This window comes from Alligator mississippiensis, chromosome 5 (genome assembly GCF_030867095.1).
Source record: "Alligator mississippiensis isolate rAllMis1 chromosome 5, rAllMis1, whole genome shotgun sequence".
NCBI classification, from domain to species: domain Eukaryota; kingdom Metazoa; phylum Chordata; order Crocodylia; family Alligatoridae; genus Alligator; species Alligator mississippiensis.
In genome coordinates, this window is record NC_081828.1 from 202,776,059 (window position 1) to 202,837,006 (window position 60,948).

At 43.5% G+C, this 60,948-nt stretch overlaps 1 long non-coding RNA gene across 1 annotated transcript; it reads right to left on the reverse strand.

The window, feature by feature from the left end:
- Positions 1-39,544: 39,544 nt before the first annotated feature.
- Positions 39,545-60,640, reverse strand: LOC109286008 (uncharacterized). Its single transcript, XR_002093934.2, has 4 exons — positions 60,532-60,640; positions 43,490-43,774; positions 43,043-43,146; positions 39,545-40,226 (listed from the first exon to the last, which is right to left on the reverse strand). It is a non-coding gene; the product is annotated as an uncharacterized LOC109286008 (long non-coding RNA).
- Positions 60,641-60,948: the final 308 nt, after the last annotated feature.

A 60,948-nucleotide genomic window follows, 5' to 3' on the forward strand; every position in this document is an offset into this window, starting at 1 on the left:
AGACCCCGAGAGGCTAAGTTGGGACCAGGCGTGGCTACGGCCACCTGAGCCCACCGGGGAGCGAAGCACTGTGGTCCCGAGTGAGGGGGGCAGTGTGGAGCCCCTGGTGAGGGGTAGCCCCAGAAAGGGGGTGGAGATGAAGTACCCCAGTGTGGGGGGAGAAGAATCAGAGGGCTGAGGCCCCGGTACATTTATAGATTCATATCATATTGTATCATTTGCCTCCAGAAGGGGCCAGAAGTAAGCTTAGACCTGGTTGGGGAACTGGCTGGCCACTACCCTGGTGAGGGTCGCGGGAGAGGCCTAAAGGATGGTACGTCTGCCACCCAAGGGATGGACTAGCTAAGCCTATGGCCTAAGGGGCCCACTCCAAGAGGGAGCAAGGCAAGATGAGTCACTGATGTATGAAAGAGACCCTGTGAGAGAAGGTGGAGTGACTCCCTAATGAGAAGAGGGTGGTATGAATGGGTGTATGACTGAGGCCTGACAGTGTGGCCTAAGCTTGGTCTGGCTGTATGCCGGGAGCACTGTAAACATCTGGATGCCATCTGCGAGGCATGGGCTGCAGTGTAGGGGAGGTTCAGAGCCACAGATAGTGCCTCCTGGCATTGGGGCATAAAATGGGCAGCTTCCCGCCTTAATTAACTATTCATTAACTAAGAACAAGGTGTGGCAGGTGAGGGGCATGCCCAAAGGCAAGTGGGGAACCTAGCACTGTGGCTAGGTGGGGAGCCGCACTTCGCCACAGTATCAAACTCAAACCCCAAACTCTAGCTAATACCTCTCCTGGAACCAGCTCATTTCTATTATTTACAAGTTAGTTGTGTACCAGCCTCAAGGGCCTGGAAGTAAATTAATACAACCTAGGGTTAAATAGCTGTACTTTGGATTTGGACCAGTTTAAATCTATTATAAATTTAATTTTGTATTGGGGCAAGGCCCATTTTATGACAGCTAGGTTGATGTACACTGGGATGTGCTACCTATTGTTCACATGACAAGTCACACATGCAAGGAAGTATTCTTCACCAACAGGCATGCCTTAAATAGCTCTGCCACTAATGCAATTCAGCCCTTGAGCTGGCTGAGATCTGAGCAGGATTCCAGTCCCTGAGCCTGTCTGCTAGGCATCCCAGCGATTGGGAAGTTTGCAACAGGGGAGTTACTCTTCTCCAAAATTTCTGAGGTCTGCGGGAGTCAAATTCCAGACCAAGGGCAGAGTAACAGTTGCTCTTCTGGACCCTCCAACAGTCTTTCCAAAGTCTGTTTGTCTACAGGCCCTCGGTCAATGTTTAGGCCAGTGCCCCCAGTCATGGCCTCCTCTCTGTGCACTATCCATCCAGCACTCCACCCGTGAACATACACATTTTAGACATACATGTAGGAGCACTTGACAGCACTTAGGGTCACCCTGCTCTCTGGTAATACCTGCTCCCTGGTATTTTGAAGTCAAAATACCACCACCAATAGCCCTCGAAATTCCCATCCATAAATGTACCAGAGCAATTTAAGTATAATAATTTACATCTGAAACATAAATATAGTGCAGCATCCTGAACTTACTGAGGTCAATGGCAAAACACCCAACAATGGCAACAGAATGAAGCAGTGAGTTTGGAGTCCATGGGGCATTTTTACACATGCTCCAGGAGTAGGGGGGAACAGCATTTTAATTAAAGCGGCTCTCAAAGTGCTGCCGTGTCTCACATATCAGTGTCCCTGCACTTAAAAATGGTGGCAGGGTCCTTGAACTAGAGCTTGTTTGATGAGCTTCAGTTCAAGCACCCCTGCCACCATTTTTAAGCATGGGGATGCTGATACATGAGATGCAGGGGGCTGCTGGAGTGCAGTAATTGCCACACTCCAGCTTCGATGAATTTGCAGAATTAATAGAATTCCAACACATTGGAGCAACCTCTGCACTCATGTATAGGTGCCTGTGGTGCTTTTTTAGGGATTAAAGCAAGCAATAGGGACTGTTAGCAGTGCTAGGATGGAGCTAGCCATGTGTAGGCTTAAGTGTACTGTAGAGGAAACTGTCTGTCTGTTTAGGACTTCACACTCCCCAGCAGAGGACTCTCAGGTTCTCAGGCTGATCCCCAGACCTTTCCACGCTCCTTTCCTGCTTCTAGAGATCTGCCCCGAAGATTGCCAAGGGAAGCAGGGAACATGTCGCCATTGTCCTGTAAGAGCAATAGGCAGGACAACAGGCAAAGCGTTTCAACAATGAAGCAGATCAGCTGGGCCAAGACATCCCCACCCAGCTCATCCACTTCACCTGGCAACATCTATCCCTAGCCTTGGTACAGCTTGATTCTCCCAAACTGTTCCTCCACAGCAATCTGCAGTTGCTCATAGTCTCTTGGTACATGCTTTTTTCTCCCCCGTTTCAAGAACAGTGCAGAATACTGTGACTGCACCACTATCACCATCACTAAAACTTCTGAGATTACTGCAGAGTGGGTAGAGATTACCACACAGCAAGAGCCACTCACTGCCACTGCAGTAGTAGCTTCTGAAGGTTATTTGAGTTACATTTCAGCACAACCTGCAGGGCTATGGTGACCCCCCAAATGCAGGCCATGTCTATGGACTAGACTTACCAGGCACGGCAGCAGTACTCTGAAGTGCATTGTGTGGCTCTGTGCAGATTGCCTGCTAAATTAGAAGTAGCATAGCTGTGTCTAGGCAGGGCTTTGGCTGAGGCAAGTTAATTGGCAGTGCCAATTCTCAGTGCTAATTAGCCCACCCAAAATGCAGAGCAGGCATGGCTCCACTGCTTTGGGTTTGGAGGCAGCCTGGGTGTGGTATGTTTGATGGTGCTGCTGCTGGCCACAGCAAGTTTACCACATAAGCTATGAAGCATTAGCTCTGACAGAGTGGCTCCTTGTAGAGGGAATCTTGTGCACTGCTCAGTGCTTCAAAGGACATCTTGCTTGCATGAAGAGCAATACCTCACACAAACTTTAAAAAGGAGCATTACTATACTTAAGCATCTGTGTATACATGTATGCACAGTAAAGAGAAAAAGGGAAGGATTGTACAACAAGCAACATTAGTTAATAAGATAAGCTACTGTAAGCAGGATGACTAACCAGGCTTTGCTCCCTGAGGAGCTCCACAGCCATTCCTCTCAAGTAACACAGTCTTTAGGCATTAAACAAGCCAACAAATAAACCAGAAAAAAATAAAACCCTTCTCCCCTGTCCCAGGCACTAAGGAGCCCTTTGGCTCTTGGCCCTAGCACAGTAGTCTGGTCCCTCCTTGTAGCAAGGTGTTCTACTTACAGCTTTGTAAAGCTCCTAGCTGGCCACCTCCTGCCTATCCAAAACCCCTGCAGCTGAGCTCGCTCAATAGACCTGGTCGTTCCCTCCTATAGAAACAGGCCTCCCTGTGATAGCTACCATAGCACTGAAGATGAGCAATGGAGTGTGTAGTCTAGGGTCCTCATAGAAAGGGTATCCTATGGTTGCACTGCTCCCCTGAGAGATGGAAAACCTGGATTCTAGTCCACGCTCTAATCAAGACACGTCACCCCTAGGAGTAACTAGGAATAATGGGTACAAACTAGTGGAGAGTAGATTCAAGTTAGACATTAGGAAGAAATTTTTCACAGTAAGGGTGGCCAGAGTCTGGAACGGGCTGCCAAGACAGGTGGTGCTATCACCTAACTTGGAAGTTTTCCAGAGGAGGCTAATTAGGCACCTGGCTGGGGTCACCTGACCTCAGTCCTCTTTCCTGCCTGAAGCAGAGGGTTGGACATGATGATCCTTCACGGTCCCTTCCGACTCTACAATCTATGAATGAATCTCTGTGGTTCAGTTCCCCACGTGGAAAAATGGAGATCTGTTCTGAGCTAAATACATTACCCTCAGAGCTTCTCAGATCCAACTGGTAATGGGGCAAATAAATACTATAGAGAGTTGACATATTAATTGTGGCTAAAAGAATCTGAGAGAGAATTTTTTTTTTTAAAGACAACTTAGAGCAATCTGACCTCCATTTTGTGAACTCCATTTGGCTGACTGGTTCTAAGACTTACTGAATTGTTCCATTCCTGAAGTCAGCCAAAATTAACATTGTCAGATAGGTGTCCTTATTCCACAAGTGTAATAGGGTCTGTATTTAGACTTTCTGTTGTCAGAGCCCATAGTAAACTGCTATGCACTTCTGAGATCTGTCTCTGAAGCAGCTGGCGCTGGACACTAAGTTATTGGACTAGATCAGAGGTGGGCAAAATATGGCCCACAAGCCAGATTCGGCCCACCAAGCATTTTCATCTGGCCCACAGGCATCCACCAATTAACTTCACCCACGAGGGTGGGAGTGAGGGGTACACATATACTCCCCCCCCCCCCCACTTGCCCTATTATGCCTTGCTCTGAAGGGTCCAGTCCAGCCAGCACACAGCTTCCAGGCAGGGCTGCTGCTGTTCCTGCTGCAGCTGCCCCAGGAGACCTGCTCGGCTTCCCCGGCATCACGCTCACTTCTTCAGCAGGCAGTGAGCCAGCAGGGCAGAGGGAGCTGCAGCTGGGCGGGGATAGGGAGCATGGGGCTGGGGCTGGTGGCAGCATAGAGCCTGTGCCCAGGAGGAGCAGCAGAAGCATGCAGCTCGGGTGGGCATCATGTAGGTGTGAGGGATCGTGGTGGGGTGTGGAGACCCCCCACACCCTCCCACGCTTGGTGCACATCCCCCACCGGTGGCAGCAGAAGCACCAGCAGGCAGTGGGTGCTCATGCCTAATGCAGGCGCTGGCACCCAGCAGTGGGTGGCTCCGGCCAGCACTGCACACAGGAGCCAGGAACACAGCCTGACCAAGTCACCTCTATCATGGGGGCTGCTTGGGGCGCATGTGCAGCCCCCATACTCACGTGGCCCTGGAGGGAAGTCCCATGCACTGGAGCCAGCTGACTTCCCCACCCCTTGCCGCTGGTCCTGGTACTCCACGGGGAAGCAGGAGAAAGGGCTCCCCTCCAATTCTGGCGCAGTCCTGGGACCTCTGCAGCAGGGGCAGGGAAGGCAGCCAGCAGGAACTGCACGTGTGCTGCGCAGAGCCCCTGCGATCCAGCTGGCCGGGGCGGGCTGCGATCCTCACTCCTATGTGCAACACCAGCCAGAGCTGTGCTCGGCTGGGTGGCAGTGCCTGCCACCTGCTGATGCTCCTGCTGCCACCAGTGGGGGCTGTGAGCCATAGGGTGTTCCCACACACTGCCATGATCCCTCACACCCCATAAAAGCCACACACCCTACCCTGCCCCCACAAGCATCCCTCATATACAGCCCCAACATACCCTATTGCCCACCATGTGCGCACACACCCTATTGCTCCCACACAGCCCCCACACTCCACCAACCACCCCCCCACCCCCAACCACACCCCACACTGTCTACATACAATATACAAGAGTGAAACTTAATTTTTGAGTTATTATGCAATCATCTCTATATATGCTACGCAAACACAAATCATGAAAAAATATTTTTGTAATAAAATTAAAATATATTATAGTAGGTGTTTGACTTTTAGTGTATATTTTGGGGGGGTTTCTGGTTCCAAGATGGCAACCCTCCACACCCAAAAGGAGTATTTCCGGGGGGTAAAGGGGGGAACTTCCAGTGGCAAAGGTCAGGAGTTAGGGACGGGACTTCTGGTCCCAAGATAGTGACCAGGGGGCGGGCAACTGTCAAGGGGTGAGGCTACCCATGCGGCCCCCGACAACTTAGCAAAACTCCTTAAGCTGCCCTCCAGCCAAAATAATTGCCCAGCCCTGGACTAGATGGACCACAGGCCTGTTGTGGGATGGTAAATACCATGTCCCTGGGCCTAGATAGGAAACCCGCCATAAAAAGAAAAAAAAGAGAAATCCTGAGAACTACCCTGCCAGTAATAAAACGTAATGAATAGTAAATAGAAAAGAAAGCCACAAGGAAGATCATAGACTCGTCGGCAATAACAGCAGTTTCTCTAAAATATAGAAACCATGCCCAGCATTGAATCACAAATGTGATGGTCAATGAAGAGGAGGCCCCGAATGCTACAGTACAGCTGGACCTCAATGAAGCAACTCATCCTTACTCTTGTGAAGAAGCATTCCTTGAAAAATAAATTACACTGCTCAAGGTGGGGGGGGGGGGGTATAGGTGATGGCCAATGAGAAGAGGATGGAACTGTCACAGAGAGAGCTCAGTTTTATTTAACATCTTTGCTAATGATCTGGAAGAGGAGGTAGAAACACAAGAGTATTTGCTTCGTTTGATTTTCAGGGATGATGTCAGATTTTCACCTGCTCCTAGGAGACCCTTAATATCAAAGTGCTGTTATTCTTGTGTCTAGAGTGAGGGAGATTGTTCCTAACCTGTGTACATTCTCAAACAATAATATGCACGATGCTGTAGGTGGTGGCAGCGGTACAAAAGAATGTGTGGCAATTATCTGCATGGCAAGGCAGCCGTACAGAAGCAAGCCAGCTCTTGACGTAAGCAAAATGCAGAGTGCAAAGGAGCTAAAATAAATCTGTGGGGTGTTGTGTTTTTTAACAGGAAATCTGCTCCAAATTATTCTGAGAATCTGTGGGATTGCTGCAGAGGGTTTCTCATCCTCTCCTTCCATTGTTAATTGGTTCATTCACATGACAGAAGAGTAAGACAAGAGGAGGTGTGATGCGGGCATGTTGCCATGTAAAATGACCAGGGGGAAAAACAACAAAGAGGGGGGAAATGTGAAGGATGATTGATACATTTGATTAAATTATGAGAAACAGATAGAAAAAGGCAACCACACTGATAAGGGCTGGGAAGAGAACAGGAATATACACTGAGGTGGGTCAGGAAAAAAGACCAACTCCCCCTTGCTTTTCACAAAAAACACTCAGCTCCACTGCATCCCTTGCACCCACTTGGCCCAAACACAGAGGCAGCATTTATTCAAGGGAAAAAACTCAAAGCCAGAAAAATAAAGCAAAGGGCAGACAGAAATAGTAACAACACAGTGCCTATAGCTGGGGGGGACAGCATAATTCCTCCACACTGCGACAGGGCCATGGGGTTGGAGCTCAATTTCAATCCATTCCTGTGGCTACTATTACAGAAATGGAGGGAGAAAAAACCCCAGATCCATCTGTTGTCTCCTATATGGCCTCTGACTTCTTATTCACACAGAAAACAGCTTTTAGCATAGGCTGTTTCAAGGAGTGGATCACCCCACTGCTCCCTTTCCTCTGCCCTGATCATGGCTATCGTACTGTGCAGGTGGTACTAGCATATCACCAGAATGGGAAAGCCATTACGCTATCAGGAAGTGTGTGGCAAGGAAAACACAAACAAATATATAAGTATTCCTTGAGAAGTCTCCAAATAGCTTTAGAAACAAATCCAGGTCTGTGCTTCCTGCTGGTTTTTTGCAGCCTTACTTGTTTTGGTGCCTTCACTGCCCTCCCTCTTCCCCCCACCCCAACAAAGGTATAAACAAACCGCTACTGTTTTCATTGCAACATTATAGAAGTCAGGGGCTACCATTATGTACAAAGAAGTTCAGGCTTTGCACTGTGATGTGCAGAGAACTGAATGTAGCTACTATTGTTTCCGAAGACTAGAATTTGCTGACTATTTTGAGTAGTGAGGGAGTAAAGGGATAGCTTAATTCAAGGAACGGACTCAGTGAAAGGATAGCCTGAATCCAAAAAATAGCCCGATTCACATCCTTGGTATTCAAGGCTGAACCATCAGCTGATGTAAAACTAGCATAGCTCCATTGAAGACAGCAGAGATACTCTATTTATACCTGCTGAGGATCAGGCCTAACATAGGTTTTAACAGTAGCACAGATTCCATCATAACGTGTGTTTGGACAACAAATAGGGCATTGTGGGTGGTACTGGAGCGCAAATAAGTAATAGCAATGATTAATTACTTGCCAATTCACTAGATTAACTATTTCAGCAATGGAATATCAAGTCCTAGTATATAACATAAATCATGCCTTTTTAATGGATTTTTCCACTTCGCAACAAAAAAAATAAAAATGATCACTGAACCCTTATTTCATTGTTTTAAATATATCTTCTTTGTCTATAGATGGTATAAGCACAGGGCAATTTCATAATATTAGACATGCATATTGTCCATAATAGGCTTTTTTGTATTCCTGACAAGCTCAGAATTTGACTAGAAAAGAGTGATACATGATAGACAGCAACACATCAAAGGCATATGGATGATGTAGATCAGTGATTTTCTTCCATACTATGACGCACGTTGCAGCAGAAAAAGTTTTGGGATCCTCCCACTCTCCCATATAGCCACAAAGAATTGAATAGTAGTTATGCCTCCCCCAGACCTGTTCATGACATCAGGTTGAGACCAGAAAATGTAATCAGACTCTCCTGCTTCTGAATACAATGATTATATGATGTTGGGAAACTGCCATCTCTCCAGAAGACAATCAACAGCCAGCATCCAATCCTGCTCCATTTAAGTCAATGCCAAAGCTCCCACTGGCACCAACGGGGGCAACATTGGTATGAGAGAGTTCAAATGTCAGGTGTTCATTTGCAGATACTGATTCTGTTGAAGTCTATGCAGCTCTTATTATGTTTCACTATTCCCCATCGCCCTCTTTTTATATTATCAAAGGAAGATTGCCCACAGAGGACACAGATGCACATCATTAGACATAGAGCAAGTATTGTTAAAAATATCCCCGCTAATACCAACTACAAATTTACTTCTTTGTAACCTCTTCAACTGTGACACTGTATAATTACAGATTGTTCAAGAGTCTTGTCTACCCACACAGTGCTAGTGTGAAAAACAACTGCACTAAACAGGACCTGCTTCGCATGTCTATAAATGCTCTGTAGCATGATATACCTCACAAAGATGGTCACAATTCAAGGAGGCTAAAGCCAATCAGCAGGATTGTCATCATCCATGAACATGCTCCACTGTATTGACAGTGCTAAGAGCAGAAAAACACTAACACAGGACAACAAGGATTAAAAACTGAATACAGCTGCATGAGTCATTCTTAATGATACTTCTTGGTGGAACTGCATAAACTTTCACAAACTTTAATGACTTTTTGTTTCCCTCCCAGGTCAAACAACTCTCTCTCCTCATTGTTACCGGTTTTTAGATGGCACAGTCTCGTGCAAGGGTTGTGCTCAGACATGGAGTAAAAAATTGACCCTACCCCAAGAAAGCTCATGATCTAAGGCACCAGTCTTATAATCAGACCCACATGTGGCTTCATAGATCCAATTGCAGGGTGAAGGCCTCCTAACATCTCCCGTAATAAATGCAGGGATAAAATACAGTTGGGGGAGGCATTTTTTTTACCAGAATTAGCAGGTGATTTGTTATTATCAAGAAATTGGGTTTTTTTATTTCTTGTGGGTGCTTTAGTTAAGCTAATACTATGCATCTCTGATTTAGTCTATAAGTGCAAATCTATCATGGCTTCTGCCTGACTTCAGGCTAACATGTCTCTGCTTTAGTTAAATCATCTCTCCAGATTATAATTTTCCTGGAAGCATTTATGTCTTCCTAAGGAAAAAATATGGATATACGTGAAATAAGTTTCCCCTTTAAAACATAGCTCTTCCATGCATGCACTGTAAGCATCTGTGTTCTGATCCTGGCTCCTGACAAGCTAAGAATTGTTACCTCCTCTCTCCCAGTCTCCATCTCAGATTGCTTTGTCCCACTTCTCTGTTTTATTTGGTTTCATAAGATGTTTGGGAAAGAGACTGTCATTATATATTTGTGCAAAGCCTAGCCCAATAATAATTCTAACAATAGGGTAGGGAAGTACGAATCACAGTATGAAATTAGTAGCAAAATGTTACCACTAGTTATGTTCAGTGTAGTGCTTGTCATAATTATTTGGGTTGTGAGGCCTTTACCCAGTAGTCCTTTTGACTTTGCAGAGAATATTCATTTGAATAAGTGATGACAAGGGAGAATAGGGAGTTTACAATATGTTCCCTAATGAGCTGCCTATTTTAAAATAAATCCTCATTTTCAACAGAAACACCTTCACAAAATGAAAAATAAAATCTAAAGAGAGTGCTATAATGTGGCTATAAACACAGGGCTCTTTATTTACATAACTAGATGAATGGGATTCATTAACCAATGGCTCTTTCTTATGCCAGTAAACTGGCCTTGAGCTTATGTTATATATACTCATTTATATTAAAGCAATGTTCTGTTAATTATTAAGTGCTAAATGAGCAAATCTGTCAGGAGATGATGTTACCTATTCACAGAAAGATCCTATAAACTCCTTATTCTGAATAGTGTACTATGACTATTGCTCAGAAGTTATCCCACAAAATGCTGGATGCATGCTGGGAAGCACTTAGTCCCCTGAAAGCCCACTGGTAGCTGCAGAAATTTAGGATGACAAAGGGTGCTTTCCTGGAGATCTGCTCAGAGCTCACCATTAAACTAAGCATCAGCAAAGAAATGAGAGATAATCTAACTCACTAGTTCTCAACCTTTTTGGGCTGGGGGCACCGCTCACTAGATTCAAGGCACCTCTCCATAACTTCTGTGAATTGTAGTGGAACCCAGATTAAAAAACTAATTTATATATTGCAGTGCTTGCCTCCTTACACAGTTGCTGGGCAGCAGGAGTAGGAGATCAGCCAGGCAGAAATAAGCCTGAGCCTATGCTTATCTGCTTAGCTTATCTGTTTATCCCTTCACACCTCACTTGTCTCATCACATCTAGCAGCACCCTTCTAAGGATCTGGTAGCACCCCAGGGTGCCCTGACCCCCTGGCTGAGAATCACTGTTCTAACTATTCAGGTGATCATGACCATCTGGAAGTTTACGAACCCTAGCTGACACCAGCTGAAAGTAAACCAGGTAGACAGTTATAGCTACTGTGATGAAGTTCTGCACTGCTATACAGAGGTGATGTCAGTGTGCGCTCTCTAAGTCCTCCCAAACCTCAGGAGGTTATCGATGGCTTGGCAGGCTGCAGAGTCCCAAAGTTCGGTGGGACAATTAAAGAAACTCACATTCCTCCTCTTTGTCCATGTGCCAGGCCTCTAAAGTACATCTCCATTGAGCTTCAAGGCCGGTCTGATCACTATGACAGGTTAAACAACACTGCCACAAGGAATTTCTAAAGGTTCTTGATGTGAGGATCTTTAAGAACATAAGACTTGTATTTAATGAAAATAAATAGGTTTGCTCTTGTTCTGTGTCCACAGGCAACAGGATAAAGAGTAATAGGCAGAAATTGCAAAAAGGAGATTTAGGATGGCTATGAGGAAGAGTTTACAACTATGAGAGTTGTTAGGTATTGCAACAGATTACCTACAGAGGTTGTGGGATCTCTCTCATTGGAAGTTCTCAAGAGCCAATCCCTATTCCATCATTGCATGCTTGAGTACTACTCATGCATCCCTTTGTAGTTGCAAAAATAGCATTTGGGGCTCTTATGAAGACTTTATATCTTATTTCTACCTTTGACTTCTGAGAATGCTCAGAAGACACCATTGTGGCCACACATGTTTCAGCCAGGTGGAAGAACTAGCTGAAAGTGTGGTTGAAAATAAACCGCATTGTGTAGAAGCTACCACACTACTCTCTCTCCATTTTATCCAGTCACTGTTAGATAAACAATACAGACAAGCCACTCAGGGTAGGACCAAGGCCCTGAGCTCAGGCCTCATTCCTTTTTAGGTGTGTCTGTCTCATTGAGCCACAATCCTTTCAGCTTGCTTGCCTCCTGCTGCCCTTCCTCATTGCCCTATAGGCCAGCCGTGGGAAGGGGACTGGATGTTGCTCTGGATAATGCTTAGACCATGACCTGGTGGTTACAGCCCTTTACTGGGAAATGAGAGATGCAGATTCAACCCTCCCCTCCCTACCACCACTTGGTGAAAGGAGCCTAAAGTTTAAGTCTCTCACTCCGTGGGCAGGTCATCTGCCTACTGGGCCAAAACATGGGCAGGCCTTTGATGATCCTCCAGCCATGATTTTATCAGAGCCATGCTTTGGGAACTCACAGACAGGCATGTGCCTACCAGGCATTTTATTGTGCCAATAAGTGAAAGCAAATTCTAAATTCTGGTAAGTAACAGAAAAACCACTTATGCATCTACATTTGTATGTAAAAGGAACACTTAAGCCAGTCATTCTCAACCTTTTTAGACTCCAAGGACGCCTTGGAAAATTCAAGTTCTTAGCTATCAACCATTTTTTGACTACCGAAAAAACAACAGAGCAATTCTTCTGTGGAAAGAAGTCAAAAAGGCAACAACAGGTCAGAATGTTTTTGACTCTATGGACTCCTATTTGAAATTTCTGGGTTTATCTTATGAATCACGTGCAGGTGTTCACTAACTGGTAATATTGACCAGCACTGCATCAGACCCTTAAAAGGACCTCATAGCACCCTAGCTGAGAATCACTACAATTGAAGTTGAATAGGATTTGGCCCTAAGTGAAAGCTAGATAAACAATTGTCTGAGATGGTTTAGACAGGGATGATCCCCCCTTAAGTAGGGGGCTGGACTAGATGACCTTTTAGGTCCCTTCCAGGCCTATTTTTCTATGTGTTTGCCTGATGAAAATGACCTAAATTGCAGTCACCCTTGATATTAATGGTGTTGAAATTCCCCATCATTCTGGGAGATCTGTGTTATCTTCTACTTCCCTGGCTGATAAAACTTGTTATTAGATAATTGGATCATGGAAAGGAAACATTTAACAATTGCCTAGCAACTGCAGGATGACAGTGGAGTGCTCAGTGGGAGACTAAAAGGGAGACGGTGCTGTCTCATGAAAGCTGGAGGCTACTCTACAATGCTGGTCTCATGTTATAGCTGCCTGCTCACCTATCTCTGTGAGACCAAGGGAGTCTTACTGAAGGAGGCAGTTGGGAGACTTTCAAAACATCATGTGAAACCAGCGGGACACTCTCACCAAAGTGTAATTCAGGGAGAGCATATGATTAGTCAAGTCTTGTGGTCCTAGTTTAAGGATAAGTTTAAAGATTATGCCGAACTTGTGGTTGTGATGCTTTCTTTTTGCTGTGTTTAGTATTGCATGGATGTTACTAGTAAATGTCATGAACATTACTATAACATTTTATGTCTATTGTCATGCGTGGGAAATGAACATCTCAGGAAGGACTGTTCTAAAGGAGCTAATTTCTATTTTAAACATATTTATATTATAATTGCTGTTATGGTTTCCTTAGGCCTAGCGTAATTTTTCATGTATTTCATGAAAAATTTCATCGGTGTTTAATTAAATAGTTAATGAATAAGATTTCATAAAAATTGTTAATTATTAGTGCTGTTTTTTTATGTTTGGAAATAGTGTTTTAATATTATGAAACATTTATAACAATTTAACTAATAACAGTTATAATAAATCCATCAAGGACTGTTGTTTCTGAGTTTTCATCGGTAAGGTCTGGTCAGCCACTCAGTCTTGCTTCCAATCCAATACCAGCCTAGTAGGATGATAAAGCATAAAACTCCTTTTCCAGCTAAGTCCTTTATCCAATTTAACCCCAGACTAAATGGGCATTATAAATCCTCTCCACTGGTTAATAGGCATAAGGGCGTTTTAAGATAGTGGGGCTCTGGTCATCCTACTACACTGAATCCCAGTCTCAGTCCCTAAGGTTAAGTTTTCCAGCCAGATTTGTTTTTGTCAGCCTTACCTGGGTTGATTTACGTAGGGGTGCCATACATCTGGGTTTTCCTGGACATATCCTCTTTCTGGGTCCTCCCATCTCTGTCCAGGAGGGGCTTTTTTAAATATCAACAAATGTCCAGGATTTTGCTCTCCATCTGCTCAGAATCAAAGTTTTTCCTGGCACTTCCTTGTCCAAGCAAGGAGCTGCTTGGGGCTGGGGGGAGCAGGGAGAGGGGCAGAACGTGCTGGGGGGGAAGGCACTCACAAGACCCGGCAACTGCAGGCAGGTAAGGCCAGGGCTGCTTGGGGGTGTGCGTGCATGCGTGCGCACGAGGGCCAGGTGCCTGCCGGCACTGGGGCTGCAGCAGCACGGGCAGGCGGAGGAGGTGCCTGCCCCTCCAGCAGGGGAAGGGGGTAGGAGGTTCTTTGGGGGCAGCGGGGCTGGGGGGGCAGGGGTCTGCAGGTTGGGAGTGAATTTACTCCATGCATTTACTCCGATTGTTACTTCATCCTCGGTGGCTCGACCTCTTCTCTTGCTGGCTCTGCTTGTCAGCTCCCCAGAGCTCTGCTCAGACCCAGAACTGCCCTGGCCTGCCCAGGCCTCCTTTTATCCTCCTGTTGCCAGCAGGGCCTGCCTCCTGATTGGCTGGCTGAGACACCTGGGTTACTGTAAGGTTCCAACTCCTCCAGTGCTGCCATTAACCCTTTCTTTTCCAGGTGAGGTTAACAGATGCCATCACAAAGCCTCTCTTGACTTTAAACAAAAGTGAAAACAGTAACAGTTTTTGTGTAATACATTGTGTGAAAGCACAACCTTTTAAACCAAAACCTGATATTAAAAATGGTGGAAGCCCGATGCATGCAGTGCAATAGGGTGAACTTATTAACCAAGTTTCATAGTATACAAGGTCGCAACAATAGCAGGTGCACTCCCATTTCCCCCAGCAGTGAAGAACCGTGTGTTGCCACAGATTTCCTGTCTGCTCAGTCTCCCAGTAACGTGGGGGATGCAATGCCAGAGTGTCTGAGTTTGAAGGTGAAGACAAAGGAGTGATGGTCCAAAGTGTTGCTCCCAGTACATAAACCCTCTACAGGAGTTGTGTGAGAGGGCTCTGTTGCTCTGGAGGAGAAGAAGGAGGAGCTTCGCTGCAGCCCATTTTCTAGTCTGTTTGTTTATGATCTCCAGAAGCTGCCTTTATATCTCCCTGATGCATTCAATAGTTTCTGGGGGCATGAGGAGGCCCTACATGTTCATTCCCCAGTCACAGTAAGACCCTGCACTCTCAGCTCCTGATTTATGAGGAGGTCCTTCCCATTCAGCTCATGGTCATGGTCAGGCCCTGGTCACTCACCTTCCAGATCACAGTGGGTATGTCTATACCATAGTAGCACCAAGGAGCTCTGTGACACATGATGCCCTTCTTTGCCCCTAGGCACACTCCAAACCCCAAAATACACTAGTGAGGGTGATCTGGGATCATCCCTTATTATCTGCTCTTATGTCCTTAGTCTGCAGGGTGCCTGGGAGGAGCTGCTGTGGATGAGCCCTGAGAGTACTCACTGGCATACTTTCGGGTTCGGGATACATCAGAGGGGTGGGTGACTGGGACCTGCAGTGCTGGAGCTTGTAGACAAGTCCAGGGAAGCCACTCAGCAAGGCCCTTATTGTGCAGCTCCCAAGGCACTGGAAGGCCCTTTTGGGCTTATCTATACCACAGCAACAACATTTCCTTGCAAAAAATCATGGCTTGCCCATGAAAATCCACTGACATGCTTCAGAGCCACATGTTCACTTATGAGCCTCTGGGTTCCTACAGGCCTGAAAGCACATGCTATGAATGAGCCCACAGCAACTTTGGGGCAAAACTTCTGTCAATGAAGCTTGTCAGTGGATTTAGGCTCTCAATTCCAGAACATGCCCCCATTACAGTTTCATAGATTCATAGATGTTAGGGTTGGAAGGGACCTCAATAGATCATCGAGTCCGACCCCCTGCATAAGCAGGAAAGAGTGTTGGGTCTAGATGACCTCAGCTAGATGCATATCTAACCTCCTCTTGAAGACCACCAAGGTAGGGGAGAGCACCACCTCCCTTGGGAGCCCGTTCCAGACCTTGGCTACTCTAACTCTGAAGAAGTTCCTCCTAATGTCCAGGCTAAATCTGCTCTCTGCTAGCTTGTGGCCATTATTTCTTGTGACCCCCAGGGGTCCCTTGGTGAGTACAGCCTCACCAATTCCCTTCTGTGCCCCCATGATGAATTTATAGGCAGCCACAAGGTCGCCTCTCAGCCTTCTCTTGCGGAGGCTGAAGAGGTCCAGGTGCCCTAGTCTCTCCTCGTACAGCTTGGTCTGCAAGTCCTCAACCATACGAGTGGGCCTTCTCTGGACCCTCTCTAGGTTATCCACATCCTTCTTAAAGTGTGGTGCCCAAAACTGGATGCAGTACTCCAACTGCGGTCTGACCAGCGCCCGATAGAGGGGAAGTATCACCTCCTTGGTTCTGTTTGTCATGCATCTGCTGATGCACGATAAAGTGCCATTAGCTTTGCTGATGGCTTCATCACACTGCCGGCTCATGTTCATCTTGGAGTCCACTAGGACTCCGAGATCCCTTTCTGTTTCCGTGCTACTGAGCAGGTCATTTCCTAAGCAGTTGGTATGCTGGAAAGTTTTCCTCCCTAGATGCAGCACTTTGCATTTCTCCTTGTTGAATTGCATTCAGTTGTTTTCTGCCCATATGTCCAACCTGTCCAGGTCTGCCTGTAGTTGTTCCCTGCCCTCCGGTGTGTCCACTTCTCCCCACAGTTTTGTATCATCCACAACCTTGGAGAGAGTACACTTCACTCCCTCGTCCAAGTCACTGATGAAGACATTGAAGAGTATTGGTCCAAGGACCGAGCCCTGCGGGACCCCACTGCCCACATCCTTCCACGTCGATACCAACCCATCCACTACAACTCTCTGGGTGCAACCCTCTAGCCAATTCGCCACCCACCGGACTGTGTAGTCGTCCAAGTCACAGCCTCTTAACTTGTTCACCAGTATGGTGTGGGATACCATATCAAAGGCCTTCCTGAAGTCTAAGTAAACTGTGTCTACCCCTACTCCTGCATCCAGGTGTTTTGTAACCTGGTCATAAAAAGAGATTATAGTATAGACAAGCCCCTCGAGTCAGCTTCTTGTCATTCTCAGCCCTGAGAAACTGCCTAAATTATTTGGTCTCACTTCTTTCAGGTTGCTACTTTTCCAAAAATACCTTCCTTTGTCTTTCTCATCTTCGCCCTCAGATTAGGCAGGCACTGGGGTATTGAGAAGGGTCCATACTTGAGAATCGTGTTGCCTCAGGTGCAAGGCCTGAATGAATGTGAGAGAAGTTACAATAAATGATTGGTCTTTGTTTAATTTCCATGAAATCAAAGATAATCCGTTCTACCCTCAGTCTTGAGATACCATCCCCATAACTCCTTTGCAGTGCTGGGAGACCTCAAAAAGTCATTTTCCACCTTGCTCCCTGCCTCCCCTGGGCCTTTGAATCCCGATGCAATGAGTCTATGAGCCTTGTGCGTACTGTCCTGGGATGTAAAAATGGTGGATGGATGTTGTGTATTATTCATGAAGCAGGTCTGACAATCAATGCTGGCATTGCTTGCAACAGGTTAACAGGCAGAGCTTTCAGAGGAGACTGGGGGTGGTGAGCAGTGCTTGGAGGTATCTGGGGAGCTGTGAGGGTCAGGCTGATAATTGCATCTGCCCCTCTGCAGACAGTCCTTACTTTAGAGAAAGTGCTGCTGCTGTTGTGAGATCATGAATCAGAGACATTGCTTGTTTAAAGATGAACATGAGCTACCAATGCTAGGCCGCAGCCAGCAAGGCCAGCCATACCTTGTCATGCATCCAAAGGTGCATCTCAAGCCGGTCCAGAGAGGTGATAGTCCCCCTCTATGTGACTTTGGTCAGGCCGCAGTTGGAGTACTGTGTCCAGTACTAGGCATTGCACTTCAAAAGGGATGTGGCCAGCCTGGAGAGGGTTCAGAGGAGGGCCACCCGCTTGGTGAGAGGGCAGCAGGACAGGCCCTACGATGAGAGACCGAAGGACCTGAACCTGTTCAGCCTCAGCAAGAGGAGGCTGAGGGGGGACCTGGTGGCTGCTTACAAGCTCATCAGGGGGGATCAACAGCAAATAAGCAGAGCCCTTTTCTCCCCAGCACCACCTGGGGTGACAAGGAACAATGGTCATAAGCTGATGGAGACTAGGCTTAGGTTAGAGATCAGAAGGCAATATTTTACAGTTAGGGTGGCCAAAATCTGGAACCAGCTTCCCAGGGAAGTGGTCCTCGCCCCTACCTTGGGCAAATTCAAGAGGAGGTTGGATGATCACCTGTCTGGGGTCTTGTGAACCCAGCATTCATTCCTGGCTGTGGCAGGGGGTCAGGCTAGATGATCTGTTCAGGTCCCTCCTGACCCTAGCAACTATGAAACTATGAAAAAAACCTAACAGGATATGTATCAATAATACCAAAAATGGTTCCCAGGAGGATACCATGGGAGGGCATAGCTACCTAGGCTATCCTAGGAATGACAAAGCAGCTGCTCCTTATAATGTTAGAATCCTTACAGGACATTATCTGTATCTTCAATTCCATTTTATATCCCCTGCAGATGTGCACAAAATTATGGAGTTTTTGCAATGATTATTCAAAATTTTCCAGATTAACAATGTCCCCTGCTTCTTGTTTTATGGCGCGTTAATATCTCTATGCATTTGCTAAATGGATATTTACTGCTTAAACACTATCTTTCGTGTCAGAAAAAAATGCCTTGATAGAATACTATGAAATATCTCTTAACATGGGAAAATAAAATGCTGAGAAATGTAATTCATGTAGTTCAATGATATAATGCTATGACTTGTAACTTGTCCACACAATGAGCTGTAACTTCAAGCAGGGAATTGCTCAAAGTATAAGACATACCAACCTAAATGGTGCTTACTTTCACTATGCTGGAACCTATTTCCATTATAAGGTTTTATTATTTGACTCTGCTGAAACAAATAGGACCATTATGAGCACTTGGGGTAAGAGCAGGTAATTGCAGGTTACCATAACAGTTTTCCTAACTAGAAGGGAGCTAGGAAAGAGGGAGGTCTACAAGATGGTTAACAGCCCAGATCCTTTAAATTCGCAAAACAACACTGTATTTTAGAAGAGTTACCCATCAGCTCACCATTTTGAGTATATGGATGGTGAAGATGGAATATGGGAAGGACTTTAGCTCACTCACATTCACCTAACTTGGTGGACACAAGTGAGTACCTGAAACAAAAACAAACACCAGGCACATGCCATAGGCATATTTAACACCACTAACCTATAATAAAGAGATATTTCATTCTTCACAAGAAAAATGCTTACCAGTTTACGTTACATCCCCAGGGTGTCCACACCACTGCACTCTTGCTCTGCCATGGTTCCTCGCATTGACAAGAAAGCATAGATTACAGGTGATACATCTACCTTATTGGAGTCTCAGCTGGTCCCAGAGTACTTATCAGTATGGTTTCCCTCAGGGATGTCCAAAATAATATGTAGCTTAACAGTGGCCTCTTGTAAGCTGATTTTGCTCTTGGTCTAACATTGCTGGATGACCTGAGTATAAGCCCTCATTACCATCCTTTTACCAATGACTTCATATACATTCCTACAATGGTTCTTCTCAAAGGCCTCCTATACTTTCACTTCTACCCAAAGAGCAAGGAGATCCAGAACCTGTCTCTGGGACAAGGTAGGCATGGTGCAGTAATGCCAGCTGAAGTGTGGTGGTGTCGATTCCATCATCATGATGGAGACATTGTATTTGTTCGTTTCTTTGTGCTTTGCTTCCCTTGTTTTCCCTCCCTTTACCAAAAGACTGGACCAGAAGACTTGTACTTTCAGTTAAGCTCAGTGTTGGGAAGCACACAGAGAAATGTGAGTCTGACAGACTTCTTCCCAGGTCTGCAGGCCTGTACACTTTTATTTTATTGTACTAGTTAAAATAAGTAAAAAGAGCTCACCCACAAGCTTTAACCCTCATCTGCTCTCATGAAACAGTAACCATTGTTGGTCTCATGGGGTAAATTGTTACCCCACCTGCACGAATAAAATGGTACAAAACAGTAAAAATGTACCAAAAACTATTTGTTAAATGTACAGATTGTTTGAAAGAGTATTTATGATGATTTGAGCCCAAAATATTATTTAACTAGAACTATGAACCAAATTTAAACTTTTTTTAGTTTGAAAACGTGAATGAACAATTTGGTAAGTCTGCAGTTCACACTGTTTTCAAACAAGCAATTACTTCCAAAAATATTTCCTAACTGTTTTAACTAAATATTGCATTCCTCACAAAGCAGCAGTGATGTACTGTGGTGCACACAAGCAAATCGCTTACAATCTTCACATTGTTTCTAGGTTTTGCAGTCATCTGTCCTTGGACAAAAAAGCATAACATCCACTCATGCTTGCAGAAGCTTCTACTGAGGTGCATTGTGGCAATTTGTAATTTAGGGCAGTCATACCAGACTTGATGGATTTAGACAGATTACATGTATCCATTATTCTTCGTTTTATTTGTCCGTTGATCAACTGTTCTCCAAGCTCCTGCAAAAAAAGTGCCGTCTTCTTAAATGTGATCTTTGCTTCCAGTTTGCATTGTGGCCTAGCCAAATGATGAGGCTGGCAATGGCAACCACATCCAGTATATTGAAAAATAGTTTTATTAGCCACCTGTTGATTTTCCATTTGCAGGTGGTCATACAAATTAAGTGGCCAAGGCTATCTACCGCACCCTTGTTTTTATTGTAGTCATGAATGATGTCCAGCTTTCTTTGCTTTCCACCCACTGACAGGTCATGGTGTGTGCTTGACAGCAACACCACAACTTTGGACTTCTTTGGAACATGGGAAACTAGGGTGAGTTCCCCATCCAAAGCAAAAATGGATGAAAAAGTTTCCCTTCTTCAATTTGCTTGCATTTCATTTAAGATATTGGCCTTGTTTTTCCGAATCATACCCATGTAGGTCAAGTCCTGCGGTAGTAGTCTTTCTGCCAGGTCAGTACTTGTGAAGGAACGGTCACCCACAATATTCCTTCCTGTCTTGTACCAGGGATGAACCAGTTTTTCAATGACCTGGGCACCAAGATTACCTCGGCGTGGAACTTCTGGTTGCTTGCCCAGGTAGATGTCTCCAGACGAGGGGAATGATGTTGCTGCATCACAGCACCACCAAATTCTCAAGCCATATTTGGCATGCTTGGTAGGCATATACTATCTGAGGGGACAGAGACCCCTGAACGCAATGAGCTGCTCATCAACCATCAGGTGTATTCCTGGAATATACCATTTCCTGAGCTGCTGCACAAATTGTGTCCAAATATCTCTGAAGGCAGCAAGCTTGTCTACAGCTCTCCTTTCCTCATGTGTCAGTTTGTTGTCAAATCTCAGGTAGTTGGAGATATGACAGAATTGTTTTAAACTCATGGTGGCAAGGAAGCAAGGATGCTTGGTGCGTTGCTCCCACAACTCCTTCAGTGCCTCGTGACCACCGTGGTATAGACCACTCAGCAGTAGGAGGCCAATGTAAGCTTTCAGCTCTGTTTCACACAGCTTTTTCCACTCCTTTCTATTTTCAGGAGGGCTGTCACTCCACTCTCTGAATCTTCTTTTTGCCTCTCTGTTTGTTTCTTTTATGATAACAGTCAGGATATCTTGTGAGATAAATAAGTAGAACGTTTCCACCACTGTGTCTTTATTACTTTCTCTTATTGGCACAGCACTTTCATGGCTTATGTCCTTAGCTGTTCTCCGATGATGTATTAGCTGTGGATTTTTTTCCCCACACTCTACCATTCCTTCCTCTAAAGTTATCAACATCTGCAATGTTTTCTGGGGGTGGTGGCAGTGGTTCTGCTCCATGTCCTGCTGTAGCTCTCCTCAGTCTTCCATGGTGGCCCCAGGCTAGCCCTCTTCCCTTTCCCACCGGAAGTGTTGGCATCACTTCTGCTTGTGGCACCAACTTGTCCTCATCTGAGCTAGATGAAACTTCCATAGACAAATGGTCTTCTTGCTCTGAACAATCTCCCATGTCTGGAACAAAGTCAGCATCCTCACTGCCTTAAGGTTTCATCAGTGGATGTGTCGCTGTCATCCCCAGTTACCTGTGCAAGACAGGCTTCAGCACTGAATATGTGCTACCTTCTCATCCTGGACTGCAGAAAAAAAGAAAGAAGTGATTAATGCTGAATGCATGTAAATAACAATCAAAGATGAGCCTGTCCACCTATGCTGTCACAGAAGCAATTCCACCCTGCCCTACGGCAGCACAGGTAGCACCCTCTCCTCCTGGGCACAGAAGCCAGAGACCAGCATCCACCCTTTCCAGGCAAGCCAAACGTGAGTGGATGCTGTTTGGAAACCACAAATGCAGGGGCTTATGAGAGCAGGTAAAAGGGGCATGGGGGATGTCAAGCCCTTACTGTTGAAGGGGGCTCCATAGTGTATGCTGTATTGCAGTATGATGTTGTTCCATTTCTTCTCTGCTGTCCCTTTGCTCCTGGTCCTCACTTCCAACAAAGGCAGGGCAAGCGAGCTTGTACATTATGAAAGGGACAGGTGAGGCAGAGTTTTGCCATGAGAAAAGAGAGCAGAGGTGGATTTGGGAGTAACAAAGGGTTTAGGGTTTTTTTTGGCAAAGTGCAGGGTGTTTTGATACCTTGAAGCCTGCAAAACCTACAAAATGGTAGCTAAAGGGATTACCACATCTTTTGCAAAAGCAAAGTGGAGGATGGCCATGTATTAGTTACCATGGATACCTGAAGTGGACATGAATGAGGTGTGAATGAACGCTGACCTTTCAGATGCAGCCACCCAAAGTGGCCAAACAGGTCTAGGCCTGTCATTTATATAGAAATTGCATTGGGGTAGTTACCCCAATACGTTAACATGGCATATGGAAAAACACTTTCACACCTGGGGTAACATGTTACCCTGGGCAGTTTTTCATCCACAAAAAGCAAACCATTCATGTAAGATGGCTGTTCTTTGGGGATATTGTGCACTGCGGTGCCAGTGACAATGTCCTAAAAATAATTTTTTTTAGAATTAATTAACTTTAAGATACTGCATAAAATATGCATCTGGGGTAGGAAATTACCCCATGGGAATGTATGAAGGTTAAGAAACGGGCCACAATTTGGCCTACCACTGTCTGTTTGCATGCTGAATCCTACCATCATCATCCTTCCCCCAAAATCTTGGCCCCTGGTTTGGGAAACACTGTGATTTTGGTTTTACATCTCCCCCCCGCACCTCACCCCCTCCTGAACATCAACCTAAATGATACTCTTACTGAGCCCCAGGTACACATTGTAGGGCTGTTGGTAGGATATTCCTAGTGATATCTTCATTCTGGGTCCACCAAAGTGGGAGTTTGGTGACCTTGAGCTGACACTGACCTTGAGCCAATCTATTCAGTTAGGCTTCTTAAGCAGGAAGTATTAAGCAGTTGGTTTCTTTTTGTGCTCTGGCAAAGTCTATTTTGTCCTTTTATCATTTCTTATTAACTTCATTGCACTGTACAGTGTTTTCATTTGACTGTAAATTCAACCAAAGGTGATGGATGATAGAACTTGTTGAAATTTTTCTGACAAAAAATGTTTTTAATCAAAAGGGGCCTTTTCTTCCTCTAATGCAAATCCTTACACAAAAAAGCCAGTATTTTCAATCTTTTTCCTCTGTCATGCCATGGTTTTTCAATTGTTAACCTTCTTAAAATAGAAAAATGCTATAAAATCATTTTACTAAAAACCTATTTTTCCATAAATGAATCAGTTTTGTAATGTTTTTAATAAAAACATCAAAATAAATTTAAAATCTTCCACTTTTTTCTTTCTTTTTAAGGAGAAAAAAATCTTTTAGTCCCTTTGAAACTCAAACAGCTTTGATGTTTCTGGTGGAAATAGGTTTATATTTTTCAACCAGATACTATTGTAGAGATTGTATTGAATTGTAAAGATACAATTTGAACAGAAGATATTTGCTCAGCATCCTCTCTCTTTAAAAATCCTTTCTCATTACCTCTTATTCATAGTCTACGTTATGCCTTCCAATTTTTATAACAACCTCCCACCCGTGCACCAAATACCTTTCTTACCCTTGCTCCACTTCCTTATGAAAACTTTTAAAACTGCTCTTCTCATTCTTGATGTCTCCTTGCTTTCCTGCCTCAGGCAGGGGTTGGACTAGATGACCTATGGAGATCCCTTCCAGCCCTACTTCTCTGTGATTTTCTATGATTCTTATACTTGAAGTGATGCCTGATATGACTTGCTAGAAGTATGTACTTCAGGCAAATTACAGCAGAAGCTGGAGCAGAGGGAAGACCAGCTATGCCAGGTAGCTGTTTGCAGAAGGTACTATTATAGCACCTCGGTATTAAATGACAAGGGAATAGGCAATAGCCTGTTTGCCTATAAAAAACAGCTACCCCATTATAGAAATGAACACTTGACAGACTGGTAGTAGAGGCACTTAATGCTGATGTGGTTTTATCACTGATTTTTTCCCGTGGTAACTGACTTTGGATTCAAGTTATACCATTGTATTTCATATAATCATAGAAAAGTAGAGCTGAAAGTAGGGTGACCATATTATTTATAAGGAAATCTGGGACACTGTCCCCACCCCCAGCTAATCCCCACCCCAGGCAGGAGGAGTGGTACCCAGACCAGACTGCCCTCTGCCTCCAGCAGCTGCTTAGGAGGAGCCAGGCCAGTGATGTCAATCCAGGACTCATTTCCTTTTTCACCAACTGGCCAAGACACTGGGACAGCCAATGAAATCCAGCACTGTCCTGCTTAAACTGGGACATATGGTCACTAGCTGTAAAGGACCTCAGAAGGTCATCTAGGCCAATATACTGCTCAAGGCAGGTAAGGCTATATGTTGCATGTCTGTGACCTTGTTTAAAAGCTGATTGTAAAGGCTGACCACACTGGTGTAGACAGGCTGTGTGTCCAGCCCTAAAGAAGGATGTGATAGTAGTTTTCAAATGTTTAAAAGGCTGCTATAAAAAGGAAAGGAGAAAGAATGTTCTTTGCCACAGAGGCCAGGAGATGAGGCAATGGATTTAAACTGCAGCAAAGCAGATTTAGTTTAAATCTCAGGAAAACCTGCCAAACTGTAAGAATAATAGAACAACGGAACAAGCTGTCTAGGGAACTTGTGGGAACTTTGTCATTAAAGATTTTTCAAAAAGAAGCTTCATAGTCGTCTTTCTGGGATGGTTTAGAAACAGTATCCTGCAGTTGTTGAGAGGGCTGACTAGGCCACACTTGAAGCCCCTCTCAGTCCGATGATTCTCAAGCTGGATACCTTTTCTTCTTTAGGGATGGCTGCAATAGGTCCAGCTGCTTGGCTTCCATAGAAGCTGTGCTATCATTGGCTAAGCTCCCTATGGCTGCTCAGTAGAAACCATGTATGCAAGAGCCATTAATGTTAGAGGTAGAGGTGCACTGGTACATCAGTGCCATATCGGATCGGCACCATTTTGAGGCAATTGAGAGTATCAGAAATTGGCTTTTTTTGTCTGATGCAGCCAATAACATGGCCGATAAATGCCATGTGCATGCACACAGCCACAGTGCAGCATGCAGGCAGCCAGGAGCACAGGCCAGCAGTGAGTAAAGCAGCTGGGTCCAGCTGGTAAGTCTGTTGTGGGGGAAGAAGTATGGGGGGCAGATTGAGGCCCCCATGGTGAGGGAGGGAGTGGGAGTGGGGCTGGGGCAGGCCAGGGTAGTGCCCAGCCAGGGAAGGGCTGGGCACAGGATGGAGGTCCAGTTCATCCATGGGGGGGCGGGAAAGGAGGGGCAGCTCCCACCACTGCGTGCACCCCAGAAGGGCATGGTGGGGGTGTGCCCCTGGATCTTCACATGGGGTGAGAGCAGGCTGCTGCTGCAGGCTGAGGCCAGGCTGCACCAGGTTCTTCCTGGCTGAAGGCTGGGCCCGGCTGCGCTCCTGGCGGTGCTGGAAGGGGGACTGGGGGGCTGCAGCCAACCCAAAATTCACCTTAGCCCCCAGCACTCAGCACTGCCGCCACCCACCTCAAGCGCAGCCTGGACTTAGCCCCCAGCTAGGAAGAGCCTGGTGCAGCCCCGGTCCCAGCCTGCAGTGGCAGCCAACCTCAACCCATGCACAGATCCAGGGGCACACGACCTCCATGCCCTCCTGGGATGCACGCAACAGTCGAAGCTGTCCCCTCCCCCTCACACCCACCCAGATGAACCGTGGCTCCATCCCACACTCCGCCCCAGCTGGGCAGTGCCCCAGCACCAGCTCCACTACCTCCCTCACCACAGGGGTTCAATCTGCACCCCCCCCATGCCCCTTCCCTCCCCCCACCCTTTCCCCCACAACAGACTTACTAGCCGGGCAGCGCTCTCCATGCTGCAGGGCTGCATATCAGAATTGGATCAGAATCAGCTAATATGGCTCATTAAAAATCGGCCATCGATATCAGCACAAACAATCACTATCGGTGTACCCCTAGTTAGTGGAACTCTTCAAGTACTGAAAGTCACGTATGTGCTTACATCATTTGCTGTCTCATGGCCTTGCTGAATATTTAAAAGCTTTCCCACATCTGAGGCAGACAAGGTTCTTTGGGTAAATCTGATATCTTTTATTAGATCAACTAAATAGTCAGAAAAAGTGTTCTTTGCAAGCCTTTGGGTACAAGCATCCTTGTTCAGGCACAGGGAGAGTTTGTCGTTGCTTTGTGTGCCCTCCTGGGTGGAATGGAAGCCAGTATCCAAAATGCAGGTCTGTGAAAATTGAAATGCATAGCAGTGAGGATCATGGGCCCTGTGAGACAGGTTGTTGGGTAGAGGGGGAAAGAGGGGAGCTTGAACTGGTTGATAGAATGTAGCTGGTAAAATGCAAACAGGTTACCTGGGGTTATCAGAGAGCAGGGAGGTCATAATGTGCCATAAATTCAATGTCTATATTTAGTCCATTATTTTTCGTATCCAGTAGATTAATGAAGTGAAGTTCATAGAGTCATCTACGAAAAATGTTTTGTAAATTCCCATTGAGGATTAGAACTGAGAGATTGGACAGAGAGTAGTTATTTTGTGAGAATTACGCACCCACATGTTGTTGGGTAGTTTTGTCTTTGATAGATTTTCAGTATGCATTCATTTGGTATGCAGTTGTTGTTTGGTTTCTCCTACACAGGGGCAACATGTAGGGGGTGCAAGCGGGTGCACGAGCACCCCCTGAGCATGATGGTGCACCCCCTGCAAAGAGCCTGTGGGCAGTTGCCACTTGCCACCCTCCCCCCTCCCCCCTGCTGCCGACAGTGCATCTCCGGCATCTGCCGGAGTTCCCAGCTTACCGCTGCCGGGCTCCTGCCACCGCACTCCCGCTGCCACCAGCGCAGCCATGCCCTCCCAGCCACCAGAGGTGCACACTGTTCATGCTCCTACATATTTTTCATCTGGGCATTTAATGCACTGGATGAAATATATAACATTTCTGGAGGTGCAGGTGCAAGATCCAGGAATAGTGATGGTTCTGTTGTGGGGTGTAGTTATTGTGGGGGTGGTGGAGATGAGTTGGTAGGTTTTACATTTCTTATTCTGGCATGGTCTGGATCCATTTGGTGTGCTTTGGGCCATTGGAGGTTTGCTTCTGGTGATGAGGTTGGCGAAGTTTGGTGCTTGTTTAAAGGCTAGGATGGATGGTTCTAGAAAGATCTATTTAAGAACTGGGTCTTCTTCTAGTATGGGTTACAATTGTTTGAGGATTTTCCATATAAGTTCCAAGTAAAGATGGTATGTCGTAACTAATGGTGTGCGATTCATGGGGATTTTCTCTTTGGACTGCAGCAATTCTTCACATGGTATCCAGGTGGCTCTTTCAAAAGTACAATCTCTCTCTCTGGAGGTGTGTCCTTGTTTGGTGAAAGACTTTTTGAGATTTGCAAGGTAACCATCACGGGTGTTCTCCTCAGCATAAATTTGATGGTATTGGAGGGGTTGGCTATATATTACAGCTTTCTTGGTGTGTGATTGCTGGTTCTGTGTACCATCGGTGTTCAATAACCATCACCCCCCCATCACACTTTCTCCTGAACACTCCAGCACCAACATTTCCTTTTTAAACACTATGATCAATATCCACAATGGTAAAATATAAATCACCATATACAAGAAACCCATGGACCAACATACGTATCTACACAGAACCAGCAATCACCCTAAACATGCACTCTCAATTCTAATCCTCAAAGGGAGTTTACAAAACATCTTTCATAGACAAGCCTATGAACTTCACTTCCTAAATCTACTGGATACAAAAAATCATGGACTAAATATAGACATGGTATTTTTGGCACATTATAACCTCCCTGCCATCTGATTACCCCAGGTAACCTGTCTGCATTTTACCAGCTACATTTTAGCACCAGTTCAAATTCTCCCCTTCCCCACCACCTACCTGTCTCACACCTATTATCTCACAGGGCCCCAGATCCTCACTGCTACATATTTGCATTTTTTAGACCCCTATTTTGCATATTGGCTTCCATTCCACTCAGGAGAGTGCACAAAGCACCAACAAACTCTCCCTGAAAAAGCTTGAAGAAGGGTGTTTGAACTCGAAAGCTTGCAAAGAACAATTTTTCCAGCTATTTAGTTAGATTAATAACAGGTATCACATTTACCCAAAGAACTTTGTCTGCCTATGTCCTTAGACCAACATGGCTGCTATATAATCAACAACTCATTCCACATCTGAGACACCATTTGTAAAGAAACAATTCATCTTCCTACGTGTTTGGGTTTAGAATATTAAACAGGAAATAAAAATTACTAAGTGAATGATGATTAGGTTCACAAAAACATGACCTACAGTTTCTGTCAGTGCAGTTTCCTAATGTATCTTACCATTTTAGTATATGTTGCAGAGACTTGCTGCCAGTTAAATCATTTTTTTTATTCTTACAGACATACATACATAAATATATGCATGTATAAATACTGTGCTTTCAGCAAACTGCCACTCATGGACATTTCTGGGTTTTAAGCATCTTTGGACCTCTAATGGCACCCCTATGGCCTGGGTATTTTTTAATGGAGTTGGATAGAGGCTCCAGCACTTTGAAAGGGGTGGGACAGGTAATGCAGGTTTTACCTTAACCATTTTCTTCACTGTAAAACCTTTTAATAAGAGAGAGTAATAATAATAATTATGGTTAATCCAGTTCAAGCTCGTAGCAGCGGGGCTAATCCTAAGTGTTTTCTGTGTCTGCTTTTGCCGTAGTCACTATGTTTCATGAATTCTCTCTCTTCGAATGTCAACAAACACTAAGAAAACAATAAACAACAGAGCATTTTATTTAATAATCCTGGAAATATGGTATGATCATACCTGTAAATCACATGAGGCTTAGGTTATATTTCATCTTTATTTCAGAGCTTTTACTTAAGTCATTTACCTGTCCCTAAGGAAGAATCATGAAGCATTCAGAAAGGTAGGGTGTGAAAGTAGAAACCCCACTATAAAACCTGTAGAGACACATCTAATTGGTTTGCATTCATTTTAGTGCTTAGTAAATCATTTAACACAGGGGTTGCTGAAAGGCAAGGGTACAGAGGCAAATGGACCCAGCTCTTCTCTCATCTAGGACATGACTCTTTCAGATTCCCAGTGTCCTTCACTCCAAATGATTTTCAGTGAGAACAGAGACTGTGTCACACTTCACAGGATCAAGCCCTTATGCTAGCATACATCTGCCATCACTCCCATTGAAATGAATGGCGTTCCCCTGGCTTAAATCTAGCGAGAGAAAAGAATCAGATCCATAATCAATACTTTTCCAGGCTGCATTTGTCCACGAAGGCCTGATACAGAGAGGATTTAAACCATTGTGTCACTAGTAAATGAAAATCCACTAATATATTTTATTTAAACTCATCAAGTGTCTATCATGAGAGCACTGATACAGCTAAGAAAATATTCCCATTCACACAGCACACGCTACTACACCACTAGTAGACATGAGTGGAGGAGATTAGGGAAACTAAATGACTCGCACGAACCTGTTTACTTCCCTGTCACCTCAGGTTACAGCATCAGCTGTATTGTCCGTGGAGTGAACCCCCTCCGAGGACTTCTCCATGTGTCATAACAGTCTGCTTATCACTTGTGTGAAGTGGGCACATTATACATGTAACATGATGCGAGCACCCCTCTCCAGCTAAGGCCTATTAAAGCCAGTGATTAAAGAGGCCCAACTTGTATACAGTCTGCAAAGAGAAGGTCCTAGGTCATCTTTGGGCAAAGTCTTATTTTACAAAGTGAAAAAGGGGGTTCTGTTAACGAGCCTGCCAGAAAGCCACGCTGTCAGACCCTTTCCAAACTTCATCATGGTCGGCAGCAACAATTTCCTCTCCGTTGGTTAGAAAATACCACTTCTAGTGTTTGCATCCTATTCTGTATCCAAACCAAAAAAAAAGAAAAAAAAGAAAAAAGAAAAAATAATACCCCCAAAGGGTCGTAGAGTTCAGTGAAAATCCTACAAGCTTTTCCTGAACAAATAACAGATAGTGACCTCTGGCCCTCTCTTTGCATAAGAATTAACATCAGTATTCAGGAGTCACTGCTGTGACTGGGGACTAGGCAAATGCCAGATTCTGATTTAAAACTCTGATTTTTTTTTTTTTTTTTGAAGAACCCAGAAGAAAAGGGGGGACTTGGAGCTCATCTGCATTACAGATCAGGCTTCTTTGAGAAAATCAACCATCCATAATTCATTACATGTTTCCTGCAGGGCCTAGAGACAGCAGAGATCCTAGCAACGGAGTCATAGCAACAGCAGCAAATCCCAGCCAATCCAGCACCAGGCTTTCTGATCCCACTTAACCAATCAGAGAGGGAGACAGAGACAGAAATGTTGTCAACCAACTGGTAACACTGTCATGAGTCTGGTTTCCAACTAATCTGCCATTGGAGTTTTCACTAACAACTAACTCATCGATTAGGGGGAACTATATTGTCTGAAGCCATTTCGTTGATGTGCTTATTTGTTTTGTGGGAAATATGTAAACTGGGAAACTGATGGATCTTCAGTTCAGCAGAACCTTAACAATAGGGCTAGATGAAGTATGAAATATGTTAATGGTACAATAGGCAGTGCACCTTGATTGATATGGTGAAACAAAAATAATAGTGACACTTAAATGTTTCACTGTAAACAAGAAACGATAGTTCAGATTGCTCTTATATCTTGAGAATCGAGGTTTTGTTGAGAATGAGTGCTCTCAAAATGTTTTATGCTTGGCCACAAAACCTTTAGGAAACTTCTTTTTACTATATGTATATATTTTTTTAATCATCAGATTTCAAACAGAAAATAGCTGCAGAAACGGTAAACAGTCCCTGTTTCCTGTATAAAGCAAAAAATAGATGAGCTACTGGAACTCAAGTCATAACAGTTCACCAATAAGGGACATGATGAGATCTGCATTTGAAACAGGCAGTTTGTAAATTGGATTTTTTTCTTAAAGTTCCATCCCTACAACAATAATTATCATTTTGTGACTGTATTCTCGGATACTAAATAGCTTCTTACATTATGTGACACGCTGGTTGTCCTGAAATGACACCTGGCAGAACAAAGAAAAGAGGATGCAGGAAGTACGGAAACAAAATGGAATAGGAAACAATAACAACTCCAGAGTAGTGCAATCTTTTCTTTGAAACAAAAGGGCTACAAAAATAGAGTATTGAGCTCTCGTGCATGCAATTCTGCTGTGAAGTTTTGATAATGGATCTAAGGTCGCAATAGCATTACAGAAACAAAATCATGTAATTCCCTTTGTTTTCTTTGAAAGAAAGGTACAGAGCTTTATGTAGATTAAATAAGAAAACTGTGGCCACAAACACTTCCAGATGATTAAAGCTACAGGAGAGTGGTTTACCTGCTTCTGTAAAATAATACAAGTTTACTCAAGAATAAAATGGCTCTACTTGGAATATGCATCTTCAACCTATATTAAAAAGTGATACTATACATGCAATATGCAGATGCAGGGGCATGTAAATCCTAACATAACCCTTTCTTTTTTATCATTTATCTTTGGGTAGAATGAAAAGCAATCATTTATCTAAACCTGAACGTTGCACTTGAAGCTAAGATACCATAGGTTATCTGAGTAAATGTCTCACCCCTCTACCTAAAAGCCTATCCTAAATTCCACTCTAATGCATACGATGCTCAGATAGTGAAAGCCGAGATTAAAAGATTTGCTATGGATGCTTCAAAGTACATTTTGGGGCCCAGTGCCCTATTTTGAACTTTACAGATGATGCATAAATTGACTAAAGCGGCAAAGGTTGCCAGGCGATGATTGGAATATATTTTTCAATCTCCCCTCATATATTTTATAAAATATTGCAAATGACCTGCTTTGTCAGGAGCTGCCTTTTGCTATTCCACAGTTGAAAAATATCATCTCACTCTGTGGTACTGAAAAACAGCTGAGATCCCTGTTATAATCACTCTTTTTTTTTTTTTTCCAAATAAATAGAGCTACTTACTATATTTTTCCTTTTATTGCAAATGGGGGAAAGGGGTTCCCCCTATGTGAAGAGAATCCATCGGAAGATCTTTTTTATCAGATTTTTTTGCAGCAGTTCAACCTGAAATCAAAATATTTATGCTACCTTATAAAAAAAACCAATTAGTCACAATGAAACTGCAAACATAATTACTGGCTGTAAATCGAAATTTACATTTTAGTTCCTTGGCAGGGCGGCTTTATTTAGGGATTTCATATTTTGGTTGCAGTTAGACACAAATGAAAGGGAAATTTCAACAACAGACCTATGCCTGTTTATTAAAATCATCTAATGAACCCTGTGGTCTGAATAGTTAAAAATAAGAAATTGCCTTCCAGGATAGTTAAGTAGTCCCATACCTTCATCCTTAACTTTGACAGATTCAGTGCAGAGCTAGAGGCAGCCTTACATTGAAAGGCACCGTGCTTTCTAATGAGCAGTTAGAATCATGCAACTTAAGTTAATGAATCTCTTATCCTCTTATACTGATAAAAGTTTCTGGTGAAAGTCAAATGAGCTCAGTGTTCGAGGTGAATTTGTACTTTCCAGTTTGGTTGGGGGAAGCCTACAATGGTTAAAATTCATTATGTAAGTCTTAACAAGCAGTTGTGTGGCAATAACATACTTAACTAAATCAAACTGATTAATAAAGAATCCACATTTGCTCAGTGCTAGGCAAAATAGGGAACATTCCCAAACAGAACCATACATTTCCAGTAAAAGTTGAAAAATGCAAGTTTATTAAGAAATAAATACAGTGGAATCTGCTTAGAAGAATTGATTCTACTGTCATGCTAGGCAAAGGCACAGGTCTTTGAATGAAAATGCATCCAGAGGGAAGAAATCAGCTCTGTCCACTGCATCACTGAGAGAAATACCACTTAGAACCTAGTTTGTAGGATAGATGTTCTTTAATTTATAAAGGGTAATGGCTCCCATCATCAATGAGCATAAAGATCTGATGAATGTCATCCATGCTGAACTCAACTGAAGTGAAACTCCATAGACTACTACTATCAAGGATATCTCACACTTTGCTAGCACCTTCTGTTCAATGATCTCAAAGCATTTTGCAATTATTAGCTAATCAAGCCTCACAGCGTCCCTGAGAAGTGAATGTAAAGAATAAAAATTGAATCACCCTACACTAAAATGTAGCCACCTCTGTGGAAAGACTGCAGTGGGAGTTCAAAATGCAAGTCCCAAATTGTTTCCGTGTATTGAAATGGGGAACCTGCCATCATTGTTCTAGTGGATGAATATCTGTTTTAAGGAAAGCCATCTGAGGTAGGGGGGAGGGAAGGGAAAGGCCTTTGCTATACATTCATGTCACTGCAAGTCACCTAGGATTGTGTCACAGGAAACAGTAAAAGCTGGTAAACATTTAATATTTCATTTTAATTTATTTTGCCGAATTTAGTTTCTTTTGCAATCACCGCTTAAGAGTAAACAGAGACAACACTGGGCGCCTATACATGTGCAGCGAGGCTGCTCTGATGTGCAGTAATTACAGTGTCAGAGCAGACTCAATTAATCAAATCTGCTGGAGCGTGGTAACTATCCTGTTCCAGCAGACTCCAGCATCCCATGTATCAGCATCCCTATGCTGAAAAATGGTGGCAGGGGTGCTTTAACTATAGCTCATTCAATGAGCTACAGTTAAAGCGCCCCGCCACCGTTTTTCAGCGCAGGAATGCTGATGCTCCAGGCGCTTTAATTAGAGCAGCTCTCGGAGCTGCTCTAATTAAAGTGCTTCCCCCCCCATTCCCGGAGCATGTGTATAATGCCCACTGTGCCTCTTATGCAAACTGTTTGCCATTTCTGTCCTTTAAAATATTAAAGGATGTGTTTTTAATCCATCTTTATAATTTTGGAATTAAGGCCACATTCTGGCTTCACGATAAGCAGGATGCAACTCTTATTTCCCCGGGCTCTGCTTCGAAGGCAGAGAGGACCAGATCATCAACTTCAATGAGAACTGCAAACCCATATCTCTGAGCAAGTTGGGCCCCAAATGTAAAAGCTCTGAAGATCATCTGCAAAAGCATAACTCTTGCTAAAGAGTGCTAATTCTAACTCAACACCTCAGTGATCTTTCCAGAGAGTTATCAAAGTACAGCAGGACAATAAAGAACTGATCTAAAACCCCCGCTGTCTTAATGGGCTCCACATCAGGCCCTGAAAGAATAACCCACAGAAATTAGACTCCCAAAGGGCAACTCGGAGAGCAGGTCACTTCCTTATTTAGAATGCATTAACACAAATTTCACACGTGAACTAGGCCCAGCCCCTGCTAGGTTCGAAGGATTCACTAGAGCCTCCCTAGATTTAGCATCCCACACTGGATCACAGGAGATATTAAGAAATTTGCCATTGATTTGCAGCGTCATGAATATTTCCAAACGCTCTATGTGGCTTAAAAGCTGTGCTGTAGCATTTCACCTTTACTTTTTACTTAAAAAGCTTGCTCAGCCAATTCTAGGGTGTCCTGGTAGCCTCTGTTGTAATGCCAAAAGTCTTCATTGCAAAAACTAACCACTCTTCAGCTCTTTAGGTAATGACCTGTCATTAATTCCTTTCTACAGACAGAGGGAGAGGAAGGGGGGAAGCTTGGACTAATCCTCCCCTTCACAGGAGTGCGAGGGACAGAGAGAATGCAGAGGGCAGGGGATGGGTCAAGAAGAATGACACTTAAGCCGTCCATCCACAGAGGGCACCATGGCATTGACTTAGTCTCCCCTTCTGTTCTGATGGGACAGAATGAGAGGAAGTGACCCTTGCTGCCCCCTTCTGCAGGGGAGCTAGTGAAATAACCATTGAACTGCCCTTCCTTTCCTCCCAAACAAAGTCAAGGGAATTAACTAAAATAAGGCTCTCCCTTTTTTCTCTTCACTAAGGCTAGGAATAAAAAAAGAGAGGCTTTTCCTTTAAGGACGAAAGGGCAAGTGCCCTTTGCTTCTTTTTTCCTTCTGACAAAATACAGCATGGCCCAAAGTGCATCCACAAAGGATCTGGAAGAGCAACCGAGCCGTAAGCAAAGGAAATAACTCATAGTGAGGCTGCATGAATATGAGGCCTGGTTAAATTAGAGGTTCAAATCTGTTTAACTTCCAATATCCAATAGTCCCTCATCATTCCCTAGCCAGATGCAGGCCTTCCCTGATAAGGAGAAGGGAGGGAAAGCCAAGCGCTTGCTAGCAGCAGAATGAATATGTGAAGAGGAGGAAAGGGAGCAGGTTGCTGAGATGGGGCGATGCCGACCCCTTGGCAGGATGAGGAAGGGCTGTTTGTATTTGCTGAAGTTCACAAAAGCATCGAACCTTGAACCCAAGGCTAAGTTTGAATGAGTTTGAGCTCCAAGGCAAACATTTCACACACAATGCCAGTTCACAACCCTCCTCTGTCCATGGGTGGTGGGTAAAGTGAATGCTCCCGGGCTCTCCACTCCCTCTTCAAAGGGGCTTTAAACGTCTCTAAGTCCCACTCAGGGTGGGTTGGGGGTGATGACCTTTGGTTCTTTCCTCCAGAGGGAGTCTGAGAAAATGACCTTTTGGCCTTTAGCTCCATGGGGGCTCAGGAGAGGTCAGGAGGAATGACTCTGAGTCCAATCCCTCTCTCCACAGGGGCTGGACGAAAAAAAAGAATATGTGATCAGTGGAATGTCAGGCTTCTGCTGAAAAAGGGAGCACATTTGCCAACAGCCCCTGGAAGAAAAATAGCCTGCCATTGAGAAACAAGTAAATCCATTTCAAGTGAGAATGAGCCTCATCTCTATGACCTAGAAATCAGGAAAGAAAGTGAAAAACAATAATAAATAAATAAAATAATCAGGAATGTAGTGCAAAATCAGGGGGTGCCCTCTGAAGAGGTCTAATCAAGACTCTGAGTCATCAGTGGTAATGGTTTTGATTAAAGAAAGCAGCGCAGAAGTAAGCTATTTTATTTTTAAATGACATGATTTTTTTTTCCTTATAAACCTCCGCATTGAATGTGGCACAGATCAAAGGAGAGCGTGGGCTGTTGGTGAAAAACCAGGTAAAATGGTGGTCATAAAAAAATCTAAGAAACACAGGTTTGTTTTTCAGTGGGAAATGCAGATATGGCAATGCTTTCAAATGGAAATGAAAGACATGCAAAAGGGAGGCTCTCTCAAAAGCTGGCCAATCAAGCTACTACCCTTCTGAAGAGCTACTTCTCCCTCAATATTGACAATAAAATGATAGCTACAGAGGAATTGCCTCACTGGACAGAGCTTGTGCGGCCTCTCCTGATAAAGCTTTTAGTGGAAAGTGTAAAAAAACCTTACAGCATGTACAGGATAACTTGTCTCTAGGGAAAAACCTGCATTGGCTAGAGGCTTGCTTTATACTGTGAAGGAGGTGGGATTTTTATTTCTTCCAACCATGCTCTGAATGTAAAACTTGAAAATCAGCCTCCCTTCTTTATTTATTTCCCAGGTTGAACATCCTGTATCTGGTTCAGCTCTTCAGCCTTATACAAGTGTAGACACATTTTTGTTTAGAGCTGACAAAGATGAAAAGCAAAACTAGGAGAACCTCACAAGGTCCCGAGTGTGGGTTTAGTTTGGATAAGACAGTTGGAGAAGGTCTGATATTTATTCCAAGCATTTTCAATATGGTGAATCTCTCTTGCAGATGTCATGGCAACAGGTTTTCCTTAAGATTGCTATCCCTACGATCCACACAGCATGTCTGTGTAGGTTTCGTCAAATGTAGAACCTGAATAAGTGCAAAAAGTATATGGAAAAAAGGTGGGAATAAATTTATCCTATTCCAGATCTTCAAAAGGTTTGATTTCATCTTAATTCCTGGATTAAGCTAATGTTTAACAGAAGAAAGCCAGGACTCATTTATTCCAATGCTTACCCTCTTGCCCTCCTCAAGAGTTCCTCCTGAGTTACCATCTGCCAGTGATAATGGGACTGTGCCCTCACACAGTGTTGTCCTAAGCACTTACTAGCCTATATATGCATTTTTACAATTATAGAGTTTTTACTTCCTTCTCTCATTCTTAATTTTCCATTTTAAAAACAGCAGGATTTTGAAAAGTCAATTATTCCCGAAAATCTACTTTTCTTAAAGTTAATTAAAAATGATCAAATCACATAAAGCAAGGGTTGTACCTGGGAAAGCCATAGCGGGTACACGCAGGCAAGCGGGGATGGAGCACTGCCACTTACCATCCTGCGCCACCACCTCGCAGAAGCAGGGCCGGGGTGAAGCGAGGGCAACGGCACCCCTCTGCAGGCCACACAGGCTGCCCGGCCAGCCGGACGCGAGGGGGAAGCCTGTACGTGGCAGCTGCCACCACTCCACATCTGGCCACATGCCACCCCCCACCCCCACTCCACATCAGGCTGCGCGCCACCCCCTTACCCCACTCCATGTCCAGCCATGCACCACCCCACTCCCGATTCTGCATCCAGCCACGCGCCACCCCCCACTCCGCGTCCAGCTGCTGAGGGTACACTTATTAAAAAAAGGTTGAAAACCCCTGCCATAAAGTATTAGAAGGTGGAAAGAATCTAAGATTCTTTCATTTAGGGAAGCCTGTTAGAGAGTAATTACCATAAAACCATAGCTATCTGAACCAGGCCCTATCTCCACCCACAAACAGAGGCATAATAATATAGAGAAGTTTCTGATAAGATTTATTCTCCCAACAACGCATTCTGATTAGAGTAAATGAGTCTGCTGGAGGGTCCTAATCAGCCCACTGCAGCAGGCTGCAGCATCTCACGTATTCAGCACAGAACAAGCTTTAGTTAAAGCACCCTGCCACCATTTTGACATGCGGGACGCTGAATACACGAGATGCTGCAACACGCTTAATCGAGTCTGCTCTGATACGTTCTAACCAGAATGCATCAGAACATGTATAGGCAATAGATACCTGCATGCCCCTTGGTTTCATTTTCACCTGATAGATGGTGCAGGCTCATGACTGCTGTTTACTCATTCCAGACTTGACATACAGCCTAAACATTCACAGGAGAGAAGCACATTTTCATCAAAAAATATCATGTAATGTAGCCCATAAAGCATCAGTAGCACATTTACAACATGGCAGAGACTTAAAAAGCTTAGCTAAACATCCCAACACTGTTTCTCGGTGGATAGCTGTAAACACGACCACAGAAATAATAGTGACATCTTCTTTGCAAAGGTAACCAACAGCATTAGACAATGCCTGCAGCCACCGCTCCATGCAATAGCACTAAGTGCTGCAGCTACTGCTTTCTTTATCCCAGGAGGTGAAAATATATGGGATACAGAGAGGCTTTCAAAGTATGATTATGGTCAATGCTTGGGAATTATCAACAGCCATGCTCAATGGTCAGAAAGCTAGTTGTATTCTCTAGTCCAGATTCCTAATTAGCATTTGGTTTCTAAAAGCATGGCCACCTTGCGTGTTCTTTTCAGTAACTGCATGTGTTCGACATTCATAGGAAATCAAAGTTGTATAATGTTTACGGTTCTGCAGCCTGCTTCACAATGGCAATTAGTTCAGCCATTCAGGACAGAACTACTTTTAAATAATTTTAGGCTGACAAAAAGCATAGAAATAATTAAGTTTCTTCTGTCATAGGTTAAAACAGCATCCTTACTTGTGGTTTCTTATACCTAGACATTGGAAGACCAGAGATAATGCCCAGGGGTCTATTCTGGAGCTGCTTAAAACTACTAGGAAGGAATAATATGGTGATCTTGGCCTTTCCTATCTTCTCTGTGGACGCTTCCACTTACCCATCCAGGATTGAGCTTGGACCCCTCTCCACTTAACCATATGGGAAGACAACAGTGGTTACAATTGCCTGACACTGTATGCAACCCCTGAGATTGTGAATAATTATTCAGCAAATTTAGCTAATTTTTTTCTTCACTTTGATTTTGAAGAGTTTTTTCCTTATTTGAAATTATTTCACACCTGAAGGGAATTGTTCTTTGACTCTTCCCCATTTATCAGCCAGTGAATAGGTGACCAGGCACATGACATCATTATGCTCTGAGACTGGATGAACGTGAACAGGAAATGCCGGGATGATGAACAGCGCAGACTCTTGCTTTACCTACTCTTGTTGTGTAGGTAGAACAATTTTTCTCCATTTAAAAACTTGTTCACACAGATGTGGGCAAAGAACAAATAAAAAGGGACATAAGCACGGTTCAACTTAATAGCCAATAAATTGCCAGTGGACATAACTATTTCACAAATTTATTTCCCAGTTACATTTTATGCCTTGTGCTCTTATTACTAGATACAGCAAGTTTGAATGTTACTAGGTGTTTCCTCCTGCCTCTGGTCATTGTAGCATAGGGTGGACACCCACTCCAACTTTTTCCAGTTAGTCATGAGCTAACCTCCTGCCCATACAAGTTCACAATCTGGTGTTTCTTGAGCTGTTTGTAACTCAAACATGCCATCTGACTTTACCCATAACAGACTGACAGGTCTGCTCTTGACTTGCAGTTTAGGAGTAGAAAGTCTGGGATCCTTGCAAAAAGCCACCTTTTAATAACTTTCACGCACTATCATGCTGAGCCCACATGCTGTCACCACGTGTCACAAGCCTGGTAAAGTTCTCCATGCTGGATGCTCATCAAACACCTCTTCATGGATGTGTGATAGCAGAAGCCAAAGGACTTGCAGGCTTCCAAATAATACAAAACAGGTCCCTTGAGACCTTAGATCAGTGGTTTTCAACCTGGGGTCCACAGACTCCTGGATATCTGCAGAGTAGGTCTAAGGGGTCCATGAAAGATGACTAGGATCAATCAAAAGTATGTAAATACACACTTACAATTCAAAGGGGTCCACACCTCCATTCAAAATTTCCAACGGGGTCCACACCTTCATTGAAAAGTTTTTAGGGGTCTGCAAATGAAAAAAGGTTGAAAACCACTGCTTCAGATAACATCCGACATGTGCAAACAAAACTGAGCACCTACACACAACTCTCTGTTCCCCAGTTCCTCATTTCCCTCACTATTCTTGGACATTCTTCGGGCTTGGATCAGAGCTATTTGACTTATGAAATCCCTGCCTCTTCCTCCAGCCAGTTTCCTTTTGCAGCTGGTTCCAAAATCAAAACAGGCTCCACTACCATAAAAATTTGCCCGTCTTCTTGTGTCCCTTTGACATCCTTTGACTCTGAGATTGGCTCCTCCCAGCTCTCAGGTTTTGTGCTGTTTTAAGACCCATTTAATCTCTTCGTTCTGCTGCTGAGGAAATCCCACCTCTGGAAACTCATCCCACTACTGAGGTGTTTGAAGCAGTTGTTTTGTTCTCCCATGGTAATACTTATTTAGGCATGATTCAGCATTCAGCACTGATGCGAAGGCCTGACCCAGAGGCACCACATTACCGATGTAGACAAACTGGAGAGGTCCAACAGAAAGCAACAAAAAAAAATAGCAATCTAGGAAACATGACTTACGAGGGAAGTTTGGAAGAACTGGGATTAGTAATTCTGGTTACTAGACTCTAAAGATCAACCTAGTCATGGATAAACATGCTGATGCCACTCCTCCGTTCCCTTAGCACGAGCAGCATGAGGCAGACCATTGTAAAGACAGCTCTGGAAATGTTAGGGTGCAGCTAATTCATAAAACCAAACTGGAATTTATGCATTGTGTGTGCACCGATCCCCTGCATTGTCACCTCTACAACAAGCTCCCAGCCCTAACAATCAGGGAGCGGGAGCTGGAAATTCCCTGCTGCCAGGGCAGGGGCACATTGTCCCTACCCTGGCGCACAAAGCAGAGTGGAGCTGGCAGAGAACAAGCTCCCCAACCTGTTCCCCACCCAGATCCGTGCTCATGGGCCCGGGGCGGGGAGCAGGCTCCCCTGGTCCCACCAGCAGAGGGCTCCCAGCACCGGCTCCACAACTGCGGGGCCAGTGCGGGGAGATGGAGCTGGCACTGGAAGATAAATATCTCCCAGGCCCTACTCCCTGATAGGGATTTCAAAGCAGGGAACTTGGAGCTCCCTGCTGCCAGGGCGGGGGGGCATAGTCCCTGCCTGGGCTCCTGTGGCAGAGCCGGCCCCAGCAGCAGGCAGCCCCTTGGGGCAGGGAGCTATCTCCCACCCTCTGCTGGACAGGTGACTGGAAGCAGATTTTGCTCCCGGTCAGGCATCCACATGAGCACTATGGCACTGTTACTAATGCCGAGTAAATTTGCTACTTGCATTTGCAGGAAGCAAATTTACTTGGTATTAAGGGAGTTTACTGCAAAGTAAGTATGTGCACATGTAGACACACATGCTTACTTCGCAGTAAACTATGCTAATGTGAAGTTAAGCATCTCGTGTAGACGTGCCCCCTGTCTTCTACCCTCCATGCAACCAAACTGCAGTAATGCCACTGAACTTTGGCAAATGGCAAATGTAATGCATTTCCCGCCTTATTATTAATGGGACTTAACGTTGCAACAATAGAAGGAAATATAGGGCTTATTCAAAGCCTTATGAAACTAAGGAAAGACTTTCTGTTACCTTAAGTGGGCTTTGGATCAGGTTGTACGTGTACTGTTGTAACTGAATAATACAGAGGGAATAAAAAAAAGGAATACAAATTATGTATGGACAGAAATGCAGGTACAAGTAAGAATTTCCACTTCTTATGACTGGTTTCCATAACTTTAAAGTTTGTGACATGTTGTTTCTGTGTCAAACCATTTCCTAGGAATGTTTAATCTTTGAAACCTTAGTAGGTATGTGTTATAGATCATTTACAACCTACCTATATGATGGTGGTTTATAAGAACACATTTTAATCAGTTTGCTAACAATGTCTTCTTTGTCCGCATTACAATTAGCTAGAGATATCATTTCCGAAATCTAAAGATAACATTTTATCTGAAGAACTATATGAGTTATTGGAAAAAATGATATAGTACGACAGTCCTGAGCCAAGATAATATTTATTTAATAGACCATAACAGCTCTGAGTCAATAGGCCTCTCATTTGAACATACATTTCATATGCATGCTTCCTATCCAAACACAAGCCATTTACACTGCAAGCTATCATCTCCATAAATCCATATTTAGGCAATTCTTGTAAAAGAATTGGATTTCTGACAAGAGAGATTATACAGATCCCTTGGATGTATTGTGATCCATATGCTAATTTGGATAATTAGTATTTACTGATAGACTACAATGGACCCTGAAGGAGCTGTTAGGCTTTTATCATCTAAAACACATATTTTGGTATGCAGAACAAATTTTAAAAAGTAAAGTATTTGTTGGAAAACCTGCTATTCTGGGAGGCCCAACACACTAAGTAGTTGATGAAAAGAGTAGGATATCTGCCAGCATGACCTAAAGTTGGCAGAAATGAGCCATAATGGCATCATTTTCCTCCAACCCAGGGAAATTTCTGAATGTGAATATGGTATAGTTGGGCTTTTGAAGACTTGTACGGCTAGGTCTGACAGGGAAGAGAGGTTTGAATTGGAGGTGGTAACTCTACATCTTTGATCTCAGGTAATCTGCAGGCAAAGTCTGCAAATACATATAAATAACATGTTTAATATTTTACTTCAAATGGAATCAGGTAGAGGTAAGAGAGCAAACAACATGGGTTTTATTTGCATTTAACTCTGATCATTTTGTTTCATAGATACCTTTTCAAAGAATACAGTTTTTTTCATGAAAGTGTAATAACTTTAAGAAGTAATACTGACCATTATCAACCTTCCAGGGGGCTCCTGACCCATGTCTTTAGAAGCCCTTCAACAGGAGAAGTAGAAATGGAGAGGCATTGACAACAGGGCTCCACTGGAGGAGTCTAAGGTAATGAGAATGGGAGAGATGGAGAAATGACAAATATTTTCCATTTCATTCAACATTTTCCACAGAACCTTTTGTCAAAATGAGTACATATATTTAATATTTTAATTCTAACAAAATAGACAACCAGGTACAGCTAGGAATGCAGTCAAAAGGGTTTTCATTTAAGATTTAACTCTATAAACTTTTGATCCATAGGTACACTTTCAAAAATAAAGCTTTTCCATTAAAATTTCATTTAAAAAGCCACATTTCTCCATAAACCTATTTTGATGAAAAATTTTGACCATCTCTAGTAGGGAATAATGTAGAGAAGGCAGGCCTCTATGAGAAAGACTCACCTGAGATTCATAGAGCTGTCTTTCAGATAATGTCTGTGAGTTTACAGAGCCTCTGGGTTCTCCGCAGAGCCACGTGCATTCTGTTCTTCCATGTCTGATGAATTTGAAGTTAGTTGCATAAATGGAAATTCACAGTTGCCCTCTGTGCATCCATCTTTCCTGCTCGTCCTTCCATGGGAAAAGATCTTAAACACTCTAATATAGTGATTCTCAACCAGGGTACTGAGATCGTTTGCAGGGTGCAGGAGTCCTGTGCAATATTACGGCTGTCAGGTATGCAAACACCTACGAATGAATCACAAGGTAAGTGTACAAGGTGCTACCCTGCCCTACCTTCTGCCAGAGATTTCAAAGAGGAATCTATAGTGTCAAAAACATACTGACCTGTTGTGGTCGTCCTGAGTTCCTTGCAATAGAAAAGAATTGGTCTATTATTTTTCCATAGTTAAAAAATGGGAGAAAGCTAAGAGCTGGTATTTTCTGAGTGGTGCCTTGAGTCTAATGAGTGGTGACTTGAGTCTTTGAGTCCAGTCTAAAAAAGATTGAGAAACGCTGTTCTGATAAGGAACAGCTACTAAAGGTGGCAATAATTGGAGTGCTAGGTTAGACAATGCACTGGCATCTGGTGCCATTTTTAGCACCTTCCATCAAGCTTTGATCTGAGCAGCCTTAGATTATATATTGGTAAAAATGCTGGCAGGCACTGATCTCCAGTCTACCTTAGCACTCCCAGTGTTGCTACTAACTGGATACATCTACACGAGACGTTTACTGCACAGTTGACATAGGGGTGTGTGAAACGGGCTGTATTCTATTTGGATTCGGCCTGAATCGAGGACAGTGGTTCAATTAATTGATTTGGATCACTGTCCCCGATCCAATTCGGCCAAATCCGAATCTGAAGATTCAATGTCGATTTGGAGAATCAGCGATTTGGCCATAGACACAGCTTTAAATGTTTTTTCTACATACCTCGAGGTACCAGGTGTGGCTCATGAATGCTGTGATGCTGGGGTGGATGGAGCATCCTACAGGAGTGCGCCCCCCGCCGTGCTTGGCAACGAGCCCAGAAGTGGATCAGAAATACTTCCAGTCCACTTCCGAGTCTGCTGGGGAGCACGCGGGGGAGCCCTTCCCACCCTCCTCTGGCTTGGTGATCGGCCACGGTGGGGCCTCGGGTGCCCCCCCAGACCCAGGAGGCACCAGTTGCCGAGCCGGGAGGGTGCGGGGGTGGGGGGCATGCGCCCCCCAGCAGACCCAGAGGTTGACTGGAAGTGCTTCTGGTCCACTTCTGGACCTGGTGCCAAGTGCGCTGGGGAGCCCCCTGCGCTCCTGTGGGCTGCTCCATCCGCCCCAGCACCGCAGTGTTCACGAGCTGCCTGGTACCTTGGGGTATGTAGAAAAAACATTTAAAAGCTGTGTCTATGTCTGAATCGCCAAATCTTTCCGAATCTCTCTGAATTGATTCAGAGGGTTCCGATTCAATTCGGAGAAATTAAAGGGTCTCCTGATTCAATTCAGATTCAGAGATTTGGCCACCTAATTGGGCCAAATCTCTGCCAAATTGAATCAGGGACCGAAGCTTCACACAGCCCTACTAATTAACTGTGTGGTAAACTCTTGGGGCGCGTCCACACATGCAGGTAAATGCACTTGCAGCAGCTCAAATACAAGCGGTACAAATTTGAGCTGGGTCTTTTTGCCTCAGCACACATGCCCAGACATGCACTTCAGTGTGGGGCAAACTGTGCCACTTTGGGCAAAATAACCCTTCCTGGCTCCTCCCAGATCTGCAGCCAGGAGGAGGTAGAGCCTGGGGCCAGCATCTGTGCTGTCCCCAGCAATATAAAAAGCTGCCTCTGTAAAATACTCCAAAATCCATGTTCCTCCTCAATTAAAACAAAAGGACCACTATATATATATATAAAAAGAGAGAAAGAAACAGAGAGAGAGCGATCAGTTGGGCAATGTTTTATTGATATATCTACAGTGTTAAAGCAATTTGGAAGTCTACCACTGTGTCTATCATCATAATAAAATTAATTCTAAATACATATACATTTTGCTGTCCCCCACAGGGGCCACAACCCCCCACTAGGGGTTACAGCCCCCTCACCAGGGGCCAAATGGGCCCCGAAGGGGCTACCACCCCCCCACAGGGCCCACATGCCCCATCCCCACTTGCTCCCCAGTCCCCGCGATGGCTGCCCCACCCAGCTCCACCCTCCCCTCCCCTCCCCCAGACCCTCCAATGGCTGCCCTGCCCAGCCCCCGCTTGCACCCCCAGCCCCCAATGGCTGTCCCCTCAATCCCAGCCTCCGACATTTTTTTAAAAAGGCAGCACAGAGCAGCAGGGCCCAGGCTGGGGCCACTGGGGCTGTCACCTGGCAGGTGGGGGGGGGCTGGGGGGGGCAGGGATCGGGGACTCGGGGAGCTGGGGTCGGGCAGGGCAGGGATTGGGGAGTCTCGGAGGGCTGGCGGGGGATGGACCCAGGCAGGGAAGGGATCGGGGGAGCTCAGGGGGCAGGCAGGGGGGGGGGCCGGGCAGGGCAGGGATCTGGGGGTCCCCCCATTGTCCCTATCCCCCTCCTCCAGCCCCCCCAATGCCCTACTTACCTGTCCTGGAGCCCAGGTCCAGCTCTCTGCAGGCAGTGTGCTTCAGCACCAGGGCAAGGGCCAACCACAGAGATGCTCTGGATGCTACCAGAGTGTCTCTGTAGAGGACCCAGCCTCCGGTTGCCTCAGGGCATGGTCCGGGACCGTGCCCTCGCCCACTTTTTTCCCCCTCTGTTTTTTTTTTTTTAACCCAGGGGTCTAATTTTACTCTGGTGCTGCAAACTTGCAGTGGGGGGAACCTTTTCTCATTCCTGTATGTGCCTCTTGCAGCATCTTAAAGGGGCTTGAGATGCTGCAAGAGGCACATGCGGGCTCATCTGGACATCCCCTTGGTGTCTACATTTGCACCCTTATTAGGACTCATAAAATAAATTCTGCAGCAGGGTAGGAAAATACAAGTACTACCCTGCTGTGGAGGTTTTTCATGTGCAGTAGTGCACATACAGATGCTGCCCTGGTTGGCTGGGGCACAGGATGCTTCAGCACAGCGCTAGCCAGCAAGCAGCCCCCAGGCAGAAGTAGTGAGTGCCCCAACCAACTGCTGTGCAGCATATGGTGCCCCATCGGAGCAGCCAGCCCAGGGCTACCTGCCAGCCAGACCTGCACTGAAGTATCCTCATGTCTCAGTCAGCCCCTCCACCTCCTGAGGATCCCCATCACAGCAGCCCTGGGCTGCTCCAACCAGGCTCCATATGCTGTGCATGAATGAACTCCAGAGCAGTGTGTTCTGGAATTTTTTTGCTCCCAGACATGCATTTAAACAGCATGCCTGGGAGCAAAAACTCCAGAGCAATAGGCTCCAGAGTTTATTTGTGAGCATTAGTCGTGTGTAGACACGCCCATGGTGTGAAATCTGCATCAGTAAGAACCTGTGAGGGAAAAGTCTTTTGTAAAACTAACTGCAGAAGGAAACCCACATGCAGCCAGGTCCATACCACCTCAGTCTTGAGAAATCCATAGGACCAGTTATGTCAATGCCACTGTAAAGGCAACCACTGTTGAAAAATCAATGGGGAGTGAATAGGATCAGTCAGTCAAACCAATATAGAAATCAGTGGCTGCACTCCAAGCATATGGCAAGCGAAGGAAATGCCCTGCTATAAGCCCTGGTCATTGTGTGATATATAAAGCACCAACCTAAGAACACCATAGAACCAAAATAGTAGTTTTGCACCACACTTTGATTCCTTTGGAGAAGGCCTGATTGAAAGTGGCACCAAAAAGCTGAGTGATTATTTCCAAGTGAATCACCTCAACAGGCAAAGGACAGAGGAGCAACCTTCCCATTCATGTTAGTGGCTTGTAACCAGCAGCTAGACTTCCATTTCCTCAGACTTAAGGACAAAATAGCACAGATGCATCCAGCCAACACTATAGCAATGCTACAGGACATGGACAGGACATGGACCAAATTTTCAGGTTGAATGGGCTAGAGATGCACTGCTGGGTCTGCTCTGTGTGCAAATACTGCTCTGCCCTGTGTTTAAAAGTAGTCTCACCAAGCAGCTTATCACTCTACCTTCCAGCACATGGGAAATAGAAAGGATGCTTACAGGATCTTGCATTTCAGATCGTCATTCATCATTTGTTCATCACCACTGAGAGCCTCCCATCATCTACGCCTGAGTGGAACAACTGCCAAGCAGTTCTAGACTCCCCTGCAATGTTCCTTGATTCCCAAATCAAAAAATCCCTAATGCATTAGTATTAGCATTTATTTTTAAGTAAATTGCAATCACAATTTTTTAACAAATGAGCACATTACTCTACCAAAGCTACTCTGTCAGTAACAGACAAAAATAGCAGTGAAGAGAAGAGGCTCATTCTGCACTGAAAGTAGTAAGAGAAACAGGAGGACCTTGCCTGCTGCTGTCAAACACATTGTGTGTGTGTGTGTGTAACTGTAATGGTCACTATTATGATGTCACATTTATGAGGTAGCTACAGAAAAGCATAGAGTTTCTAATATCTGTTAGATTCACCAAAATTAAAGTTGTGGTAGATAGGATAAAAAACTTAAAATGCAAACAATGGTCGATAATTAGAATTGACTTCTTTGTGGAGAGTATCAGTGAGATGGCAGCTGTCACTGGGAAACAACTAATGCTCTAATGACAATGGGGAGGTGTTTAAGCAATGGAAGGTAGCTATTTAAAAAGTTTCCCTTGTTGGAGAGCCAGTCCTGGAGCTGCTGTGCAGCTGGAATTTCCATCAGGGTCTAGTAGAGCCGCCTCTTCTTAGAATCAGAATTTGTTACATATCACTCACTAAGTAAGGGAATACACATGGGAGTGAAGACAGTGGCAGAAGCTGGCCCTCACTAAGGTGTTAAAACTAATCACTTCAGCTTTCCTTTGAATTTTAAAGGGCGGATGGAAGGAGAACAATGAGAGCATGTATCAAATACTGAGCCAAATTCTATCCTGTGCTGCACAAGCGTGCAGGAGTTGCATGGGGAGTGGTCCCTTTCTTAGCATCCCCTGCAAACAGGTTAAGAATGAACTTCTGCTTCGTATTTAGAAGAGCTCTAGTAGCAAGGATCAGCTCCTGCACCAGAGCCTCTACAGAGTCTGGTCCAGAGGTGTGAGCGGGCAGCTGTGTACCCTGAACAGCAGCACTGCACGGGGCAGCAGCTGCAATCAGGCTGCTGCTGGTGGCATGGAGGCCGGAAGAGCAGCAATGGCTACTATTTTTGGATTTCCTCTAAGTCAACAACCAGGGCTGATACCCCAGTCTCCCTGCTTAGTTACACCGTGGGTGCGGTCTCCCTGGTGGGATAACCACATCTCAGCCGGACAGAAAGGAGTGCACAGCTTTCTACTGAAGTAATAGTTTATTTGGCACAGAAACTCTCAGAAGCTTTCTGCCCATTTGCCTGGCTTTTCAATCAACTATTTAACTAAAGTGGCTGCCCTCTCCTCATATGCCCCTCACATTTCCATCACAGGCTGCGATGGTCCAGGCAGGGAACGTGTGAGAAGTCAGGTGTGTTTGGTAATATCTTTTACTGGACCAGTTTCACAACTGGGAGATATCAGACACGCTTTCAGACACAAAGTGCCCATCCTCAGGCCGGTGAAAGAAGCAGATACAGCCTAAACTAAATACTGTATTTACTTGAATCTAAGATCACTTCCCTACCCACCTTCAGCATGAAGAAAAAAGCCCCTTATCTTAGATTTGTGTACAAGGTATGCATGTGGGAGGAGAGGGGCAGTAGCTGCTGCATCTCTGAGACTGGCCCTGAGCCCAGATCAGACCACAGTCAGACGCACAGTAGCCTCCTCCCCCCAACTTGCCCTCTGCGGCTGCATGGCCAGGAAAGGGCTGAGCTTCCAGGTGCTGCGCTTCCAGGAAGAAACATCCTGAGAAGCATCTGGCAGTAAGCAGGGGCAGATGGGGCAGAGGTAGAGATTGAGGAGCAGCAGGGCAGGATCAAGAGGCAGAGATGGGGGGAGAGGAGGGAAGGGCAGAGGATTTGGGGGTAGGGGTGTTCACATGACAGGGAGGCAGGAAAGCTATAGAGGGAAGAAGTAGCGGGGCAAGGAGTCACCTGACCTCCCCAGCCACAGCTTTCCCTGCTGTAGTCTTTGGGGGCAGGGGGTGGTGAATTCAAGACAAACCTCAAATAGTTAGATTCGATACTTTGGAAAATTATAACAAATTTATACTTTTTCCATGCATGGAATCTAATTAATGAGAGGGTTGTCTTAAATTCAGGGTTGTCTTAGATACAAATAAATATGGTATCAATCAGGGGGGGAAAATCTTTTAACTTTTTATTATTATTTATTCAGGGTAGAGAAACAAAACTCCAGCCTTGGAGTGACAAATAGAGACTTCATGAGGTTCAAGTTATTACATATTTACAAAAGAAATAATATACTACTCATAACTTTCCATCTGTACTATCAATATAATGTTATGTTTATACACATAATATTCATCATTATTCACATAGTCTGGCTAGAGACACTGGTTTACTAGCTGGTGAATATATATAAACACATACATAGATTAGATGGAACTGCCTTCACATATGTTATAGAAAAATAAGAAATAAAGCATATCTAGATCATATATGGTCTACTTACTATACCTGTAGTACTGCTTTAGTTCCTGTGTATTCTTTTATATATTTTCTCCCTCAAACTAGCTTTATTTTCTAAAACCCTCACTCCCCCCCTTAATTTAACCACTCCTATTTGGATCCCCAAACAATCCTTATCTTTATACCCTCTACCTTTTTCCTAAAATGTGGCGATTTGCCCTAATCCTGACAAAAGGAAATATTCTCCTCTCCATCTGAGCAGGGAACTCCTTCCTGGGAGGGTCCTGACTTCCTCCTAGGGGAATCATGACACTACATCATAGTTCACCAGATACTGTTTTCTGGGGGTAGCTGCTCAGAGCCATGTTTCGGTTCCCCCCCCCTATTATATTATATTTTCACCCCTTTCCCACCCTCTTAGCCTTTACTTTTAACATTAAAATATTTCTTTACTTCACCATTTTCCTAATTATTTTGGTTCCTGCTATTGCTGTTTTAATTTCTTTTTCCTTGTAGAATTCATAGACCCATAGAAAAGTAGGGCTGGAAGGGACCTTCATAGGTCATCTAGTTCAACCCCTTGCCCATTCCCCTTTCCATTTTTATTTGCATCTCCCTCATACTGTTATTCAGTCCCACTCAAATCTTCTTGAATACTCCTAGTTTTGTGACTTCTCTCAGGCTTCTTGTCCTTGTATTTTGGCATCTTCTTGCCCATGGACTTAAGAGTCTGCCATTCACCATTATGGTATTTCTTCTTGCTTTGTATCAGCATCAGTCTCAGGCTGAGAATCCAGGATGGTTTCCATTAAGTTTAATTTCTCAAGCATTTTAAGACCCTTTTTACTAAGAACAATTAGTTTTAACCATATCCTGTAAATGAAAGCAATCATATTTAAAAAGGGAAATGGGCAGTAAACCTCTCGAACAAAGAAATTATCAGAAGCATTATAGACCAACTAAATACCAGTTGATATAGCCAAGGACTCTGAGCCAGGAACCCTTGAGTTGTTAACCTATCCCTGACCTACCTCCCTCTGTGCCTTTTGACAAGTTATGTTGTCCTGATTCAAAGTATTTTAGCATACACACTCAAGCTTTCTCATTATCATCCAGCTCTGTATAAACAGGACACTGAGGCTCATACCAACACCACCAGCAAGGCACTTATGTGCTTTAAAAGCAATGCTGTGCATATATATGCTCAATATTAAGTGTGTGCTTAAGCGCTTTTCCTGAATCGGGTCCTTAAGTATGTACCTTGGCTTCTGCATTCATAACAGGGGGTGAGGATATTTACCTCCCTGGCAAAGGTATAGTGAGCTTCAATTAGGTAATGCTCATAATTTGCTTTGAAGTTGAAAGTGCCATTAGTTTCCAAAAGTCTGAATTTCCTCACTTTAATTTTAATTGGTTTAGATCATAACCTCCAATGTTCTTTCCCTGGAGACGGAGAGCGCCTGCGTGGCGCGCGTGTAATTTCTTTGTAGGCGAAATCAAAACGCATCATGAAAGTTCATGAATAACAAAACGCACCACTCCAGCCTCCCCAGCCGAGCGCAGCTTAATTAAATTCCCATGCCCACTCCTGCTTCAGTGACGCTTCTCGAGGCTCCCACTCACAGCTGCAGCTAAGTGGGCATAGCATAAGGTGACAGATTGAAAAATATATAGCTCTGCGTTTCTCCTTTATTTTCCCCCTCCCACTCACTGATGTAAAAAATTCACACATTTGCTCCCCACATGAAATCCTGATAAACATGGAGACGTTATTTAAAACAAAAATATTGATCTCCTCTGTCACCCTCTCACTTACAGAGCCCACATTCAACAGCTCTTCCCCCTCCAGGTCATGATCTGACAAAATATTGGTTTAATTATAGCAGTTGTTTCCTTTTGACCATTCCTTTGTCCCCCCACCAACAATAGCGGTCACTGGACAACCGTTTTCAGAGCCAGGTCTCGGCTAACTTGCCTGCTAAACAGAAATCCTCAAGATGCAAATCAAATGACAGAACTTCCTATCAATTCTTCTTCTGCAGTACTGAGCAGAAACTAATTTTGCCTAATCCATTTTTACCCAAGACATTTACTGTTGTCCCTGGCTTTAAACCACGGACATTCAGAGCAGAAGTGGAACCACTATCAAGCAAAATCCAACACCAAATTTCCTCAGCTATTGATTTGACTGTTCAAAGGTGCCTGCCTCAAGCATGTGTGCACTTTGTGTTCACATTCAAGGAGCATTTGTTACTTAAAATGCATACTCACAGAAAGGGATTCTCAAAGTTGCACGTATATTTGCAGAAACTGGATTTTATAGTTGTCACAAATACTAAATACCAAGAGTAAATTATTTTTGATACATCCAGAGATATTTTTCAATTGCACACAAAACTAAATGCTCTTGAGTATTGTATAATCCAAAGTAATCCCCATTTGATCATAGATTTTTTTTGTGGGGTGACTCTGAACTCCTTAGGCAAATTATGCAGTGCAAAGTATTTGCCTAGATGTGGAAAAACTTATGATCTTCCTGTTCCAAAAGCCCCAAGTCTTGAACTAAGTGAGAAGTTTCCTTTAGATGCTGGCTATATGCAAACTATGACACAGGTGAGCAGATATGGTCTTATCCAGAAGAGATTATACATCCATATATAAGCTGGTTAATTAAAATGTCAGTACAAAGTATAATAAAAGATGATTAATGAGAGCCAAACAGCTGAACAGAAAGTGTATGGTTTTTGTTTTGTTTTTGCTGGGGGAGAGAAGGGGGAGTCTTTTTGCTTTTGAACTGTTCACTTCATTATAGTTCAAACTCAGGGGTTTTTTTAAAGCCTGTTGATCAATATAAAGGTAGAAAATTCCACTCTAAAAATACTGAGATATTCAGACCCTTAAAATATCTCCCTTTTGAGTTTGCTTCTTACAGTTCTTAGTTTAAAATGGAACTGTACAGTTTTGTGACCCGGCTCACTGCAGTCAATGAAAAGACTCCCATTGATTTCCGTGGGAGTTAGAATGAGCTTTTTCTTTGGGTTCTATTTAAGCTCAAGTCCTGTACTAAGTGACATTATTGGTTAAGTCATCTCCTATAGGAATAGATTACTTGCTAAAATATAAATCCTAAGTTAAAATGCTAGATGAAATAAATGCAGGTGGACATGTTTTACAAATACCTAGAAAGACTAACAGCAGTATTTTAACACCAGCTTGCAGTTCTCGAGGTGATACACATTCAAGCCTTCAAACCAAAGGCTTGCATTTTGGTTTTGTTGTTGCTTTGGTTCAGTTGGGGAAGGCATCACGGAGTTGGGGTTTTGGTTTCTGTTTCTTGTTTTGGAGGAATTTTAGAAGACTCAAAATGTTTTAATAAAATGCTATTTACACAGCCAGCCTAAATAAAAAATGGGTTAGCATTCATGTGCTCTTGTGTCTTCTCTTGCACGACTTGACCAATAAAATGATCATTCTCATTTGAAAGTGCACGAATGCCATTTTAATCATTCTTTCAGCAACTAACGGAATATAAGAAAAAAAGAGAGATGAAATGGAATATTTGTGGCTGCAGAGACAGATATCATTATTCAAAGGTAGAAGCATGTGAAAGGGTGAGGGAGGGGTTTAAAGAGATACGCTTTTGTTGTACTTAACACTGATAAATGACATACAAGTCATGATAACAGGGCAGAGCTCCCGTCATGGAGACAATGATAAATGTGGAGGCTGGGACAGAAAGGTCCACTAAACAGAAATCTGTTTATGACACCTCTCTCATTTGATAGACTCATCTGCATGCTCTGACTAATTCACAAAGCTTTCCCCCTTCTATCGACTTCTGGCTCTCGAGTCCATCATGCAGTTATTCAGTGCAAGTTTGTTTTTCCGTTTTCACATGGCAGATCAGATCAATTCCCTTTCATAGGTGCAACACATAAGGCTAAAACCAGTGAAAAACTATCCTTGTACAAAAATAACTGAGATCTATTTCAAGTTAATTGCCATCTAAAATGAAACAAAAACTAGCTAGCCCTTACTTATTATTACTGCTAGCTGAAAAATCTTTCTGAAAATAACCTATCCCAGCCTGTTGCTCAATTTAACAGAAAAATCCCCAATTATACTTTCTTCATGAACAAAACAGAGCATCTGTGATTCATGCATTAAAACTGCATACATTCCATGCTCTTGCCTACCATGACCTACGCTTCTTAGACACTCTCAACCCAAAAGAGGAAGAAGGAGGAATGGAGACAGCCATAAAAGGCATTCCCATCTTCAAGGAGCAAATTATAGCAGTTCACAAAGGAAAAATGTCTAAGAATACACTCATGTAACATTTGCTGAACCCTCTTAACAGATGACTAACTCTTGTACTTTCAATAGGGGAAATGTGTCTGAAAGGATAAGTGTGATATCAGGTATGAGCATAAAGGAAGATTGAATCAAAGTAGCTCTAAAAGATTGGAGGGACATTAGAGGCTGATGATCAGTCCAGTTTGGAGGCATTAAGATTTCATTTAAAAATCCCATACTCCTGTTTTTAAAATGTAAAGGCACTGTTATTTTATAGACTTCTAGTCCCACCAAGTCAGGGCTTAAAACCTGTTGTATGGAATTCTTACACTATTTGTACAAGTGCTTTAGGCATTAAGTAGATGGGCACTTTCTAGTGCATCAGTGTAATCTTTGAGGTTAAAACATTGTTCAAGGGTGTTGAGGTGCACTCTGTGGCTTGTGGTATGCAGGAAAGAGGGGCCTTGGTCTTGTGGATCTAACAGCCAAATCCAGGACCAGATCCAGGTCAATGCCTGTGACTGCAGGGGGCTGGAGGCACTGACCCAAGGCTTCCTTACAGTCCAGTGTTCCTCTCGGACAATAGCTAGCAGATGCACAGAGCATAACGATGGATGAGTCCAAGTTACAAGACCAAGCTGAGAGGAAATCAGGCGAGTTGGAGCTGCATCTTCCTGCATTCGCCTGATGAGTGTAGAGACAGAAAAAATATATATGCTGGCTTTGTATAAACTTTCTGTTGAAAACTCCTTCCTTACAAAGTTAGTGGAAAGTGTCAGAAATGGTGAGCGGTGGGACTGCCAAAAGCTGAAGCTGGTTGAAACACAGGGCCTCCATACATTTGTCTCTGGCTTCCCTCCATACCCACCATATGTGGGAATAGGTCTTAAACTCCTTACAACAAATGAAGAGGTTCTGCACAAGAAGGTTACTAGTGATCTGAGCCCTCTCCAGTAAGAAGGACCCAGGTGAATGGATTTTAATGCAATGATGGCCGTGCTACGTATGTTTAAGTTGTGAGCTTTGCCATTGACATTTGCCAGGTAGGTTGATGTCTGTAGGCTGTAATGCAAGTTGCAGACTCTACAGAGGAACTCCCGTGTGTTTTTAAAAGGATCTCAGTGTCTTATAATGTAGAGCTCTCTACATGTAGCCAAGGATTCCTGGACACACTATTTTGTGCTTGTGATTTTTAACATTACAATGACAGCTTATAATATGAGCCTAACACAATAGTCATATACTATGTATTCATCTCCTTGTGTCCCCTTGGTTCTGATATATACCCAGTATATTAGAAACAGTAGAAAAAATTATCAGCACTTATATTTAATGTGACCGTCTTCCTATATGAAGCAACTTTCCCACTACAGTTCACTAGCAGAAGCTTGTATAAAGAAAAAAGCAGGTTGTTTGAATTGTGTTTGTATATATGCTCCCGGCAGATACCAGCACAGCAATAAGCAATGCATACCTTCACCAGATAGCTTACAAAATGCCCAAGTCATACATACAGGATACCCATTTCTCTAATGTTGTGAAAACTACTCTAACCTTGAAGGTAAAACTACTATAAACAGACTGAGCAGGAAGAAAAGAGTAAGTTATCCCAAATGTACAGTTTTCTGATTAATATGATTTTTTTTTTCTGTGTCTGGATACTAAAATGATTCTCTTAGTATCAAATGATTCATTAAAAGAATACAGAAATCTCAATATGGGGATTTTTTTTTTGTCTGATGCTAGAGTTTCCCTTATTAATAATATCCTTCTCTGACTGAGATCAGCAGGAGTTTTGACACTGATTTTAATCAAAGCAGGATCTGGCCCTGTAGAATACCAGGAAAGAGAAATATGTTGAAAAAGATGAAACCATGTAGCATTTCTGTTTCTTAGTGCTAGTAAATTAATAAAAAGGAATATCAGATGTTAAACAATAGCTCATTATTATTTTTAAGTTGGTTTGTTTTAGCTTCTTCCTGTAATTGTCACCAAAAAATGAAGCACTGAAATAAACCCTAGAGGGATTTTTCTTAAAGAAAAATCTATTCAAATAGCAATGTAAAATGCAAATTAAATATTTGTTCAGTCTTTTAGTCGTTCCTCAGAGATTAAAAAAATTTCTTCATCATGACCTCTGCATTGACATTCACATCAAATTAGAAACTTTTAGCTCTTAAGTGGAACCGTGTGCACTGTCCCTAAAAGCAATTGTAAAGCAGAAATTAATATTTTACAGCAATTGCAATTTGGTTCAAGGATCTGTATTCATTTTGTGAAATATCTGCTCACTGAAGACTACAATTTTTACAATTTCATTTAATGATCTGACATTTGAGACATTTCCTAATTAATTCTGTCTCTGCCTAAACCAGCTGTGATAAATATAACATGTGCATACAAGATTACAATATCGGTTTTGGAAAATATATCTAATGGAAAAAAGGTGAGACTCACATGAAAGGAAGTTCAAATCAACCATATTGTAAAGTATAAAACCCTATATTGTTAATAACAGACAGCTTCCTTACTAAGTATGGAGAGTGAAATGCTTGTACTATCTAGCAATTTTGTTTAAAATACATTCTGCTGAATATTAAATACAAAACATTTCTTACTACTAACAATAGTTGCCTCAGTTGATGAATCAATGATTATATTTTTTGTCAGAGATACAACTATAATTAGGCCTCCTCCAGTATATCTAGCTAGTAAACAAGAGAAAAGAAAAGTGTATTAAAACAGGAGAGAAGCTAAAACTTTCTTAAAACAGGTATTGCTTTGGTTGCTATTTCAAGGATGCTTATTAGTAGAAAGTATGCTAATAAAATATTTGGGATATCAAACATTTCAAATTCAAGAGGTCAGTTCTAAGGAAGTCTGGCAGGAAGGAATGAAATATTTATCACCTCCTTTGTAAATCAGAAATTTCAGTACTGGACAAAAGCAGAGTAGGGGTCAGACCATGCCACTGGTTCAAATGGGGAATCTAGTTAAAAATGAATGCATAAAAAATGATCCTCTGTGATTTAAAGAGTTCTGTCAAAAACACAGACACTTAAAAAAAAAATACTGGCTGAGACAGCAATCTGATGGAGTGAGCTTGGGCTCATGAAAGCTTATGCTATACATCTGATTTAGTTAATCTATGAGGTGCGTTTCTACCCTGCTTCCAAGACAATCAATTGTCACTTGTGATGCATATAGATCAGGGCAATAACTTCCCTTAACATAAGCATCTATATTAACAGGTACACTAAAACTGGGATCTTATAAACAAACAGAAAAACTATTAAAAAAACTCTAACAACAAAACATTTCCTGTTGTTGCCCCAAGTTATAAAGCACAATGAAACATGTTTGGTATTTAATACTTTTCCCTGTATTTTGGTTTTCATGTAACTATTATAAGCTCTGTTGGCTGTTCCAGAAAAAAAAGTTAAGCATGGGAAGGGACAGGAGGCTGAGTAAGGTATGCTTTCATGCTACAAAAGATATGTTGTCTTTTGCCTCTTAAAAAATAAAAACATTTAGAGAAAATCTAATGTCTTCAGGTAGTCATTAGTTGATATATAACCAAGCTCATGCTGGAAGAAATGTTAATTGTTTAAAAAAAAAAGCAGCTGCACAAACAGTTTCCCAATTCTGTGGGTGACTTGTACAAACATTCATTTTCATACAGATTCTGCTACTCAGAAACATGGCAATTTTCGGCATCTGTTTCAAGGAGCAATAAAACCCTCTTTGCTCTGGGATATGTTTTAGATGCACTTGGTGTGTTGTCTTAATGTTACCAGTTCTGGGGTGATCAGTGTTTGAACTGCAAGGCACTCAGAACCATGCCTAGGAATATCATTGTCTCTATTTGGCTAGGAAAGTCATAATTTGTCGAATGTGGTCCTGCAATAATGTGAGCAGGGTTGATGGTGGAGAAGGCGGCGAGATTCTGTGGCAAGGAATGAATGGCAACATGTGACGCTTCCTGCTTTGCTGGTGGCGCCTCTTACCTTCTGCCAGATCAACATATATCAGTGTGAAAAGCAGCCTGGTTATCAAAGCTGACATGTTTGCCTAACTGTATCCCTTTACTGTAAACTACATTTCTCTAGTTGCTGAATACCCAATTCCACAATCTTTACTCAGGTGAGCAGTGCTTTCATATGTACATATACTAGTGTAGCGAGTAATAATTCTTGATTAGAGTCTCCAGTCATAATACTGCTCCGATCACAAGTAACAAGGAAGCCCCCTTTTGCTTCTTTCTTCCCCTCCTGTGGATATTGGACTAATGACTTTGGGTCATGTTGGGCCCTTGATGTTTTAACTACAACTGACTCATTTGTATAAAGTCTTCCATTTGCTTGCGTGTCCGTGTGCATCTGTCTTGCGTTGGATGCAACTGCTTTTAGTTTTGTAGTGAAGGTGTCCCTCCAGTGGCTTCTTAAAAAATTGCATCATAAAAAAATGCAGCTGGTATTTTATCTTATTGAATGAAATAAAGTGCAAGGCTAATCAAATTCATTGTTGCTTTAAAGAAATTAACAGCAGCAGGATGAATGTAGAAGCAAAGAGGTGTAAACATTCACTTTTGCTAATGAAATTCTAAAACCAAAGGCCGAGGAGAAATGTAGGCACATTGCTCTATTTTTTTAGGTGAAAAGTAATATCTCCTTCCTTTATTATTACATTATTTGTTCTCTTTACTGTACTTCATGGAAGCCTTCATCATAGACTGAATCCAATTTGTGCTAGGAACTACATACAAAAAAGAACAGAGGCCGATTGTAACCTCGCTGGGGCAGAAACTGAGACAAGAATCAGCAGATGGATACAGGCCAAGGAAGAGGACAGAGAAACAATGAGATTAGTATCAGTCAGAATGATGTGCACACCAACAGCCTAAGTGTGGTCAATTAGTTTTGGTGCGTTAAGGAGAGGAGGGTGATGAGGTAGTTTTGAGGTAGATTTAGAGGGACTATGGGAGGAAGCACAAAGGTACTTCCTTGAAAATTAACAAGTGGGCAATGAGGTTGGCTTTACTGGCTGGTCAGAAGCAGAAGTGGACCTCCAGAAGAAACTGCATGGTGGGAATAGGCTGTGAAGAACGCTGAGCATTAAGATTTTCACGGTTTGTATGATGCAATAGGAAGAGGAAGCTAGAACAGGAATGGACAGACAGGGTTGACATTGTCAGAACAACAAGCTGGGAGAAATGAGCTCTGGTTCAGCGTTGTGGATGGCCACAAGAAGGGCAAGACTGCATCAACTGACCCAGGAGAAAAGAATGAAGCAGTTAGTAGGACGTGAGGTAACAAGAACCTGGGTGAGAGTTTTAATTGTGGGGTGAACAGGAAAGGCCACAGCTTAGAAACATTGTGCAGGAAGAACCTGTAAGATATAGACACAGTCTGATATGAAGGCTTAGGAAAAAAGTCCAAATCAAAGATAACACCCAGGTCATGGGTCTGAATGATAGGCCTTATGCTGGTGGTCCAAAATAATCAAGGAATATGGCAAGAAAGCTTGTAGAGAAAGATGTCATATCCTGCTTGAGCCAGTTGAGCTAGTGTTGATGGCATCCACAAGAAGATAGCACAGAGACAAGCTGAGATTTTCATTTGGGGTACAGGAATCGGATAAATCTGAGCTGTCAGTAGATAGTGCTAGATTGGTTTCTCTGGAAAATAGCATGTGTTTTTATCCATAGATTAATCCAAGTATAGGCAGGAGAAAGATGAGCTTCTTCACATCCCTACCATCACACCTCTAAAAGAGGAAGGAATTTTTGGCCCAGCTTTGCAAAGTACATATATGTAACCTCCAGGAAGTGAGTAGCCCCATTAGTGCCCAGGAAACCATTCACACTCTCAGAGTTACATATGCACTTAAACCCTTTGCACCAATATGAGCCAAAGTTATGTACTTTGAGAAATCGGAGCAAAAAGGTTCCCAGTCACTCTTGTTTACTCAAATTAAATATAAATTTAACATTAAATACTACAGGATATATTTTTGCCTGTGCTTTTATTTTACTGTATTCAGTCACTCAAGATAAAGCAGGGGATTAAGTGTCACTTACCCTGAATATGCGCTGACAGATCTGAGAAACTTTTTGGGTCCGGTCTTCCTTCCCTCTCTAAAGTTTAGACAACATGTCACAATAGTCCATGCTCCTACTGTTGCTGGGCTAACAGGAACTTTTCTCTTTCCCCTTCACATATGAAGAGGGTTTGGTATATCTGAGAAATTCTTTAAATACCTGAGAGGTTACTTAAGAGAAACATTTGTTTTTCAGTTCACAATCAAGGTCAGTTGGCTACATTCACATCCCACTGGCTTCACTGGGAAGTGGCCAGGCCTACCATGAGCCAAGTAGTGCATACATGACTGCAAAAGCTTGATTATGAGGATTCAAGGAATGGTATGACTCACTAATAAAATATTAGCTTGTCTGTGGAATGAAAAAGGAAGGAGGTGCAGACTGACGTAGGAAACT